We start from the raw sequence: 72089 nt of genomic DNA, 5'->3' as shown, positions 1-72089 counted from the left end.
TTTTTTCTTTTACCTGATTATTGACTTCTTTCTGTGCTCTAGCAAGCTAAATGAGAGCATTACTGCAACTGGCGTGCTGTGATTCATCTCAATCATTTGGAGTACATCTCTCATACCAGGTGCAGACCCGATGATCCCATTTTTTCTTTTTTCCTCCTTTTTTTGGCACTGAATTCAAAGCAACACTTTAGATTTTCCAGGTTCGTTTGCACCACAGCTGTGCCACTCTCTGGTTCTCGTCTTATGGGAGTTTGCTTTGTGTCATCGTGTGTCATAAGTAATGTCATTAGTACTACAATAGACTTTCATGGCGTGCGTCACTCTGGTATTCTTGTGCTGTCACATTGTCTCGATGAGTCGTCAGATCAGTTGGTTTCTTTCCTTCAGGGTTTTCTTTGTCTACACTTGATAGAAACAGGAGTAAACACCAGAGGTGGGGTCTGGGTAGAGCAGAAGCTCTCCAGCACGCAGCACGTTTCAGTGGACTGTGACAGAGTCCAGCTCATTATTACTTGTTGGCATATCTTAGATTTAATCCATTGCTCTCTGTGCTCAACGTCAGCCGAAGGTTGTCTGCAGGTACCTGCATTCTGAAATATATTCTTTAAAACAGCTCATCCTTCAAATGAACTTTTAAACACTTATCTCAGGAGCCTGCTGTAAAAGAAGCACAAAAGACACGAGTTGATAGAGGATGTAGAATATACAATTTACTAAACACAACTGAGAGTCTTAAGTCTGATTTTAACTTTGAAGAAAAGATTTTTGTTTTTTAAAAAACAGCTCATACATTCTACCATCAGCATTAGGGATTATATTACCTACAGATGTACTTGATACAGTGTGGACAGTGGCTCTGTTTTAAATTGTGTACTCACATACTTTCAGCTCCTATTATGAGTGCATAAGTGCAGCCGCTCTATCAAGTACGACTACATGAAGTGCCTTAGGAGTACCAGGATGGTGTACTCACAATGGCAAAGAAATGAAGTGTGAAACACGCCCTCAGTGTTTGCTATATTGGTTATGTAGTGGAAAGGGAGGGGCCACCAACCAGTTTTTAGCCAGTGGAAGCAATACGTGATTACTCGCTAGGTAGCTAATAGCTAGCACTGACATGTTTTTCAGGATTTGCAGACTAAAATCACACGTTCTGGTGTTTTCTATGTGTTAAATTGTCACTTTTTCTATTGATGGATTTACTATGTGCATTAGAGGCACCAGTGTCATCCATCCTCTCTCTGCTGCTTATCTGCTCAGTGCAGAAATCACAGATACTCTGCAGTAAGTGCTCACCTCACCACTATGATTAATCAGGCGGTGAAATTCATATGCAGTGTACTAATGAAAGTATGTACATATATGTATGGTCTTTGTGTACTAGTATATTGTGCTGAAAGTGGATGGTGTTCTTTTGAAAAACATCTTATTTAATTTTGTTTTAATTTTGTGAATGCAGGCAGAGGCGTTTGAAAGCTCTTCTTCTTTTCATCAGAAGAAAACATTTTGTATTTAATTTTATCTCAAAAGTTTAGTTCTGGGAAGGAAGTTTTATGAGTTTTTATAGTTAGATTTCAGTATTTCCAAATCAGTTCATATAGGTTTTTTTCATATAGCTTCATTGCTGGTTCTCTTTCCAAAAACACTTTTAGCAATACACACTCACCTCACATTTTATTAGGTACCCCTTGCTAGTGCTGGCTCGGACCCTCGTTAACCTTCAGTCACTAGTTGCTGGAGATTTGTTGGCTGCACATCCATGACATGACTCCCCCATCCCACCATGTCCCAAAGGTGCTCTATTGCATTGCATCTAGCAAATTTGGAGGTGATTTTAGGGCAGCGAACTCACTGTCATGTTCGAGAAACCAGTTTGAGATGATTTGAGCTTTGATATATGTGATACTCAGGTAGGCTGTGTCATATCAACAATGCTCAGCTGGACGTAAGGGCTTTAAAGTGTGCTAAGAAAATATCCCCCACACCATAACACCACCAGTAGCATATCAGAGCAGGCATTAGCAGCATTTTAGCTGTCCTTAGCTGACAGGAGTTGCACCTGGTGTGGTCTTCTGCTGCTTCAAAGTTTGATACAGTATGTTCTGCATTCAGAGAAGCTTTTCTGATTGTTGTTATTAAGTTACTTTTGCCTTCCTATGAACTTAAAGCAATCTGACCATTGTTCTGTGACCTCTGACATCAGCAAGGCTTTTTTGCTCATAAAACTGCCACACACGAGATATTTTCTCTTTTTCAGACCGTTCTCTGTACAACCTGGATCAGCATGTCTACTTGTTAAATGCACTGAGTTGATTCCATGTGATTAGTTGATCAGCTATTTGCATCAGTTGGATGGGTGTACATAATAAAGTAGTTGTTGAACGTATATTGAACAGCACTTTGTATTTTTTGAGTGTATAGCATGTTTTTGGTGAAGACCTCTATCATTAACGGTTGGATATCTCTCCACTTGTTCTGTTTATGGACTAAAGATGGTGTTACTCAGTCACTGGCTGGAAACCAAACTTAGCCTAACTGTTTATGAATACCTAATTGCTTATGCCCATGTATACGATTGGTGTACTACATTTTGGTTTCGTACTTATTCAAATATTCTTTTTCATTTTTTTTAATGATGATCATACAAGTTTAAACCACACATTATTTATCACGTTTTTGTTCAACATCAACTTCCATTTTTAATGACTTCATCGTCTCTTCCCACTCTTCCTCATCATCCACACCTCTGTCATCACTGCTGTATTTCCAAGCCTGCACATTTCTCTCCATAGTGTGTGTTTAAGCAGCAATGTTGCTAGCTCAGCCTAATAATAATGCAGATTTAAGGACACAAGAGACCTCTACTGTATGATGAGAAGTAGAAGTCAAAACTTCTAAACCTGCAGATGAAAGGGGGGAGGAGAAGCTTCCACCTGGATAAAGTCCAAAGTCCCTAATGTTTCTCTGCGACATTGCCTTTCTGCATTTGAAATAGACAGAGGAGAAAATGAGACTGAGGGAATATCTTTAAGGAGGTCAGAAGTCCCTTTTTATGTAATGAAAGATGTTAGTTAAATTGTGGTAGGCACCTTAAATAACCTACAGTGACAACATCACTAAGACACTTTGATGAGAGATGAAACTGTTCCACCACACAGTGAAATGTTTTATCACTCTGCTCCATCACTCAGACATTAGCGATTCTTTTAGAGCTATTTTTGTTTTAATGTACTTGTGGAATCTGATTTTAAAAAGTGAGGCTCTGAAAAACATGGAGCTGGAGTCTGTGTGAGGACAGCACACTCTTTATTAGACTTTTGTTTCTAGAGTCGTAACGTAAGAGCTTGACGTGCCCAGCACATTGGATTCATGTTGGAGCAGTTTTACATACATTTGACTTTAAATGTTCTCTTTTTTGCACCTAATCTTATGTATCATCTTGAAAGCTGTTGTTGTAGAGATAAAGCAGAAGTCCTTGATCTCTAGGGTACTGCCTATTGGCAACTTAAGGTGCTCTTAAGCTGCCAAATTCATGAAGATTTTTGACCTTTTTGTATTTCTTAGCAAATATATGTATGGTTATTGCAGGTTGAGATGTATATCTGTCTGAACCTGTGATGAACTTTGCAGTTTGGGCATTTTGTCCTGCTTTTTTCAGCAGCGACTCATACTGAAATGAAAAATGTGCCTGGCTATAACCTTCTCTGCAGCTTCTGTGAACTTGTCTTCTAAAAACTTGGTTTGTTTTCTTCTGGTACATTGCTATTCCTGCATGAACCCCAACTTGCTCTGTCATATGAAATTGCAAAGCAGGTGCTGTACCCAGGTGCTTAAGCAGGTCTGAGATTTATAAAACATGTGCTTAAGCTACAAATGGGATTCTTCGAAAATGCATAAGCATATATTTTATTTTTAATGTGTCTTAATAAATAGCTAGAGGAGCAAGTGTGATTGTATATTGGAAATTATTACAAATTTCCTACAACCCTGGTTTCAAAAATGTTGGGACACTGTGCAAAATGTATATAAAACATTGACTTTTATTAATTTCTATGTGTAATTAGCATTGACAGGTGTAATGAATTGAGTTATTTGGATACATGTTGTTAGAGATTTTCTTCATTATACATTATAACCAAATCTCTATAATACAATATAATCAAGTAAGCCTTATATTTTAACCAAGTATGCCTTATATTTTGTGTGTTCATATATTTTCACATAAACAAGCCTATTGTTGAAGAATCACCTAACCAAGTCTATTGTTAAAGGAAAACTGATGCATTCCTTACCTCAGTGTCTGAGATGTTTGACAGCATGATATAATGATGCATTCTTTTCCTTCAGTGTCTGTGATGTCAGATAAAGCATGATATACTTCTGTATTCTTATCCCAGTGTGTGAAAGATCAGATAAGCTGATTTAATGTTTAACCTCTTCCCTGACAGTTAAAAGAGGAAGTACTATGTAACCCATTTTTGCCTTATAAATAAAGCAAGCAGCCTGTGCTCGGTGTGTTTTGTCTTCTCAGAGACATTCACCCGTGCGCACGTTTTCTAATTACACTCTGAGTCGGTCTGCAGTTGTCTCATTTCTCTTACTTGTGTTTGAACAAATGTCTACCCCTGACATTTAATTGGTCCTTCGAGCTGGATAACTGACTGTTATTTTTAACGTCTAGTTTTCCACAGACGGTCTCCATCGGATCCTGACGTCGTGACGCCTGCGCTGGAAGAAATCTGATCAGTAAAACGAAAAACCCGGACACGTGAATTCGATCTCCGGTCAGCGTTCGGCCTTCACGGCTCCAGGACCCGATGAGCACCGGATCCAAAAACGCAGCGCCACAGTAAGGTGAATATGAAACACTGCATTCCATCAAGCGCTAAAATACGTTGATATTGAGATTTTCCTTTAAAATAGTGTGTAAACCTGGTTAGCGCCGACAGATCTCAGTCCAAGAGGGGCTTAGGAGACAACAGGCAAGAGCGAAATTCTAGAAATCGCTATTAAAAGTTCCGGTTGCTCTGGGTAGCAGCTGTAACGGAACAAGTTCCGGTCGCTCTAGGAGTGGCTGCAACAGAACAGGTTGAAGGTGTTACATAAAAAATTACGGAAAATCTCAATAAAAATTATAAAAACGCGCTTTGTTTGTGTTGAAATAGAGGAGTGAGTTGTTTTTACGACCCAATACGCGGTCGAACCACTTCTCAAACTGTTTTCCTGTGTACACTCACGTATTGGTTAAAGTGGAAAAAGGGTTGTGCTTCATCACGTAAAATCAATAACCGCTCTCTCGGATAGCGGGAGAGTAGAAGCCTGTTATTGAAAACCCATTCCCACTTTTTCATGCCAAAGAAGGTGTCACAGTTCTGACGTAATTAGTTCAAAATGGGTAATTCTAAAACTAAAGTAAAATTAACAGCAGATGAAGAAAAGCTTGAAAAAAAACTGTCAAAATGCAGGAAGAGTCAGTGCAAATAGGTGGAGAAATCCACATAAAATTTATTGTCCAGCCTGGCAAGGCAAATGCAACCAAGAGTCAATAACTGCTTTAAAAGCTGCTTTGCAAAAAGAACTATTTGAGGAAAGAAGTCAAAAGAAAGTAAAAAGCAGGACAAAGAAGGGACAAAAGAGAGATTAAATGCTGTAATTGTGGAAAAAAACGGGCACTTTGCTCGAGACTGCAGGAGTGTAATTCAGGAACAGGAAAGTGATGAATGACTAGCACGAGAGGAAGGAAGTGAAACAGATGAAGCGGAGGTTTACAATGTAGAACAACTACTGTTAGGTTCAGAAGACAAGCCAACAGTTGTAATATATGTGAAAGGTGTGCCGTTAAAAAAATGTTTTGGGACACAGGAGCTTGTAAAACTGTTTTAACTGTAGAAGTCCCAAATGTAACATTTTCAAAAGACACTTTAATTGTGAAATCAGCCTCAGGACATGTGACATTGCAACATCTAACCGATCCCCTTTTATGTCACATAGAGATAGTGGCCGTGGCTGCAAAAATCAGTGCATTTATGACCCATCATGCCCAGATTGTATGAAATAAATAAAAGGAAATCATTCATATGAAGACCTTTTCTATAAAAAAAAAAAGAGAGATGCATAAGGTAGATTAAGGCTGTGTCATTGTTCAGCCAAGGAAAGTGTGTGAAAAGATAAATGTTTCCATCCTGGAGGGTGGGTGAGACTGCAGCTCACTCACAGTCCCTGATGGATACAAAATAAAATATAATAATCTGAAGGTTGGATCTGAGATGAGGCAAACAGAAGACCAGTCTAAAACTAGGCACAAACCTGTTCAGAGAAAAAGCAAATTTTGTAGAGATTGGATGAACTATAAATTATCTGTTTGCCGAGTAAGATGATCCTAACTATTAAATTGGCTCAGTAGTAGTATAGTGATATACACTAATAAAATATTGTGATATACTATTGTTATTATATAGAGAGAAAAAGATTATAATAATTAATAAAAAATATAATATTAATATTGACAAGAAGTATCTTAGCCAGTATGATGTGAGATGGACAATTGTTATGAAGTAGTCTGCATCAAGCTTAAAGGTTTGCTCAAACTCAGTATAATGAAATATGAGATGAAGAAAATAAAAGCAATATCTAAACCAATTAGGTGCATAGAGGTACTTAACCTGCTTGAAAACCTGTCATTTATCCTAGATAAATATTACTGAGATACAGAGCACATCTATAATAACAACTAATAAGCCAAACCCTGTAAGATAATAACTAAACCTGCAGGATTATGAAGCTGAATTAAATGTGTGGACACCGCTAAGTTGATAAGCATGTTACACATTTTCTTTTATTTTTTATTTATTGGGTTTTTTAGAACAGAGGCTGCATGCTATTAAAAGTGAACACATGCAGCTGTCTGTGAGCTCAGTTTCCCCTCACACTTCTGCTCTGTTTCTGGCAGCATTTTTCTTTGTCTTTTTGTATCCTGACTCATGTATGTTTTTGTTTGTTTTTGTTTTTTGATTATTTTGTTGGTTTGGAAACAAATTTGTGCCAATACTTGTGGATTATGGTGACACATAGTGATTAGGCATATGATTTACAAATGCATATGATTTACAAATGCCCAGTTTTAGAACTGTGAGCTATGAACAATGCAAAGTTTAGGAAAATATATATATATATACACAAAACAAAAAACTTCAAAGTTTGAAATATGTAAGACGTGTGAATTCTTTGAAAAACTAGAAGGTATTTAAAAATGCCTCAAGTGAAAATGAGATTCTCTAATGACACTCTGATAGTTAGGTCAGCATCAGGGCCAGAAGGCCTGTGAAACCAAAATAGCCCAACACTGTATGCAGAAGCTCTAAAGAAAATCAATGTCATCTTGCTCCCTCCCTGCTCCAGGGCAATTCCTGCTGTATGTAGATGATATATTGATTACAGGCCATACACAGGATGAGTGCAAAGCAAACACACTGATAGTTTTGCAACATCTCGCAGAGCAAGGCCATAAAGTATCACAGCATAAATTGCAGTTGTGGAGCCAGGAAGTGACATACCTTGGCCACAAACTGACAGGACAAGGCAGGCAGCTGTTAGACAGCAGAAAAGTAGCTGTACAAAATGCTCCAAAGCCAATTACTAAACAACAAATGATGAGTTATTTAGGTCTGTGCAATTTCTGTAGATGCTGGATTCCAGAGTATGCACTGCTGGCCCAGCCACTACAGAACCTCATTTATGATATGCTAAATATGGAAGACAGAGTAGAGAATCTCTATTATAGTCTTAACAGAGCTGATGTTTAGATACTTCACTGAATGACATGCAAGTTGAAAATGTGATTTAACAAGTGACTATGCATTGATATAAACCTGTGAAATATATTAACATCAGGAGGGAAATGTTAGAGATTTTCTTCATTATACATTATAACCAAATCTCTATAATACAATATAATCAAGTAAGCCTTATATTTTAACCAAGTATGCCTTATATTTTGTGTGTTCATATATTTTCACATAAACAAGCCTATTGTTGAAGAATCACCTAACCAAGTCTATTGTTAAAGGAAAACTGATGCATTCCTTACCTCAGTGTCTGAGATGTTTGACAGCATGATATAATGATGCATTCTTTTCCTTCAGTGTCTGTGATGTCAGATAAAGCATGATATACTTCTGTATTCTTATCCCAGTGTGTGAAAGATCAGATAAGCTGATTTAATGTTTAACCTCTTCCCTGACAGTTAAAAGAGGAAGTACTATGTAACCCATTTTTGCCTTATAAATAAAGCAAGCAGCCTGTGCTCGGTGTGTTTTGTCTTCTCAGAGACATTCACCCGTGTGGTTTGTCTTCTCAGAGGCATTCACCCGTGCGCACGTTTTCTAATTACACTCTGAGTCGGTCTGCAGTTGTCTCATTTCTCTTACTTGTGTTTGAACAAATGTCTACCCCTGACACATGTCAACACATAAAACAGCCAGTGACAAAAAAGGAGCATAAACACAGCATGACTTTTTAATTTTATAACCCTGTACGGTACACATACTCTCCATCATTTTTTAGGGGAATGAAATCAAGTTATTTTTTCAGAATTTTTATACTGGTTACTGCACTGTGTAAAATAAAATGGAGAATAAGGAAATATATATCCATGTAACTTAACATAGCCCACGACTTTATTTTTACTGTGTATATTGGTCTTTTTATAGGAAAAGAGTCTGAATCGTCATAGTAAAAAGGTACATGGCTACATTGTTTATTGTCTTTGGACTTAGCAACCCCCTTGATAACCAGTAACCAGTCAAGTTTTATAATAGTTACTTCAAATGCTTAGTGTCTTTGCCCCAGAAACGGTTTTCAAAGCTCATAAAGAGGTCACAATCCTGCTGTTCTTGACCAAAGTTAAACAAGACATTACAGCTTCCCTGTCAACAGCTTGTCCCACCAGAGCACTAAAGAAATACCGTGCTAATTAATGTTGTAGATGCAGTAATGAGTAGAAATGCCTGTCACCACACAGTTAAAGTTGTACATTCATGACCCTGACCTTAACCCTAACCCAGTCCACTGATGCAGTGAACTACCAGTAAAATGTATTTTATTAAATGAATTGTTGGTAAGTTTCCTCAATAATGTGAAGAGCACTGCAAGAATTAAAAAGTGGGATTTCCTATATAGAGCAGTGCGCTATGAAAAGTTTGACATGTGACAGTAAAAATCAGTCGTATCAGTTCTTCTCACTGTCTCCTACTAAAGCACAGAAGTGATTTTAATACGCTTGCTGCTGTGCTTAGCTTTTTGTATAGTTGTCATGCTCACTACATTTCAGAAAGCTTTTAGATCATCAAGTACACTTCAATACATCCTAAATCAACTTATTGAGCTTTCAGTCATTATAGTCCCAACCTAGAAACTGCCGTCTGCTGCGCTGCCTTCCTCTTTTTTGAAGAACTTTCTGTGGGTGTCTTGAAGTGTGATACACATACAATAAACACAATAAACACAAAGCCTGCTCACATCCTAATAATGGCACTGTACCAAAATTGGCTATTCACATAGAGAGTGCTTGCAGAACGGTCCACAGTGAATAAGAGTGAGTAATCAGTTTGCCGTTTAAAGATATCTGATAGGATAGACTACCTTGTTGGCGTAGATTTTTAATTCTCAACCAACACCATCACGTGCTTCACACACTTATAGTTAAGTTTTGTGAGCCAGCTTTCTTGTTTTGATGCACGTGTAGCATTTGCTCCATCCACAGTGAACAAGAAAGTGACGACTAGTTAGTGCAACATTATTTATACCAGTTAGTGACTCTTTTATACTCTTGCAACTTTGATATTTATTGCAATTTAGTGCAACAACGAGGTGAAGCAAAATGTAAAATTAGAAGAAGCAACACTGCCATGATTCACTAAATCACAGCTTTGAAGGATATAAATGTGAATAACTGGAGGAAGAGGAGAATTCGGTATAGACTAACCGCTTGGAGGCCACAAAGGTTGACATGCTATTGACTCATTCACTATGCCTGGAATAAGTACCTTGAAGAGCAACAAAGGAGAGAAAACCCTTGAATTAGATAAAGTGACTCAGTTCTGCCTGACTTATCTTCTTTATTTGCTGCTGCCCTTTTCAAGTCGGCTCAAAATCAAATTGCAAACAGTCGGAGTCAGAGATGAAAGACAGGCATCACTTTGGGAAGCTGTTACCCATCATCCCACGTTAGGGTATCCTTTTTGTAGTGACTGAGTTAAGGCCGATGTCAGACCAGTCTGACGGACAAACAGGCTGAAGAATTGCCATAACTGATTTGAGATGTGGGGCCAGGTCTACCTAACTTAAGACATCAAGAACTCATTGTTTTGTCTCTTAAAATAACAGGTAGGGAGATCTTTAGTACTTAAAGTGGCAGCCCTGTATGTTCACAGTTCCACATCTGTATGTGTTTTGGTACGAGGTTTTGTACTGTGTTGTTGCTGTGAAATAAGACTACAAACAGCCTGTCTGACAGTGTTGTGTCATTTGTTTACATTTGCCCAAAGATAAAAAAGTTATCCCCAGACAGTGACAGATGAGTCCAAATACACCTGCTGAGAAAACCAAAACAAATCATTCTGCAGTCTTATCATTTTCTGTCTGACCCAATACTTCTCCTCACTGAGTAAGTGTGTGTGTAGAGCCACAGACAAAGTAAATCTCAGAAACATTTCATGATACACAAGTATAAACATTTGACATGACTGCTGTCGAAAATCTGACATTCATTTATTGTAATTCTTAAATCTGTTCTGGTAATAGGGAATGATCCTCATATTGTTAGATGATTAGAAATGATGTCATTACATTAAACCACAGTCATTTCTACAGCAAAAAAGCTATTTTGTAACATTTTTAAATCTTTTATATAATAATGTGATTATCCTTTTATTGTAAGCTGAAATATTCAAAACCTCCAAGGCACTCTCTTTTCATATATATTTAAAATGCCTTTATTCTCATGACATAACTATATTTAACCTATAAGTCCAACGTGTTCATCCGAAGCCTTCATCAGGGACAAGACAGGCGTCCATGAACATATTGAATTCTTTTCTATAGGTGTTTCACCAATAGAGGTAAATCCACCTTCAACTTCCACACAGGATGTGAGGGGTTTTTTTTTTGTTTTTTTTTTTTTACCAGTAAAGGGTCTTTATAAACAGGGGTGCACATAAGTGGTCATTCGCTGTCAAAATAAAAGACGCGTACCAGATAAGAAGTTGCAACGTTTGCGTACATATAGAGTGGGATTTTCACGGCATATTCTGCACCACAACTCTGTGCATTCATCATTTGTTTGAAGCCAGCTCACCTCCTGCAACCTCTTTTCCGAGAATACGCACTTCTTTTGCGGTTCGGACTCCTTCTGACATTTCTTTGAAGGTGGAGGAACACCAAGTAATTGCTTAAAGGAGCTTGCTTCTTCGACACCTTTAAGAGTTCTAAACAAATGTCTGTCCTCCTCCAGAAAAGCTTATGTACGCAAAAGTGTGTTGCAACTTCTTATCTGGTGCGTGTCTTTTATTTTGACAGCAAATGCGCACCTTATGTGCACCCCTGTTTATAAAGGTCATTTCTACTGTAGGCCCTTTACCTTACAAGGTCATCACCTGTTGTTGTTGTTTGGTTATTTAAAGAAATGAAATGTGAATGAATTGAATTAAAACGCCACCAGCAAGAGGACTCGTCCACAAACCTGGACAAATTCAGTCAAAATCAGACAAGAAAATGATTTCATTTACTGACCTATAATTTATAAATCCAAATTTCTTCCCTTTGGCTAAAGCTCTTTTGTATTTCTTTGTAGTCAGGGCTGGACTGGTAATCTGGCATTTTCAAGATGTAACGACGCACTTTGGGGCAATGAGCCGTCTTGAAGGGCTTCTGTACAAGCACTTACAGCGGCCCATTTTAATTACTGACACTGGATTACCCAAATCAGACCTCTTAACTCAACCGCCCGCACCTTTTGGAAAAAGTTTAGTGAGGAAGAAGTGGCTAAAAGGTGGAGCTGAAAAGCTGAGAGAAAACAATAAAAAACAAACTAATAATAGAATCCTCTCAAATTAGCTGACACGTTAACTGTCGGTGCTGCTGCACCAACAGTAGCACCAGCATCCAGAGGTGGGAAGTAAGTACAAATGCTTTGTTACTGTACTTAAGTAGAATTTTCAGCTATCTGTACTTTACTTATTTTTTATGTTTCTTCACGACATAACGTTTCAACAACATTTCTATCATCTCAACAAACATCAGCACACACACAAACCCATCGTGTGTAGTTACAGCTGCTGTGTTACTCAGGCAGAGAAACAAAAGAGAGGTAACTGCACTCAGAGATGGAGAAAGACAGGACAGGAAAGGAAGAAGAGAGGTTAAATTTAAAGGTAATGACTGCTCAGTGATACCTGATAAACTGCAGATTTAAATGTGTGATGTCATAATTTATATAAATACATTTTTGTGTCATATTAATATAGCAGAAGGTCCAGTTACCTGTGCATAAAAATGGATGGTAGAATTGTCCTTCAGGGAGCTACTTTTTACTTTGAGTGCATTTCAGAGCCTGTACTTTTTCACTTTTACTTGAGTAAAGAAATTGATCAACACTTTTACTGGATTTTTTTAACACACGTATCTGTACTTGTATCCTTTCCAAAGAGTACATCAAATGGAAGCGCTTCTTAAAACAACTTGAAGTGATCCTCTTTTGAAACAGTCCTATTTTTATAGAGTTCACTGCAAACAGGTTTCAAATAGGTATTCCTGGTTGGCTGAATAGCTTTCCAGGGTACAGTAAAGTACTCTAAGGTACAGGCTGAACTGCTGTCAGGTGAGTGGGTATAATTTTGTATTTCAGTCTTCTATTATGTTGAAATTACTCTCCCACTAAGTCCACAAACTCTAATGGGCAGTAACTTAGTTTGATTTGCAGTAATGTATATATTGTTTATTGCTGTGTAACAGTACACTGGTCCAAAACCGAGACACTCATATATCTACGTATTATTTTTCTTTTAGCATAAATAAAAACTGAAATGATTTGACTTTATTATTATTGAATGGTGTTTCATAACTACCACATATAGAAAAAAAATCATTACATTAAAATAATTGGTAAATTAAGATAATGTTTAACCTACTAATATATGGGAGAGAGAGAGAGATAGAACAGAATGTGATAATTTAGCCCTTAAGCCATGACACATGCATAACATATAACTATAAAATATGAAAACCAGCTCGAGGCAGATGGCTATCCCTCCCTGAGCCCTGTTTTACCAGAGATCTCTTACCTTGAAAAGAAGTTCTTCTTTCCTACCCTCCCTTCATAATGCTTGCTCATAGGGGATCATTAGGTTTTTTCTGTAATATTGTACTGCACTGGTGCTCTGTAAATAAATACAACCAAGACATCAAAAATATATCTGCAGACAGTAACAGACGAATCCAGCTACTCTACACCTGGTGACAAAACAAAAACAAGTGATTCTACTATTTAATCTTTTACTTTATGACCCTATTGTGTATATTTCTGTGTATTTATTGTTCATCTGCGATAGAACTTGGATAAATGGCAGTCTGTCAGAATCAGAAACCAAAAAACATTGAATGCTGAACGGGAATAGTAGGGGATAGGTGTAAAAAGCACCTTTACAGTTCTGGACTGGAAATAGGGGGAAAGTTAACAGAATTTTTCTGTCATTTTTTTGTTCTTTAATAGAAAAAATGTTTTAATCATAAATATACTTTGATTGGTATGCAATTATGTTTTTCAACAAATTGATGCATTCTCATGAACTTCGAGTTAATCCATTAAAAATACACAGGAGCAGCACCGGTTTGTCCCGTCATCTTGAATACAGATGGACTGCCATTCTGTGTGTGTGTGGCTAGAGATAGTCTGCATATGAAGTACACCTCATGTTACACATGAAAATGTGCATAAACATAATTACACACAATATTATTCTATTTTTTTCATATTTATATCCTGTTCATAGCCTGTACATAGCTTGTGCTCACAGCCTGTACATACTTATAGTTATAGCATATTCATAACATACTTCATACCGTGTACATATTACATACCGTAATCGACCCATTTCTGTAATATACTTACATATCTATATTATTGCTAATATATATTGTAATATATCTATATCACTAAAGCACTTCTGGATGGATGCAAACTGCATTTCGTTGCCCTGTACCTGTGCATGTGCAATGACAATAAAGTTGAATTCTATTCTATTCTATGCTATTACTCATTGTCAGCAAATTAGATATGTTTTCACACAGCTGACAATAAGCTGGTTAAACAACAACAGCTGGTTATAAGCTATTATTATGCCAGCTAATGGCTGAGAAGCAGCTTGAATATATTTTCACATCATATGAGACTTTATTCGATAAGAGTTCAACAATACTCGATCCACTTCCAAGAAGGTTTCACGAACAGCAGCTAACAGTTGCTAACAGCAACAAAAACAGCAGCTCTTACCAACAGAAAAGTTCACGGGTATCAGACAGAAGTGAGCTTCACTGACTCGTTGACTCGTATTGAACTTTCACAAAGTTTTACAGCTTCCTCCTGAATAAATAAATGTGAACAGATAAAAACGTTGGACAACGCGCTTTTAGTCATTTTAAAGCAAAAATCGAACTTGTTTTAATCATCACAATGACAATCAAATCTCAGTTTAATATTGCAAGATAGTTTAACTGCGTGCAAAGACAAGAAAGACGATTTAAGTTCTAAAAATATATGTATGCCCACTTCAGAGCACATGCATTTTTACATCAACAGACCAGACTTATGTATGAGTCATAATGGAAAGAAGTGAGAGAGAATTTTAAACTTCACTGCATTTCTGTCAGCTTCAGTCGTGTCATCGAGAGCAGAGACAGGAAGTCGGCCATACTGTGTCTTCACCATTCTTTCTGCATTTATGACCAAAATGGCTGAATAAGTACACATGTCCTCAGTGTCACTATGTGCGCAGAGAATAGGAGAAACCTAGTCCTCAATAATGTATCTCTGGATTCCCAGTTTCATATATTCATGTAGTATTCCCTTACTGTGTATGCATTATACATGTTTCACTGTAAAGCCTGTTGGGATTGAGGCATTTCTTACCTGCTTTAGAACTGTGTACCCTCTGCTATGCAATCCCTTACCTAAAAATGTAATGTTACCATCAACAGGATTTACTGTAGTTCAAGCTTGGACCAAAGTAAAGACACTTTTAACACCATAGCCACAGAAGTTTGCTTTCAACTTTACATTAAATATTTCCTTAGACCAACTTGCCATCTATGGCACGTTGGGTCTCGGTTTTTTCTGGTCTCTGAAGGGTTTCTGTGCGCTTTTATCTTAAAAGAGAGAGAGAGGGAGTGCAGGAGGATATAAGAAATGAAAGGACATTGGAAATTGCTTTATTACTTTTCACCCAAGCTCAGTGCCAGACTTGGAGGTGAGGTGAAATCATTAACAGGAGGCCATTATGCTGCCAAGAGAATATCCCTAAGGCAGACCAGCACAGTTATTCACTACTGTGTGATTTAGAAATACATCAGGAAAGAGTGTCTTACATTTCAGTGTTTGAGGGAATCTATTAAAGATAACCAAGTGGCACAGAGAAACCACCGTTACCTGGGTGATAAAAATCATGTGAGTAAAGAGAAAATATGTATTTTTGGAACCTCAGACTTTAAACACTTGGAACAGGAAAAAGGGGCCACACATGTGCCCCTCTGTGCTGCCTGCCAGCTGGAAAGCAAAGCTCCAGAAGTCACTGATCCTGCACAAGTCCTGCCCTGCATCCTCGTTGAAATGCATAAAACTGTTTGGTCTTCAAAGCACAGCACAATCTATATTTCCTGACTGCTATCATTACTTGCATCCCATTAAACGGCATGTTATTCTCCATTGTGTGCCCCTTTTCCAGATAAACTCCACTTGGCATCTTCACTCCTCCAGCAGCCATGGCTCTCTCTGTATCTGGAGGAACCGTGTTCACTGTACTCCTCATTAGCAGGTAAGAAAGGACAACCACTGGGATCTACAGCCGCAAAGTCATCAGCCATGTCAGATTCTAATTTCTAACAACACCAAAGCTTTGTAGTCAATGAGCTCAGGAGGAGATACTTAGTCGCATCATTTTTGTGTAAACCATCAATACTCAATAACAACTCTTCATGCATCAGGCAAAAAGCATTGAAACTCCATGCCTACACTGATGACACTGCTGAGCAGAATCGATGAGGCAGCATCCAGCACCACATGGATGCAATTGGTGTTAAAATCCCTGCAGAGGTCGTATGGTGAGAATGATGGGATGCTTTGGTGCACATTTGTATGCTGTTGGGAACCAAAGCCTCTGCTCTTCTTGCAGTTTATTCTCAAATTATAGAGTGCACTATGCACATTCTAGATAAGACAAACCCTCTGGCTCATACTGAAAACAGCTATAAGATATGCTCTGTATAGTGCAGCACTTCTTTTCACAAAAAGCTATGGGATTTTTGTGTTGTGGCAGGTTCCTGCCACCTAAGGGCCTCATTTATTAAACACTTCTAAAATATACATTTATATTAAAAATATAAGTCTGCTCAAAAGTCATAAATGGTGCACACAAAAGAAAATAAATCAGCTTTATACTATAAGAACACGAAGGCACTTTTCACTTTAGAAATCCCAGTATACCTGGAAGTGAAGTCCAGCTTTCTACATAACCTATCTAACCATAAAGAGCCAATGACAAGCCTATGTCATAGACTGTATATAAAAGATTTTTTTTTTTTTTTTTTTTGATTTTGATTTTATTGACTTGACTATGCTGAAATCACTGACTGGATTTGGATTGTTAGCATACTATGTTTATTTATTTGTGTATTTGTAAGAGTAGTCAAAGTGCTAAGTTATAAGCTAATGCTAGTGTAAGCTAATGCTAGCAAACAAACTTCTTTTTAATAAGGTACTATGAGCTCTGCACATGCACATACAGATACCTGCTAATTCATTTCAAGTAACACACTAGAACAATAGTAGAATTTCACTCACCAAAATGATCCAACATCATCAGAACGCAGGTTGAGAGGTCCAGTTCAATAACTCAACAGAAGTGAGGCCTAGCAGACAGCTGCTGGCTACATGTCAGTCTCCACCCTGTTTTTATGAAGAGGGAAATTACCAACTGATACTAAAATAACTCTTCCAGGTTGTAAATATGTCGGTTTAGTGGTGTGCAGATCGGATTCTTCTGCCTGTCATAGTGGTACAAAATACGGCTGTATAAATGGCTCGCTCACTCGTGGAGTCATGTGTGGAGCTATTTCAGCTCCACAAACAGCCAAGACATGGTTTGCAAGGCCACAAATCTTGTGAAAAACAAACAAAAGTCAATTATAACACAGAATTTGGTGATGACTTGAGGAGAGGGACAGGTACTGCTAGGGTGAGATTAGCATACACTATGGTGATGCACACTACTTTTTAGTATGATTTTCCAAACACATTAAGTTTTTCTACAAAGTATCGGTATCGGATCAGTATTGCTGATTCAAAGCTGAAATGTACTTGGTATTGGATGAGAAAAGAAATCAGTGGTATCACACATCACTAGTTTCTTAGTTTAAGTTTGGCCTTTTAAGATGGCATTTCCACAGTGGCTTCATTTTAAGCCTTGGTGGGTGCCGGCTGATATGCGCAGAAATGAGCTTATCAATGGTTCTTATAATCATTACTTTTTCTGGCAGTATCTGCGCATTAATCATGCAGCGTTATGCACAGTTGGCATCGCAACATTTACACATTCACAGCAATGAGGCTGATTGATTCACAATTTGACCGAATGATCTCTATAGTTAATGGTAGCCTGCTGGAATCTGCAAGTAAAAGTCTTGAGAGACTCTCAGAATAAGAATAAGCCCGTTCGGTTTACATGAAAAGGAGGAACCTATATTCATCTATACACTTCGATATTGATACAGTCGATGTCAAAGAAAGAGTTTCTTGAATCCACTTCGCTCATCCTGCATTTCAACAGCTGGACTGTGGACCCCCTCTACTCTCCTCTCTGGGGGTTGTGAATGGGATGGTGAGACACCACTGGAAACTGGAAACTGTGCTACTGTTGGCTTAAGACAAAAAGAATAGGAAAGAGTGAAGACGTGTTAGGAGGCAGCGGGAGAAAAGGAAAAGCAGATGTGGAAATGAGAGTAGTGATTTTTAATGTAGTATAGTAGTAATATAACTGGTAAACGGAGAGAGGAGGCTGGTATTATGGCAAAAAGGAAAGTAGAAATAATGTGTGCAGGGGATGTGGAAAAGGAAGCAAGGCCAGGAGCACTCGAGGTGGATCGAAGCTGTTCTACCATGGTGTAGATAAAAAGAGAAATGGAGTAGGAGGGATCTTGCAGAAAGAGTATATAAACAGTGTTGTGGAGGTGGAGAGTGTCAGACAGGATCACGAGTTTGAAGCTGGAAATCGAAGGGGTGATGTTAAATGCTGGCAGTATGTATGCCCAACAGGTTGGATGTCAGTTAGAAGAGAAAGAGGAATTTTGGAGGAAGTTAGGTGAAGTGTAGAGAGTGTCCCCAGGGGGGAAAGAGGGGCAATTGGAAGTGATTTCAATGGACATGTAGGTGAAAGGAACAGAGGTGACGATGACTGAGCGGCAGTATGGCTTCATGCCAGAGAATGAGCGCTACAGATGTGATCTTTGTTTTGAAAATGTTGATGGAGAAGTACAGGGGAGGTCAGGAGGAGCTTCAATGTATATGATAGGGTGCCAAAAGAGGATCTGTGATCATGTATATATGAGTCAGGAGTGGCTGAGAAGTATATGAGGTTGGCGTAGGACATGTATGATGACAGTGGTGAGGTGTGCAGTACCAGTGACAGATGGCTTTAAGGTGGGGCTGGGATTACATCAGGGATCAGCTTTGAGCATCTTCTTGTTTGCAGTGGTGATGGACAGGCTGGCAGATGAGGTCTGGCAGGAGTCTCTAAGGACTAAGGTGTAAGCAGATGATGTGATCTGTAATGCAAGTAGGGAGCAGGTGGGAGAAAGCCTGGAGAGGTGGAGGTATGCAGTGGAAAGAATAATGAAAATCAGAATGCATGCGAGGCAGGTGGAAAAGGAAACGTAGAAGCAGAAATATTGAAGGTTAATGAGTTTAAATAACTGGGGTTAACCATCCAGAGCAGTGTTGTTGGACATGAGAGGTGAAGAAAAGTGTGCAGGGTGGAGCGGGTGGAAACAAGTGTCAGGGGTGATTTGTGACAGAAGGATAGTGGCAAGAGTGAAATGGATTTAGATGAAGGATGGTAGTAAGTCCTGCTATGATGGTTTGTAGATAGTGGCACTGACAAAAACACAGGAGGCAGAACTGAAGGTGGCAGAGGTGAAGGGAGGAAGAAAGTGACAAGATGTTTTACCAGGAGTGACTAAAATGGACAGGATTAGAAATGAGTATATCAGAGGGGCAGCTCAGGTTGAGCAGCTTGGAGACAAAGTTGGAGCCCTGAGATGGTTTGGACATGTGCAGAGGAGGGATAGTGCATATATTGGACACAGGATGCTGAAGAGGAAGGCCTCAGAGATGATTCACTGATGTAAAGAGGATGCTAGGGATAAGGTGAGATGGAGCAAGGTGATCAGCTCTGAAGACCCTTAAAGGGAGCAGAAATTCAACAGGTGGGACAACCCTAAGTACAGTTGCAGTGGCTCAGTGTGGGGAAAAGAATCCCAACTCCAAAATTCCTAGCGTGAGCTCCAGTAGACTTTATAGTGTACAGGCTGTGATCAGCTGACCTGCTGCTCTTTGTGGATTTACAAAACTTAATGAACAACATGTCAACAATTTCACAAGCTGTCTTGGCTGGCTTCCATTTCCTACACTAGTAGTATACTGTATATTGTCTCATACTAGACCTACAGCTGGTATAAAGGTTGAATTCAGTGAATTAATCTATCCGTAAGTACTAAAGCCACTATGCACCAGTCCGACGCAGTGCTTTATTATATATTCGTCACAGTACAGCAATCTAATCTCTTTATTCCATCCAACTACTGTATATTTTCTTGGAACATTTAAATAACACAATTATTAAATAATTATTAAATAATATTAAATAACACACTGGAAATACAGCAGCTGGATCTTAGACTAACAACACACTGTGCGACAAACTGCACTCAAACAGTCTGTGTGTTTGTGTTTGCTGATAGAAACGCTACATTTGAAATTACCTGATGGTTAAAAAAACTTCCTTTATGCTCACACCTCTTCTGTAGTGCTAGCTAAATGCTAAATGGCCTGTATTTGTATAGCGCTTTACTTAGTCCCTAAGGACCCCAAAGCGCTTTACATATTCAGTCATCCACACATTCACACACTGGTGATGGCAAGCTACATTGTAGCCACAGCCACCTTGGGGCATACTGACAGAGGCGAGGCTGCTGGACACTGGTGCCACCGGACCCTCTGACCACCACCAGTAGGGAACGGGTTAAGTGTCTTGCCCAAGGACACAACGACCAAGACTGTCGGAGCCGGGGCTCGAACCGGCAACCTTACGATTACAAGATGAACTGCCGACTCTTGAGCCACGATCGCCAAGTACTGAAGCAACAACTTACAGACACCTGCACTCGTTCCTGCTTACTTTAACCGCTGAGTACTATAAATGATACAGATGAGTCAGAAGTAATAAGCCTGTATTAAAAATGTGAGGGGTAGAAAGTGCAGATATTTATGGAGTAATATATGGAGTAAAAGTAAAAAGTTGTCAGAAAAATAAATACTCAAGTAAAGTCCAGATACCTGAAAATTCTACTTTAGTACAGTAACAAAGTGTTTTTACTCACTTTCAGATCAGGTTTTATTTATTTTTTACGTTAACATAGCTAAACAAAGACAGTGACCATGTAAAATTAATGTGGTATCATGGCCACTGTGAACATGTAAACATGTGAACCAAAGTACAGTCTCAACTTGGCTAACACTGAGTATACCAGAAGAAGGCAGCTGCTGTAGCCTGACCTCTAGTGCAGAGCTTTGATGTTGAAACACACTATAAAAAGAGTCAGCCATCACTGACACCCATCCGAAACAATGAGAACGAGCTTAGCAAGCAGCTTTGTCCTGCTTTGGCTTGTGTTTGTGTTTGCAGAGGTGTTTCAGTGGAACAATGTGCATCCCAAAATGAAACGATGGGCTGAAATTTCAGGCGTTTGATTTGTGTTTTGCAGCATTGTGTTTGCAAGGCATATATGTAGGCCAGTCGGCTCAGAGTACCAAAATGACGAACGATTCTTGTGTGTTAGTGTGGCTCTTGCTTTTAGAGGGAAAGTGCTGTGGGTCTGTTAGGTTGTTGCAGTTCCATCTCTTCTTTTTGATCATTTGGCAGACCTTTGCATTACTCGAGTGACAAATCCAACCTCTTTTTTTGTTTTTAACTGCATTCATCTTGTGCTTCAGAGGCAAAGTTGTGTGAGTAATTTAACGATGAATAAAATTAATTTTGTTAAGAAAAGTACAAAATAAATACATCAGATAATATAAATTTACTTGATTATTATTTATTATTAAAACAATCAAAGATGTTCGCATGTCAGCTTATCTGCTAGCAATGGGTGCTTATGGGTGGGATGGTATGCCGATCAACTGATTGTCTCGTTGTCGCAAAAACCTGATCCAACTTTCAGGATCTAAACAAGATCCAGTCCAAATTTTAGATTGATGTTTTCCTAGTATGGACAACATGGAAGCTCAGCGTCCCATCAGCAAATCCTTTTAGTGCTCAGCTCTCACGCTTTAATAGACAAAGCAAAACCTCTTAAGACCCACAACTGACGGCAAACCTTTATTACAGGTAACAAGCTGAAGCAGTTTGAGTCATGTAGGTCACACCGTCAGTTGGAATGATCTGTTTAGAGTCTGGAACATTTGGTGTTTTGCTTGTTGTTGAGGATGTGGTACACCACCAATGTAGCTGAGCCATAAGAGACATGCTTATTAATGCTTTACTGTCAGTCATGCCTCCTTTCATGTCCGTGTGGCACTTGGTGAAAATCCCGGCAGCACTGGAGCATCGTTTTTCTCCTGAAGTAAAAAGAACAAAAGGAGGAATTAAAGAGGAGAGACTGAAGATCACAGCTGATCACAGCTGAGTAGAAATAAATACAGTCATCTGTAGCTTTGTTTGGCAAATTTACTGACTGTTAGTTAACTGTTGCAATGCTGCAGACAGCACATACATATGTAGAAGATGATCAGCATGCTACGTATAACATAGCCACCCCAGTTGAGAACAATTGTTTTCTTTTAAATTGCAGTTATTAGAGGGCTTAAGTTAAGTTAAGCACAAGAAACAAAACATTATCTTTTTAAGTTAAGCTTCTGAAGTGGTTTACCCAACAGAATGCCAAGCTCTTTAACTGAAACGAGTTTTTAAATGCAGAAATCTAATTTTTGTTGTTATCAACAAATTTTTAAATTACCTGTTTTAAAAAACACCCTAGGAAAAACTGTAAAGCTAATCATGATGTTTTGATTAAGATGTCAAATTACAGTGATAGTTTTAGTGGTTGAGGTTGATTCATTTTTGTCTTCTCAGGCAAACCTGAGAGCTTAAAATAGTATGAGCACAATGGTATAAAACAAGTGTTCATTTCGTTATATAATGAATGAAAAAACTATAATTCTTAGTTTTAAACAGATTTTAAGACAGATTTCTGACTTCTTGTTTTGTTTATAAGTAAAATACATAAAATTGTTAACCACTGTAAATAACAATGGGCGAAGCGTGACGTGCATAGAATAGTCAGGTCAGCTATGACTGAGCAGTTGCTATTCATGTGGAAGGGTTTAGTCTAATAAGGACTGCAATCCACGGTAAAGCCAGTCCTTTATTCGATGAAGCAGCTTTAGATTAAAGGTTATAGTTTTGATTTTGTAACCAGACGTAAATGTATTCCTCTGCAAGTCATTCAGCAACCCACATGTGCAAACACGAGCTCCAGCATCAAAGCGGCCAGGCTTGATTTCTCATTTAATCTGTTTCAATAGAGGCTTAATAATTTAAAGTAGCACCATAATACTGCATATAGGCACCAATGGTTTCTGTGCAATGGTTACAGAAAGGATGGCTAGAATTTTACTGAAACCTATTACAAGCAGATTAAAGGCTTACACTATGCTTTTCTTGATTTAACTGGAGAGACATGACTTACTCCTGTATAGAAATCCATTCTATGTCAGCTTTATTGATTATTACTTGAGAGATTAGTGTGTCCCTATGCTTGGATAATTACAGCACTGGACTGTCTCAAGGAAGACGCCACAAAAAGATACAGTGGTGAAGAAGTAATTGGCTTAAAGGAACATTGTATCATATATTTTGTTTTTCATTCACTGGAGAAACAAAGTATCATCCATTGAAAGGACTATATCATGTCTACTGTAAGAGGAGCTTTTGAGGTTGTGGATTAGAAGAAAAGAGAATTGCAAAGGTAGGACTTGAGATTATCTCAGATCCAGGGACTGGACCTCAACAAGTGGGAAGAGTGATCTGTAGCTGTGCTGCCTCTGACAAGTTGATGCTCGAGGCTGCTCACTGATGTCACTTCATTGATGTCAAGAGTTACCAAAATATAACACCACTGATGTTTCAGAGCTGATGCCACGGCCGATTAGAGCTTGACTGAAAGACAACAAACACATATGGGCAGACCTTAGCTTTTATACCAAGTGTCTTAAAACTACAAGCAGAATGCTTAAACCTGAGCTGTTTCCTTGTTTTGTAATCAAAGAATTGGTAAAAGCAATTAGTGCAAACATTTCTTGTCCACAAATAAAAGGTGGCAGGTTTTCAAATAATAGGCTCATTTGTTAAATGGTGAGATTGCATGGCTTTGAAATATGCTAACTGATGTGAATTCTTTGCTCTATTTCAACTATGTAAGTAAGGGTGTACTCACACTAGGTAATCTGTACCACGCCTGAGCACATTTGACCCCCAAGGGCCATTCGCTTTTACTAGTGCGATCTCAGCGTACCGTACAGTTAGGAAAAGCTTGTCTACTTGGACAGGCCAGCCCAGGCGTGGTGGTTCAGTTGTACTCGAGCGTAGTACACAGTGTGTGACAGATAACCATGCCCAAGCAAGGAGCTCATGCACTTCCTCGACAGCTGCCTACAAGAAAATCACTGTGTTAAGTAATTAACAAATCTATAAAGCATGTGAGAGGACAGCATGTTGCCGTTTCCAAAAGTGGCCCTATTTAAGCAACAAAATTCATAAAATGAACCCCATTGTGCCCTCCAGAGAGCTTTTCAGAAGTAAGTGTGTGTGTGTGTGTGTGTGTGTGTGTGTGTGTGTGTGTGTGTGTGTGTGTGTGTGTGTGTGTGTGTGTGTGTGTGCGTGACAGTGAGAGAGAGGAGTTGAAACCCTGAGACAAACTGAAGCATATTCAGGACTGGATCGTTAAGCACAGCGTTAGTGCAGGTCAGCAGGGAAGTGGAGAGGAGGGATAGTCATGGCAACTATTATTTTTGTGTGTGTGCATGTATATGTGTGTGTGTGTATGTGTGTGTGTGTGTGTGTTTGAGAGGGAGACAAAGAGGGGGAGAAACAGATTAACAAAGAAGGTGCTAACAGAGAATATACAGGGAATATTAAAAAAAACTCAGCTTCCTCTGAGTTAACTAATGAGGCTATTGAGTTCCACAAATATCACAAAATCCACTTTTCCTTTTCTTTTTTTAATAACAACAGCTGTTAGTAATTGTCTTGCCATGCAGAAGATGTTCTTTGAAATCCGTCATTTATCATTTTCTGCAGAAAAGCTGAACTTTAAACCAGTCTCTAAGTTTAACTATAGGTCCTCTATCTTAAACAAGATATTCTCTCTGTGCCATTTCCATTTTCAGAGTGCTTTGTCATAAGCTGTTTTCATATACTCACTACAACCCTTAACTCAGATATCAGCAGAGTGGCTGCATATGAGAATGCAACTATGTCAGGTGTTTCAGTCACACCTGACACTAAACTGACTTTAACCTACCTAGTACAAAGGGCTGATGTCCGTTTGGGCTCATGTGAGACCTGAGCAGGTAACTTTGTGGATGATTCACGTATCCTACCTTCTTCATGCTATATACCTCTCGCCTAAACCAGAGTATTTCCAGGGATGAGAACAGGACAGTTTCCTGTGCTACGTGTGACAAAGGGCAGCTTTAAAAACAACACCTGATCTTTATTGTTCCAACATTATTCCAGAGCTAATATGCGAAACGGCAGACACCATCAGTACTGTTTTCTACTTCCTTTCATACATTTTGCTAATTTTTGCTTTTTAAAAAAAAAAAAAAATTATCACTTCAGGCTCAAGAATACTGTTTAAACCCCTCAGCAGCACATATGTACTTGCCTGCACTGTAGCAGACATCGGGGAGTGATGTACAAAAATTAATGAAACCACCTCTACTATGACTAAGGATATGAAAAGCTGCTTTGTGCTTTTGGTTGTTTCTACCACTGGTGCTTTCTCCAAGAAACAAAAATGTTTTGATGAGCGATTTCAACTCTGCTCAGAATATTAATGCTACGCTGTGTGTTTTATTTTAGTTAATATATCCTCCTGGTAAAGCTCCAGATTCATTTAAAAGATGCAGTATGATGAAGTTTAATAAAATTGCTGTGGTGGTTCTCTCGTGCATATAGAAAATCCAAATCGCCAGAGAGGCTTTTAACTGTAAATCATTAAACTCCATACATTTAGTTAGATCACTTATACCTGCCAGAAGCAACGATCTCTTTGCACAAATGACCCCTATACAATGTTTAGTGGACATAATTGGTGGCAACGCACAACCACAACAATTTAAAACATTAAAATGTCAAAATAGATATACACTGAATAGCCAATGGCCACCAGGCACATCTGTTTAGCTACTCATTAAGCTAAATATCTGATGAGCCAGGTACATGGCAGCAGCTCGGTGTATTTATGTGTGTGGACATGGTCAAGGTGACCTGCTGAAGTTCAACCTTAGCATTAAAATGGGGGAGATATGATTTAAGTGACTTTGAACATGGTATGGTTGTTGGTCCCAAACAGTCTGGTCTGAGTATTTCAGAAACTGCTGATCTGCTTAGATTTTCCTGCATAACCCTCTCCAGGCTTCATGGACAATGGCTCAAAAGTGAGAAAATATCCAGTGAGCTGCAACTTTCTGGGTGAAAATGATGCCACAGATCAGAGAACAATGGTCAGACTGCTTCATGCTAATAGAAAGGCTACAGTTAGAACAGGTTCACCAAAATTGGACATGAGAAGACTGGAAAAAAAACTTTACCTGGTCTGATTTCTGCTGCAACACTGGATGATCAGAATTTAGCATAAAGAACACAAAAGCATGGATCCAAACTGCCCTGTATCAGTGGCTCAGGTTTTTGATGGTTCATTTGTTTTGGCATATTTTGGGTTCCTTTGTACCAACTGAACATATTTGAAACACTGCAGATGCCTGAGTATTGTTGGTGACTATAACCATTCCCTTTTGGCCATCTTGTGATGACTGCTTCTAACGGGATAAAATATTGCATGTGTCTATAGGGAAAATAACATATTATCTAAAGTTTCTAAAAGTTGAAAAGTTACTGCATTTTCCAAGAGTCTATCGCATAAAATGTAAAATTCAGCATCCCATATTTTAGTGCACGTTATATCAACCCACCAACTTATGGCTTAAAACCTTTAAGCTACCATTCCAGCTACCATTTTTTGTCTATTTCTTGTGAATTCAGATAAGTGATTCAATTTCTAAGCAGGGAATTTAAAGAAGTATCTTTGCCTAAGCGCCTCTAAAGGTCCTCTAGGGTCCATCTCACATTACAGACTACTACAAAGCTGGCGCTACAGATAACATGCTTATTACCATGACAATGTTCTGTAGTCAGATTTGCAGTCATTCGTTTTAATCATCACAGATCTCATTTTTGCCTTCCTTTGAGCACTTAAAATCTTAGCAGTTGGTAAAAGAAGCCTTGAGAGGGATAGTACTCTAGCTGATAGCTTATCCCATCGCACAACAGCTCGAAACTGAAGATCACAGAGGTTTTCTTTGGATCTCCCTCACCAACAAAATTTCTCCTCCTTTTTAAAAGCCTTTTGAAAATTGAATGCTTTTGTGGGTGTCTCATACAAAATAGGTTTATAGGTCTTACTTTCTGATGATCCTAGGATAACATTGAGAAGTAGCAGTGTAATTGAATCATTTGAGGGCTCAGAAGGTTCAAGACGAGGAGCTTCAAAAGATTTTTCTGGGTTTTTACAAGCTGGCAGAAGAACACATTACTCATAAAATATAACAAAATAATCAATTATTCACCAGCAACACTAAAAAAAATCAAATAAATATTGAGTAAATATTAATGTAATAAATACTTTAAAAACCACCCTTTAAACTAGTGTTGCATATTTTGTGAAAGCTAAAATGCAGACACAGAGTACACTCAGTATTTACCACAGTGTTGCTGCCTCCATGTGAATTAGGAAGGCAAGAGATCGCCTGATGGTCAGATATAGTTGATTAACTGATCATCAGCAAATGTGAACACCAGTGAGAAAAACTGAACAAGTATGGCTTGTTTGGAATGGCCTCTCCTCTCTAAAAAGAACATGGCAGCACCACTTAGGTTTGGCCAGTTGCATCTGCACAAACTCTAAGACATCTGGAACAATTTCCTTTGGACAGATGAGACTGCAGTGGAGATGTTTGGCCATAATGCATAGCACCACATCTAACCATATAGAGCATAGCATTACAAACACCTAATACCAATTGTCAAACACGGTGGTGGAAGGGTGATGATTTCGGCTTGTTTTGCAGCAACAGGGCCTGGTCACTTTGCTGAGTCGACGATCAACTCCTTTGTATCCCAAAGTATTTTAATGTGAGGCCATCTCTCCAACAGCTTGGGACAAAACTGGGTGATGCAGCAGGACAGTGATCCTAAGCACAGCAGCAAATCTACAACAGAACCACTTAAAATGAAAAATGACCCATACGAAGTTCAAACTTCAGTGCACTTGAAATGTTGGGGGCCCTAGAAGAGCTGTGCATAACAAATGCCAGCCAATATCAGTGAATGAATGAGTGGGCCAAAATTCCTGTGAGAGACTGATAATCATACAGAAAATAATTACTCTGATCTACTTCAAAGTTATTGTTGATTAAAGTGGGTCTACATGATACCGGTTGGGATTCACGTGCTGCTTTTGCATTCTGCCTTAGATTTTGTTAAGTAAATAATGACACAGGGCAATATGTCTTTAACGACTGTGCGAAAACACCCAGGAACTGTCAGCTATAGATAGGGACTTTACTTTTTTGGTTTTATGCTCCTGAGAAAGCAGTCCAAAATGAACAATAAAAAAAAAAAGGAAAAGATTTGAATGTGATGTTTAAAAATGAATTATAAAGTCAGTCTGCAGCTTCCACTGAATTTTTGCAGTATTAGTGGGGACTTTCTAGTTTTTCAGCATATTCTTATATCCTAATTTCACAAACAATTTTCATTAGCCGAAATATCTAAAACGAACTGTGTAATAACTGCCTAGCACTAATCACCGAACACACAAAGTTAGCATCGAACTACTGTACATAATAGAGCATTTAGCTGCTTAAGAGCCAGATATTTCCCTTGGGTGTTGGCAGAGGACGATATTAAAGCGAAAACAATCCTTTTGCCTTCAAAAAGTCTTTAGAAATGTGACCGCAAATGAATGCCACTCTTTGTTATTCACTGTAATTATTATTATTTAGCTTTGAAACAAATTGCAATTGGTTTATGCTCACAACAAAAATCAATTATAAATAAATCTTAAAATAATTTAGTGAGAGAAATACAGCGGCTATATTTTCTGAACTGCAGAGGGTGAGCTGCCCTTGATGGAAAAGAAACTGCTCCTGCGTGCGGTGGAATAGCCAGCACAGGGTTGAATATTCATTTTTTTCTGGGTGTTTTAATGAATGATCTGCAGGGTCTTTGAGTGCATTTAGAATCCTTAATATTGTTGCTGCTCTCTAGAAACTAACATAAATGGTATTGTTCAGTTTTTTATCAAAATTTGTTGAGCTTCTTTTTGTTTATTTGTTTATTTGTTTGTTTGTTTTTTACCAGCGTAGAGATCTTGACAGGGTCACTGTGATATTGATTTCTAGGATGCCTTTGCCTCCCTTCTTCCCCTAATAATTATATTGTTAGTGTTAATACTGTTAACATTTAGCATACAATGTATGTTTGAAGTCTGGCTCAACAGTGGTGCTATGGCTCTCTGCCCCATCCTGCATGAATCCTCAGCAAATCCCATACTAATTCATTTTATGGTTATAGTAATTTGGAAATAAGTTGGTTCTCAGACCAGGCAACAGACGCAATCTCTCCTCCCCAATAGGACATGCATGGAGCAACTTTCCCAGGAGGCACCTTGGAGGAATCGTATGTCCAAGCCATCTCAACTGGCCCCTTTCAATGTGGAAGAGTAAACTCATTTCTGCCGATTTTAACTGCACTCTCATTATTCAATCATTACCCAGAGTTTATGACCATAGCTGAGGTGGGTACAGACTGATCCGTAAACTGGCAGCTTTGCTTTTCACCACAGCAAGTTAGTACAGAATCTGCAGCATTGCTGACGCTGAGGTTGACTGAAAGTTTTGCTCCATGGCCTCCCCAAACTCCTCCTACACCCTACTTTTTTGCTGCAGCAACTACCAGAGCAACACTCCTGGCCTGGCAGTATCTGGTCATCTCTGGAGTCCTACAGGCTAACCAAGCCCAGTATAACTGTTCAGCACGATGGATCCCTTTACCTCGGATGTCCACTCAGTGTTTTGGGAATCATCACCATGACAGGCACCAACCACCTTGGAGCCACAGCTTGGTTCAGCTGCCTCAAGGATGGAGATGTGGAACATTGTCCATTCGAATTTGATGTCACCAGCCTCTATTGTATTCTTTCGAAGTTCTGCATGTTCTCACAGACGTTCAATTCAATTCAATTTTATTTATATAGCGCCAAATCACGACAAAAGTCACCTCAAGGTGCTTTATATTGTACAGTAGATACAGAGAAAAACCCAACAATCACATGACCCCCTATGAGCAAACACTTTGGTAACAGTGGGAAGGAAAAACTCCCTTTTAACAGGAAGAAACCTCCAGAAGAACCAGGCTCAGGGAGGGGCGGGGCCACCTGCTGCGACCGGTTGGGGTGAGAGAAGGAAGACAGGATAAAGACATGCTGTGGAAGAGAGACAGAGATTAATAACAAGTGTGATTCAATGGAGAGAGGTCTATTAAAACATAGTGAGTGAGAAAGGTGACTGGAAAGGAGAATCCCCGGCAGCCTACATCTATTGCAGCATAACTAAGGGAGAATTCAGGGTCACCTGGTCCAGCCCTAACTATATGCTTTAGCAAAAAGGAAAGTTTTAAGCCTAATCTTGAAAGTAGAGATAGCGTCTGTCTCCCGAATCCAAACTGGAAGCTGGTTCCACAGAAGAGGGGCCTGAAAACTGAAGGCTCTCCCTCTCTTTCTACTTTTAAATACCCTAGGAACAACAAGTAGTTCTGCAGAGCGAGAGCGAAGTGCTCTAATAGGGTGATATGGTACAAGGTCATTAAGATAAGATGGGGCCTGATTATTTAAGACCTTGTATGTGAGGAGCAGGATTTTGAATTCAATTCTGGACTTAACAGGACGCCAATGAAGGGAAGCCAAAACAGGAGAAATATGCTCTCTCTTTCTAGTCCCTGTCAGGACTCTTGCTGCAGCATTTTGGATTAACTGAAGGCTTTTCAGCAAGTTTTTTGGACATCCTGATAATAATGAATTGCAGTAGTCCAGTCTGGAAGTAATAAATGCATGAACTAGTTTGGCCTCTGCCACACTTCCGGTGAGCCCTCACCATATGCTTGGGTGCAAAAAGCCTGTCCAGCATCCCCTGCCATACTTACACAACCCCTGTTTGCAGCTTGACTTTTAAGCAGCTTTTAATTTGAGAGTTAGCCATTGTGATGGGGGAGATTTAAATAGCTATGTGTGATAGAGCTTCAATTATTTTTCTTTTTGTCTTGATATGAGTAACGTTTTGCTCTGAAATACAATCAAAAACTTAATATACTAAATATACTTTTACTTGTGGTTTATTCTTTCATAGTTTTGATGCCCTACACACAAACAGAAACTCCTATTAGAGAATGATTGATTGATTGATCTGAACATACATTCTTACATTAGATTAATTATTTGCCCTTCTATGAGACTGGATAAAAATATGAACTAGACTTCTCTATCCCTAGTTTGTGCATTGTTAACTGTACAGTGATGTTACTGTTTTACTGCAAAACCACTAATAATATCTTATAAATTTGCATGACTCCCCCTGACTTATATAAGCTGACACTTTTGGTAGGAATTCATTAGCATGCTTATTACTCTCTTTCATCTGGTGTTAAAAAGAAAACACAACTAATTATACTGGTGATAGGATTTTTCAGGATGGTGTAATTTCCCACCTTTTTTCTTTTTTAAACTCAGTAATGGCGTAACTCTGAAATGTCCAAGAAAATTTTCAGAGAATAATTAAAGACTACCCATGGAGGGAGAAAATGTATCTGTGATTAGTTCCCATAATGAAAATCCAACTCGCTGAATGCAGTCTTGGCAGGATGGTGCCTAAAATTTCTGTCAGCAACACATTTCAGTCCATTTGATCCAATTTAATTTAGCCTCTTAGCAGCAGCAAAGATTTCACATCATTACATTTCACATTCTGCTCGCAGTTCAGCCTTTTGGAAGAATGTCATTTGTCTTCATGGCTAGTAGTTTTAAAAACACCTTTATGAAATTGCGTTTAGTTCAATTCAAAGTTAGTTCAGCTGGCTTTTAAAACTTATAACAGTACATTGTGATGCAAAAAGTACTCTATTTGCACGTACTTTATGTTTCTTGATGTTGTTACCTGCTGATTTCTTAGAGAAACCTATTAATCTTTTTCTCAGTAGGGAAACTAAAAAATATGTAGAAGCATATGAAACTCTTCCCTTCAACAGATGGTTAATAGATGAAATCAAAAAGACAAGACTGCATATTTGGTTTTCTAATGTAAGTTCAAAACAGACTTTAAAGTGCCTTCTCCCATCTAGTTGACATTTCAAACAGTATGTTCACAGAATGCTCTTCCAAATCGGTAAATACAGAAATCAGAAAGACTTGATGCATCATATTTAATTTCGAACCTGCAATCATTTGACTCATCCTCAAGTCATAAGCATACCAAGTAAACACTAATCCTCTGTGTGCATATGCTGCACAATGGCTTCTTCCTGCCTACTATGAAGGGATAATAAAAGCACAGGTAAAGATGTTCCAGGTTTACTTTCTTTCATAGTAAACCTATCAAAACTATGTTCACATACATAAATATTTGCTAAGCTGTTGTGCAGAACTGGAAAGTATTTCCCTTGCTCTTTTTCCTTGCATACGTCAAGCAAGGCACCTGTCATTCAGAAGGTAGAGCAGGTTGTCAACTAACTGGAAGGTTCTTGGTCTGTATTGAGCAAGATGGTGAACCCTGAGTTGCTCTTGATACAGTGTAAGATAGAAAGCACTTAGATATACACAAATGTGCTTGTGTGAATGGGTGAAAAAGGCTTTTAGTATAAAGTTCTTTGAAAAGTGCTTTAGAACAACTAGTTCATTAACCAAGTTGTGAAAAACAGGAAGCTCAGCTTGGTTTCAGTCTGTTGTGCTGTCTCTTGGTTAGAAATCCAGAAATTTATATTCTTGTATTCTAACACAGTGACAATCCAAGAGGGAAAGAAAATGGTGTCAATCCCACAGTTTCATTGAGCAGACAAAGCACTTCTGGTGAGTCACTATGTTGCTAGTATGGTTCTGACCAATCAGAACATGAACACAGGACCTCTGAAGTTGTCTGTGTAGGTTCTTAATCATCCAAGTCATGGTAGTCTAAGGAGCTTGGAAAGAAAGCATCAGGACTTCTTTAAGTTTCTTGAAGAAATTTTATCACTCATCTGAGAAGCTTCTTCAATTCTAAAACCAAATGGTGGAGAGTCACTCTAGTTGGTGAGTGGATGTTAAATACCTGAGACTCCACCATTTCCTTTTGTCTTTTATGTTCTTCAAGCTGGTCTGCAGTAGGGCTGCCACGATTAGTCAACTAGTCCCAATTTCGTCAACTATCGAAATCATCGATGGCTAATTTAATAGTCGACGCGTTGTTTGAAGCTTTGTAAGATCCTGAAAGATGCAGCAATAAGTAGGATTTCGAATAGGATTTGAGAGTGTAATAACGGAGTGAAACAGAAGATGGCAGCAATGCATCTACAAGGACGCCAGCTGCCGTTAGACGCCAAAGAAAAAAAAGGAAGCAGTTTTCGGTATCGTAGCTGTGTCCAAATTCAGGGGGCGCATCTTTCAGAGGCCGCATTTATAGTCCGATTACCTGACAGTGACACGATGAAGGTTGTCCCAATTTGAAGACTGCTCCAAATGCATCCTTCATTTCCCAGAATTTGAAGAATTCAAATGGGTCAGGTGTATCCTTCGTGGCCCAACCTGTCCCAAAATTCGACGTCAATTCCAGTTTCCCACAATCACGGCAGCTACTTAGTTTCAATATCACTCTTATTACTCTTTCTGGATAATGAAATAAACTTTTAAGATATTTTTAGGTGAGAATATAGCTCTGTAAACTTCAAATATCTGCTTGGTTTATGAAGACATCACATATTTGCAAAAGTGCTCTGGTGTTTTCGGAGAGATAAATGGCCTGTATTTGTATAGTGCTTTACTAGTCCCTAAGGACTCCAAAGCGCTTTACACATCCAGTCATCCACCCATTCACCCATTCACACACACATTGGTGATGGCAAGCTACATTGTAGTCACAGCCGCCCTGGGGCGCACTGACAGAGGCGAGGCTGCCGGACACTGGCGCCACCGGGCCCTCTGACCACCACCAGTAGGCAGCAGGTGAAGTGTCTTGCCCAAGGACACAATGACCGAGACTGTCCAAGCCGGGGCTCTAACCGGAAACCTTCCAATCACAGGGCAAACTCCCAACTCTTGAGCCACGATCGCCCACGTTTTCGGAGAGATCTTTTACCCACCAGCCTGATAGCTAACCGGGAGGTTGAGGCTCACTAGCACCGGCGAGAACAGCAAACTCCCGGCACATAGTTTTACTCAGGTTAAACATGATATATAATCAGAATCAGAATACTTTATTGATCCCTAGGGGAAATTATGTAAGTCACTTAGATAACTTAAAAAAGTTATTGTTTGTCTTTTTTCAGTGTTTTATTTGTTCCTGAGTTCCTGGTTTGCCTGAGATTAAAGTTATACTTTTCACACAGCTGAATAAACGTGTGTGATGGTAGATAATTTACTCCAATGTTGTGTTATACATTAGCAAGTGAGGAGCAGACGGCTGAGTTTATTAAACTCCATCGAGACAGCTGGAGACGCAAATCTGAAGGTTAGACTGTCCAGTTTCACAGCCTCGCACTTGCAGCCTTCTCAGTCTTTGAAGGACCCGGTCCACCTAGACAGCTAAGGCCTACGTAGGCCAAAGGATGCGGCCTATGAATTGGGACATAGTAGAAGACTCCTCCAAATGCTTCCTTCTTTTCCCCAGATTTGAAGGATGGGCCGGGTGTATCCTTCCTGGCCCAACCTATCCCAGAATTCATAACAGAAAACTGATTAAACAGAAATTGGAATGTATGTGCTCAGTCTGCAACAACATTTGGGTAGGCGGTAGAGTGATCTATTGAATGCCGGGGCCTAAGGACTTCTTAAAGATAGTGACATTCTATAGCTTCATCTTAGAAGACAGTGTTAGTATTTGCATCAATCAGTATAAATACCACTATCTTGGATCGCCCCCACTGACATGACTGCTGTGGCTACCACATCCAATTCCACCAGTCAAACCTCCGACGGGCCCACTCCTGCTAAACAGGTGAAAATAGACTTAAGAGCGACAGGACTTGAATGTTGCATATAACTTACATGCATAACATATAAAACAATTTTTAAGAAGATACTTTTTCATTTGATTCAATTTCATATGATGGATTATGCAGAAAAATAGAATTGGGCTGAAAGGTCTATTGCTTTATAATGTATTCAGCTATGGTGTATCATGTTTTTAAAAAGTAACTAGGTAATAAAGTAACTAATTAATACTGAAAGTAAGTAATCAGCAAAGTAATTGGATTACGTTCTTGGAGAAGTAATCAGTAATTAGTAACTAATTACTATTTTCAAGTAACTTGACCAAAACTGGTTATTTCGCTATGCAGAAAATGTTCAGGTTGGACTTATGAACATGAGACTAACAGCAAAGCATCAGCGTTCCCTAAAGCTTGGTAGATTTGAGTCACATCAGGCTGTTTAATTACTCAAAAAATTCAAATGAAGACTGAAGTCCACTTCATTCAAATTTTTTAGTTTACTATTTAAATAGCCATGCAGGTAATTACCCCTTTAGGGAAAAACTTTGCTATCGGTAATAAAATATGGGTGATACATTCCTTCTAGGCCACAGCTTGTACGTTAGAAGTAGGAAAAAAAATCCACTGATTAAATACTGGATCATTTTTGACAGTGGTGGTGCTGTAAGCAATTAAATTCTGAATTTAAATATGTCAGAGGGCATTCAAAGGTGATATGGAAAAGTCTGACATGACACGTCTATTGTTGAAAATAAGAGCTTCTTTATATATATATATATATATATATATATATATATATATATATATATATTTTAAATCCTGACTTTGAACATGTTAAAAAATGTTAGGACAGGACTATGTTTGCCACTGTGTTGCATCAGTATTTCTTTTAACAGCACTCTCATGAATATAGGAATTGAGGAGACCTTTAGCTGCAGTTTTGAAAGCATCTTTGCTTCAGAATTTTAGCTGTTTAATAGTTCAGGGTCTACCTTATCATCTCTTGGTTTTATGATGTGCCAATTAGTGATTAATGACAAATTGGATTATACGCTTGCATGTTTAGTACAGGAATGAGTTTGTTACATTGAAAGCAGAAATATTCAAAAATATTTAGCTAATATAATAAATAATAAATAATAAAAATAATAAATAATAAAATAATTAGCTAAATATTTAGCTTTTTCTCCAGTTGCAATTTTTTTTGTGGTGTTCGAGAATCCACAGTCTATGAGAGATAGCTGTCAGATTTTCAGGCTGCAGTGTGAAGCAAATTTCTTCAGGTAAAATTTGAAATATTGACTGGTTAGAACACAGAACAGTTTTTCTACATCCTCTTAATTTAAGTTTTCATAACAGCTCAGCTGATCACTGTGCCAGACTATATCAGCATCATTTGACAAATCTTATATAGGGTGCTGCAATTTACCCAGCCCACAGCTGCACATCTGCAAGCTGCTTTCCAACCCACCTGCACCCAGACTCCTCTTTTTCCTTTTATTTTTGAGGTAATTACTGCTAAATCTGTTTTCACTAATGCCGGCTTTGTTCTGCCTGAGGTCTCTCTGCTCTGTGCCTTATGCTTTCACATATGTGTGTTGACGTCCCAGAACAGGCAGATGCTGCAAAGCATAAATGACAACAGATGGAATTAGTCATTTTTTGATGATCTTATTTAAATTATATTATGTACCAAAGATAATGCAGTCACCAAATTATTCAAATTAACACGTTAAAATATAAAATAAACAAATAAATTGAATTTCTTTTTTTTATTTTATATTTTGATGTAGTTCTTAAATTGTTCAATGAAACAGAGTGATAAAGTGATTTACAAGTCATTACATTGTTTTTTGTTGTCTTTTTTTGACAACTTATACAGCACCCCAGGTTTTCAAAAACCTGATTAATATAATTGAATGAGCAAAGGAATTATCTTTTGGAATTAAAAATGTGCTACACGTTGGATCCAAATGCTAGACACAAAGAAAGGATTGTTAAGAGGGGTTAAAATGGGATTTTGTAGGTGGTGGAACGTAGCAGTGCAGCAAAGGGCTGCAAAAAAATTACTTAGAGCTCTAGATGTCTGTGATTCATAATCTAACTTAACAGTGAGCCTGGAAACCATGCTCTGCACCAGTGCAGCACCATGCATTACTGTAAACTTAACAACAAAGATGCAAAGTAATCATTCTAACTAGACTGTTTTGGAATAGTTTTGGAAAACTATTTCTCTCCCTTCTCTTTTTCCATCTACGTGAGTTATTGCACAGTAACATTTTTTTTCGACCAGAAAATCCAGCTAGCTAGTTGCTGAAGTACCACAACTATATTGATTCCGCATGCAGAATCAAAAGAAAAATAAAAGGATACTTCAAGGGTAAAATTGGGAATGTGGGATGACAGCACCTGGAAGCAATACCAAGAAAAATTAACTTGCTTGATTATTTTTTCAATAGCAATCAGATTTAATTAATGCTGGAAGACAGTTTTGTATCGTTCTGGCACACCCTGGTCTTTAGTCATTGCAATTCATGATTAGGGGAGAGGCTGAAGGCAAAGTTGGAGAATCCAGTAGTAACAGAAATAAGGAGGGTTATAGAGGCTGGAGTTGGTGTGGGTGAGGAGTGAGGTAAAAAAAAAAAACCCACTTCAGGCTGTGGAAGCTTAAAGTGGTTTGCAGGTGGGCATGGAAACACCACAGAGGCAGGTGAGGATCCTGGAGCATGAGAGAGAGGTTAGAAATAACTAACACTAGGACTGGAAAATCAATAGAAGCAATATATGCCTTGAGTTTGTTACCACTGTGGTTTAAGCTAAAATCTGGCAGAGAGTAGATGGAGGATCTGGGCACATATACCCCTCGCAGATGAGTGGGTAAGCTGAGCGGGTAAGCTGAGCAGCTCAGTGGGCTGATTATGGTGTACAAGATGGGCAGAGCTAGGACAAGACTAACGGGACCATAATCACACTGGGAAGAAGAAAACACAAGGATATACTAGGGCGTCTTCCAGGACAGGCTGTGGGATAAGGTCACATGATGACATGATGATGAGCAGATAGCAGAGCTGTGAAGAATATAAAGCCAAAAAACTGACCAAATGTATCATAGAAATGTTGTTTTTTCTTCCAGTAGTTAATACGAAACTTGTAAACTAGATTGTTTCATAGGTTTCCTGTTTTTAAGGTTTGAGGCTACAAAACTATTTAAGGCAGTAAAAAGAGTATACATACATAAGTCATGCACTTAAATAAAGTCACGTGTTTCTGATGTCACATTTTTTTCTGAGATTCATATGACTTCAGTAGGCTTATGAAGACAGTAAGTGTTCTGCATTCGGCACCAGGGAGTTCTTCTATGCTCCCATGTGGAGAGGCTTAGGGAGCTGCCTAGGATAGCATGAAAGACAGAAACAGCTGCTTTTATCCACACAAGGCTGCGACATGAACTCAGGAGGGCTTTTTTTTTTCTTCTTCGTGCCTCATTGCCTGCCTCTGCATCTCCAAGTCTGTAGTGGCTGAAGGGTCTGAGGAGGCCCAGAAAGTCCCTGATGAGCGAGGGAATAATCTCTGTATATGAAAGCAGCAGCTACTTTCCTCAAATCCCATTTCACAGTGCAAAAAAATGAATATTCTCTGCAAAAGAAGAAAAGACACTTAATGCAGCTCGACAGGCGTAGCATCCAGCGTGAGTCTAACATTGCGAGCACACCTTGAGGATTCGGATAATGCCACATGTTTTACCTGTTTCCCCCAGCAGCATGTCAGAAGACAATGGATGCCTCTTTTCACTCAGAGCCTACTGTCAGCTCTTTATGTAGAGAATTTGAACCAGTTTTTATGGTTTTCCGATTTAGTCTGGTGCTATGAATTAAGGTGCAAATGCCATTAGCTGTCATTTGAATATGAATATGTTTAATTCTCTGACCCTGAAGGTCAGTTGAGGACCTGCTTTTTCTATGTGCCGAAAGATTTGAAGCAATCCATCAGTGGCGACATTCTGCCATGTTTTTTCATGCTTTTAATCACCAAGTGTGATGAAATGCTTTGTAGTATTGGCTTGATTAATAGTACGAGAAAAGAAACTACGTAGTAACATGACATTGAGTCTGTGGTACTGAATGACAAATGGATAAAGTCGTCCCATGAAAATGTATTAAAGAAATCATTTCAATGGAGCTGCATCCTCGCCTCGTCAAATCCCACTTAGCGCAGCCGATTTGTAGATAAATGAGGAATGAAGAATCCAATTGCTCCCTCTGCAAGTACAGAACACACATGTTGTTCTTCTTTGTGAGGCCTGAGCGATGTGGCACACCGATGGCCTTAGGGATTTCGGCAGCAGAGACGATGCCAACTGAGGGAGTCTGGGGAACAAGGAAGGGCATGAATCAATGAAATAAGAGTGAGACGCGTGTTTTTGAGTTGAGCATACTGCGGAGTGGGTGGGAGGATGGGAAAAAAAAGAATGAGAGGGGGGTCCACAGTGTATGTTACTCAGCTCTCTGCAGGGGTTATGTTCAACTGAATTAATCTGTTGTGAAATGTGCAAGTACTGCCTGGACTGATGCCTTGTGTGCCGCAGAGATGGGGAAGAAGAGAAAGAGGATAGGTGGGGAAAACTGTGGGGAGGCTCACTCATGAAACAGGATCTGAAAAGATGAAATCACCCACAGGGTGGAAGAGGCCCTCATTCCAAACCACCCTGCTATCCATGCATTACTGAATCCATACCACTGGCACACATTAATAAGAAAATATGTCATGGTGGTGGCAACAGGAACAAATCAGGAACCTACTAAAAATGAATTAACCAGCTATCTTGAGGACATTTTGGGTGGTATAGTATTAACACTAAGCAAGTCCAACGTTTACTGTAACGACTGCAAGTGGATAGGTAGGTGGGGTGGGCGTTCCCTGAAATGAATTGCCAATGCCAAGCTGCAGCAATCTGTAAGATACAGTAGTGGCTCTGTCATGATTTAGGGTAACATTTTAGCCACTGGTGTTGGTTATCTTGTAAAAATTGATGGAATTATGAACGCATAGAAGTAGTGTCACATTTTTAACCACGATACAATACTATCTGGACAATATGTGGTTGGAGGCAGGTGACGATATTCTGAAACACACTGACAGCGCAGTAAAAGCGTACCTGGACAGAAAAACACACACACACACACACACACACACACACTATCAGTCATGGATTGGCCTCCCCAGAGCCCGGGCCTCAACATTGTTGAGGTAGTGTGGGATCATCTTGACAGAGAGCAGATCAAAAGGAAGCCAACATTCAAAGAAGAGCATTGAATGTCCTTCAAGGAACTTTCAAAACTAAGAACTGAGGGTCTATGAGCTACAGATACAGGGAGGGTGAGGATTGTCAGTGCCACAATCCACGATGAAACATGAAGCATCCGTGAATACATCAGGAAGAGGCCCTCTGAGATAAGCTGCTCCAAGAATGCCTCAGGCGATGAAGATAGATGAGTGATGAGGAGCAGGAGACACTATTATGGACAACCAAGCCGGCATGGGATGTATCATTGACAAATAGAGGAATTGGCTGACACCAAGCAATCCTACTGGTAGGAAAGACCGTTTTAAAGGACAGTAAAGAGGCTCTGAACATAACAGTGCAAAAACAGGCCCTATAAGCACCGGATCCATAAAGGCAGAAATCTACCACAGCTAACAGGACCGGAGACACATTGTAGCTGGATGTAACATGCAAGCTGGGAGCATGAACACTAATTTGTGCCCCATATGAACAACATGTCCCCAAGTTCTGATAGAAGACGCCCCCAAAGGTGGTTGAGAACAACAGGGCTAAAGGTTAGGTCTGAGTTCCAGACAGATAAGGAGCTGCTGGCCAACCAACCAGACATAGTGGTTGCAAAGAGCAGAAGGCAGTAGTTGTGATAGATGTAATCTATGCAATCTATACAATCTCAGTGGATAGTAACATCAGGAAGAAGGTGCATGAGATAATAGAGAAGTATTAGGGACTGGAGCAGATGTGGAAGGTAAAGTCCAAAGTGGACTCAGTGGTAGTAGGAGCATTAGGAGCTATAACCTTGAAACTGGAATTGTGACTCCAGCAGACATAAAGCACAACAATCGGAGGTCTCTGCCCAGAAGAAACTCGCTGGCCTCTGGTGATGCACTGACTTGCTTAAGTCATAAAGATACAGTTAGGTCCATAAACATTGGGACAGCGACAGCTTTTTTCTAATTTTGTTCTCTACATTACCACAATTAATTTTAAATGACACAACTCACATGCAGATGAAGTGCAGACTTTCAGCTTAATTCAGGGGGTTGAACAAAATAATTGCATAAAACTAAGGAACTAAAGCATTTTTAAACACAATGTCTTCATTTAAGGGGCTCAAAAGTAAGTGGATAAATTAAATAACGGAAATTAAAATGTTCATTTCTAATACTTGGTTGAAAACCCTTTTGCTGCTAATGACAGCCTGTTTTGAACTCATGGATATCACCAGATGCTGGGTTTCCTCCTTTTTAATGCTCTGCCAGGCCTTTGCTGCTTCTGTCCAAAGTTTAGTCTTCGGCAGCTGAAATGCTCAATTGGGTTAAGATCAGGTGTCTGGCTTGGCCGTTCAAAGATATTCCACTTCTTTGCTTTAGTAAACTCCTGGGTTGCTTTGGCTGTATGTTTTGGGCCATTGTGCATCTGTATTTTGAAACACCACCAGTATGTCTCTGAACACCTCAGAATTCATTCGGCTCCTTCTGTCCTGTGTCGCATCATTCGGCTAGAGGTTGAGCTTGGTTTCGTCTGTCCAAAGAATGTTGTTCAAGAGCTTTGCAGGCTTGTTTTTGATGTTTTTTAGTGAAGTCCAATCTAGCCTTTCTGTTCTTGAGGCTTATGGGTGGCTTGGACCTTGCAGTCAACACTCTATATTTACTGTCATTATGTCTTCTTGTAGACTTGGATATCGATACGCCCATCCTACTGGAGAGGGTTGTTTACTTGGTTACATGTTGTGAAGGGGTTTCTCTTCACCATGAAAACGATTCTGTGATTAATCCAACACTGTTGTCTTCCGTGGACGTCCAGGTCTTTGTGCATTGCTCAGTTCACCAGTGCTTTCTTTTTTCTTTGTCAGGATGTACCAAACTGTAGATTTTGCCACTCCTATTGGCAGTATTGTAGTAATTTCTCAAATGGTTTTTCACTGAATAATAATGTCACAATAATATCACTGAATAATCATAAAAACCCTTTTAATACTATATAAGCACAGTTTCCAGTTTTTGCTTTTTCCCACAGAAATGCCATGAAAATGTCATGCTCACTTTGTCGTTACTTTCACTTGATATCTGACCAGCAGTTAGTTTAAGGAGGCGACACATTTTGAAAGCAATTTTCTGTTTGGAACTTGATTTTTTTTTTTTTTTTTGAAACATTAGAAGGTCATATTGTGGTTGCAATATGTAGGTTAATTGTGTTCTTCATGGTGTGACTCAGTCAGATTTGTTAATGTTGTGAGAGGGAGATAGGCAGAGAGATGAGGAGGGGAATAAAGAAATACGACTGAGAGAATAAGCAAACCAAAGCTGCTCTCATTACTGAGAACAGCAGCAGATTTTGATCATGACAAACAAGGACGGACTGAACATTGCTTCCTCCTCTCGCTTTCCTTTCCACCAACTTCACAGAGGCAAGACATGATCATTTGTGACTGGCCAATTAGCACATTAGAAGGTGTTGTTTAGATTCATAGTGTCATGTGTCGGTGCTGATAATGTCGTCGCTAGGTGTGTCATGACAGATAAAGCCCTCAGAAATCAGCTGCTCACATGCAGTATTGATACTCATGTTGACATCCCTGAGTGAGCAGCTGAAGCGGTAACCTGCTTTTAGATACCACTGTCAGTGTCCATTACTTTTCCATAAAGCACTTCTCCGTCGAACAGTGTTCTTTGAAATTCTCCATTCTTTTCTTGCTCTAACATTTATTCACTATGCTGAGTAATTTAATACCTTTTTATGAAGGAGTTTGTATCAACTTTGAAATAGCACATTTCGACTAGTCGGGATTCAGTTTATCATGATATTGATAGGGCCAGATAGCACAAGAAAATTACTTTGAATCTGTGCATATTAGAAACCATGAGGTGTGTGGTGCTTACCCCCGCATACCCTGGACAATACAGAGATGATTACGCCAGGACATTGTAAGCCACTTACTTTCTTCTAATGTAGGACATAGCCAGAAAAAGGTTACATTGGATGTCCAAGCAATGGAGGTGCCTAAGTGAAGGCAGGATACAGGCCACTTGCTAGCTACACTTTTACTGATAGCAACTGAATATTGCTATTTTTACAGTGATGCAGCTCAGCTCAACTGGACATCACCTGGCCTTTGAAGTGGAGCAGTAGCAAGTTTAAGCTCACACTGCCTTAGATATTTACCCTCTTACATGCACCTCTACCAGTTAATGTCCTGAAAAGTGGGAAGAGCTGCGATACACATGTGGCTCCTAAAACTCAACCAACAAAACAAATGTAACCGCCCAAAAAACCAACAACTTGTGTGTGTGTTTTTTTTCCCAAAATGGCCAAAAGGGCCACCATAGAAAATGGCTATAGACAGAAAAACAGATCCACACGTGCAGCCACCTCAAATAAAACCTGAAAGTGTTTAGCTTGATGGAAGAAGCTCTGCTGGTACGTTCACCGTGACATATTAAGTGTTGGTGCTTCTGGGCTAATGTAGCAGCTCTACTTTTTTTTTTACTTTGCCAGATCACCAAAGATGGGCTAATGGATGCACAACACTTATAAGCAAAATATGTTGTTTTAAATTTATATCGCTGTATATACATATATATTAAAGCAAAGCTTAAAATTACTACTTAGTATGGCAGACCCTCCTCTTCTTAGTTCTGGGTATTCAACATGTCATCCTGTTATTCTTGATAGGCAGCCCGGTCGGCAGGTGTGTTTGGTCTGTCAGCATGCGTTCTGGGAAAATGTGCATTCCACACACTGTGTTTTCATCTTGGGAGAGAGAAACCCTACAGTACATAATGATGAGCGATGTTTACTTGTTTGTTGGTGTGCGCACACATGCATCTGTGTGTGTGGTTGGTACTGCAACACACAGGCTCCTGTTTATATGATAATGCTGCCTTGTACATAAAAACACAAAGATTATTTGTAACCATTACTGGCCTTGGTCATTCCTGAAGCATTCTAAAGATCTACCTTTGTTTTTTTTCACTGTCAGGGCTCAGTGGATAGCGACTGTTTGGCAGGCTGGAGACCTCAGGTCTCATCCCCGCCTGCAGATGAAGGTTTTAGACAGCCAAAAGTTAGAGTCTGGGGATTTATAGAGATGGATGGAGTGAAAGGAGCTGAGAGCTCTTAGCACACGTTCTGGTCAAAGAAGCTGCGTTTCATTCTTAGACTGTAAAACCCTGACGAACATCAAAGCTGGATAGCTCTGTCACTATCAGTAAGTGCAGTGCTATGGGACTCAGTATAATATATAATATAAAGGACTAGAAGTCTTATATTTTTTGTGTTTGGTGCATTTTTTAAACAATACAATTTTAAAAGATTTTCTTTAACAAACACATACAGACACACTTGAGTAGATGAAAAGCCATTTGTAAAGATAACGAGGGACACACTGGGTGATACAGACTGATAATGCTGCATGCCAAAGGCAGAGTGCTGTCTTTACTGTCAGTGACGTGACTTTCTCATGCAAGGATGTTTTAAGCTGAAACAACAGGGTACACGTCACAAGAGTGAGACATTATGCAGCATAGCAACAGTGTGCTGGGAGCGAGTTACCTCGCTGTCTAAGCTGATTTGACACAGTCAGGTGAAGCAAGTTCTAAGTTTTCTGGGGAAGACTTTTTCTTGGCTATACAACAGTTGTAGCAAACCATCTTGCTCTTGGACTCTAGTAAAAAAACAAAAACAAAAACAAACTATTCTCTCAAAGGGGAAAAGGGTGATGACAAACAGTTTCTTTAGATAAGGATCTGGACACAGAGACAGGACACACTGTCACAAAATAGTAAGTTACTCTATCTTTGTGAGACAGTGATGAGCTGTGCTGTTGGTCTACGACATTGGTCCAGATTAAATTATTCCTACAAACAATGAATGGATTAGACATATGTACGAAGGAGGATTAGGGCCACTGAAAAAAAAACGTGGGCACGTCTTTTTTTTTTCTTCTTTTCCAGAATTCTGAGAAAAAAGTCAGAATTCTGACTTTTTCAACAGAATTATTTTTTCTCAGAATTCTGACTTTAATCTCAGAATTTTGAGAAAAAAGTCAGAATTCTGACTTTAATTTCAGAATTCTGATTTTTTTCATCAGAATAATTTTTTCTTAGATTTCTGAGATTAATTTCATCAGAATTATATTTTCTCAGATTTCTGACATTTTTCTCAGAATTCTGGAAAAGAAGAAGAAGGAAAAAAAAGACGTGCCCACGTTTTTTTCCCCCAGTGGCCCTAATCCTCTTCCGTACATATGATTACACCCTGACTTTTATTTTTATATTTATTTGCAATTTGTGTAGTGGAATTCTTTGAGGTCAAGCAAGGCAAGCACTGATCGTTCCAGTGAAATCTAAAAATAAATGTCAATTTAAACCCAAGTGAAGCAATCTCTCCTTGTACACATCAATTAGCATTCTGTCCCATAATCTTCTTGCATTGCCTGTTTGAGCCTTCCTTTAAATTACTGCCATCTTGTCGCCATAGCCGGCTTTTGTCTATGGAAGCAGGCTTGATTCTGCTTGGCTACCATGTGGTGGCCACATGGTTGCCACCACATGCTATTGTATTTGTACATAGATACGGTCCTGCTAAAAATATTTCTTAATATTTTAATATTTTAATAATTCTTGCATTGAATAACTCAAAGTCAAGATTTGGATGATTTGCAGTTCAAAGTAACCCTTATTTATCTTATACTAGGTCTTGAGGAAGCACTTTAATTCAGCTTCTGTCTGAAACAAGCTATTTTAGCCTCTTTCACCCTTCCTTAAGTTAATATTCTCCTGATTGGTTGCCCCTTGCAAACAGAAGATCTTCCGCTCTCACAGCCAGAGCTGTGTGTCTGAGATAACCACATTAGGGCTATCAGCCCTCAATAATGTCAAAGACAGCCAAGAGGAGAAATAACAGATAGAAATTGAGTGGTTTCAAGCAGTCTGAGTCTGAGCTTTTGCCTCACTGGAATTACTTGTACATAGATTGTACATACTTGTACATAGACTGATTTTTTTTTTTTTTTTTTTACCATTTTAGTGGTTCACAGTATATACAACAGGGAAAACACAATTAACCTAAAGCTACCACTTATTGCATTTCTCATTCATTCACATAAAATATACCATATTACCTCAGATTCTGTCTTTCACTTAACATCAGCTACCAAAGGTAGCCGACTTGTTATAATTTCCTCCCTGTAATTAATTGTACCCTGTTAAAGATACTGGATTATGCTGTTTATACAAACTCAACCTCTTGCATTTCTCATAAATTAAAACCTTCAAGTTTTTTTCGTGGATACAAACCCTGCTTAATGCAACTTTTAGATGAAACATTGACCATATTTGTTGTGGAAAACAACAAACACGGTAAATGTTTTAAATGGCTGTTTTATTATTTGAACAATTGTTAAAGAGGTGGATTTGAGGCAGAAAAGAGATAACAGTTAATCACATTATTACTTGCACCTGGTTAATGTATGTAAACACATCATTTTAGCAGCAGGGGCTAATAACTTTAGAGACGAGGCACTACTGAACAGCCCTTCAGTTGTGGTTTTATGTAAAAGTTTTAACAAATATTTAATGGTTTTCCAGAAATTGGATACAGATAATTAAGCCCACAAGAGGATTAATCTCTCCACTGCCTCCATGACTTTTCATCATTATGGTTCAGAGTGTATGGAAGTATTGGATGAATTGCTTAAGGTCTGCATATTCCCCACAGGCTTTCATCTGGCCAAAATACCATTTTCAATTTAGCCTGACTGAATACATGCAAAAATGACACTGACATCAACTGCGGCTGGACTTTTGTGTTGAATGCAGATTTGGTGTGCTAGCATGAGCCGTGTTAAATTGCCCTTGGATAACAAGTTAAAATGATAATAAAGGCTTTTAACTCATGGTGCTGTCTCACAGACATCTCATTCTTTTATCGCATGAAATACAATGATTAAGTCTCCTTACACCTTACTTACAAGTAAACTAAGCTATAGTAGGTTTCATGTAGCGCTGCACTGCAAACAAGTTACACACATCTTGAGATGTTTTGATGATTTATATTCAAACCAATTCACAAACCTTATCAGAGGAGGGCTACAAGGTGGTGTACAGTACACCTGGTGCTGGGAGTGTAGTGTCAAGATGGGCATCTGGTGTGAAATGTTTGTCAAATATCTCTAAGAATGAAATGTCCACACTGGATCAGCGGGAGCTGGGCTACTTTTGAAAGGTTCATGGATGCAGTAAAAGAAGATATGCGGAGCACTGACAGAAGAGATGCAAGGGACAGGGCAGATGATCCGCTGTGGCCACCTCTAAAGTGAGCAACCAAAAGAAGATTAAACAAAGATTTAAACAAAGACACCACATAAACTGTGCCCAAAAGGGTTAGATATTGCTGGAAAAGCACACTTCTTTTTAGGGGTCTGAATAGTATGGGACCAGTTTCACTGCAAACACGGATCATTTTGATCCTAGTTCACTAAATTGTTTAGAGTAAGAATACCAAGGTATAAGGATTTATTTACACTGTATTTTTAATACAGTGCCTCATGAATGTGCTGATAGTGTAAGAAATGGAGCTCATTTTGCTTCACTATTGTATCGCTTCTTGTCACACGTTTGACTACTGCAGCGCACAAGTGACAGAGGGAACTCTGAAATGCTGCCAGGGCATGGAGATGAATGTTTTCTGCCTCTGCACATGGTCTGATCTGTCTTGCTTCAGTCCCTCTTACATCATTGCACGTGCCCTGGGGCTTTCTCTCTACAGAGCAGGCGTTCTGTATTTAGAGCCTGATTTATACACAAACACACATACCACTAGGGAAAGCGCAATGAGTGCCCCCCGCATCCCCCATCCCTGCTGCCACAATTGCCAGCAATATAATCATCTTCCCACACTTCACTGTGCGTTTAAGGATAGCATAAAAAAAGAAAGGGAAAAAAACAACAACCTATGAAAGCAAATAGTAATTTCAAATTCGTAGGTGGATGGAAAAGCAGATATGGCTGGTTTAACATTTTCTTGACCCATTCAATTTAAAGAATTTTTTGTTTGTTTATTCATTTCTTGCATTTTTTTTAAACTTCCAAATCTCCATTTAAATCTTCTTTCTTTTACTCCCTCCCTGCATGGCTGGTAAGACTTGCTGTGGAACTCAATCGATACCCTGCAGACTCTGTGAACGCCAAAGAAGAATCCATCTGGTAAATGCACAACGGGAAGAGAAACGAAAAATAACTCTTATTTCTGCTTTTTTTTCCCTCTCCCCCCCTCTGTCTGTCTTTGTTCTCAGGTTGTTAGAGAGCTCGTTGCTCAACGCAGAAGTGAAGGAAGGAGAGATTCTGCCTCCTACCATCCAGAGGCTGATGAAAGGATACAACAAGTACCTCAGGCCTTTCTTTGACAGTAAGGGAACTGCAGACACAGGCAGCCATGGAAATGACAGAACACCCAGGGGAAATCTGCGTTTGACAGAGAACGAGATGGGTTCATAATGCAATTTTGTGCTTGCGTGTCCCATCTCAGATAATATATGCTGACATACATACATTAAAATTTATGCCAGTTTAATTTAGCTTTGAAATTGGTGTGCTCCATTACTTTCTGCGTACAGGCATGGAGGTTTAACCATGTTATGAAGCCCTGAACGCGCATACACAAGACTTACTTTAACACATACAATACATGGTCTTATTTAGATTCCAGTTTCCACCAGGTGACCAATTTGTTTGCAATAGAGGAACAAAGTCTGCCACAATGTGTGCTTTCAGAAGAAGAACAATGTTATGTCACTCCCCGCAAATCCCTCGCTACAGTTATTGTTCTGAGCTCCGGGAATCCATCACAATGTGATTATGGTTTGTTTACTCGCTGTTTGATCTGTAATAACACCTTGGACTTTACCAAGGCGAATGCTATTCAGCGTAATCACCAGTCCTCCCGCCTGGAAGCACAAGCTTGGCACACGGTAATGGTAAAAGCGCTAGCAAAGAGACATATTCACACACCCACACGCGCATATGCCTTTGCATTTCAGGCACTGCTGGAACCTCCATTAATTTTATTCATTCTTTTACATTTGCATTTTCTTTGCCACAAAAACAGTTAAATTTGGTTAAACTTTGCAATGATTCACTTCTCATCTGGGCCAGATAACCTCAAGCACAGCCAGCAGGTCTGCACAATGCCGTCTGAGCGCTCATTTTTGGCGTTTGAAGTGGATTGCCTCCTTACTCAAAAACTAATAATCATCATTTCTAGCACATAAACACCCTTAAAGGAATAACTGAGCATTTTGGATAATCACTTTCTTGCCTGGATTTAAAGGAGAGCCACACTCTCACACTCTGTTCCTTTAATACTAAACTCCACAAGAAACACTTTTATACAGTAGATTTACATGCATCTCATTGGCACATACAGTATCTGCAGTATGACACCAGACTCATTTGTGTGTCTCTGAGGAAAAAAAATGACTGATAAGTAAAAGGGAAGGAGAATAGAAAGATGAAACACGGGAGAGCAGCAAAGTTACCCTGTCTTTGATGGTGAATCAGGAAGAATTAATTCCCTCAAGGAGGTTCACACTCGACAGACTGCAGCTGGTGGATAGAAGTGGGGGTCTTTAGCATTTTTAAATATGCTGTCCTCCAATAACCTTACATTATATAACACAATGTTTTATTATGCAACACTATATATATGCCTGTGTCCTCAAAATACCCTTTTATGTCATCACACTCTGACACAATCTAGAAAAAGGTCAGAGAGAGAAATTTTTTAGCCCCACTTTTGCGTTCCACAACAGTTCAATATAAAGCAGAGATGGTGTGACACGTTACTTATTTTTGAAGGCAGCTCTCAAGCAGTAGCAAGCTGCCGGTTCTGAGCGCAGCTGCTCCCGCCTTGCCTGGCTATGACGGATGAAGCTGTGGTCGATTATTTAGTTATCGTTTCAAGTTCAGCTGCTGTTGTCGTATGATAGCTACTGCTTGAAGTTAGGGTGCTTCCAAGACAGATGTGCTGCTAGTACAGCATAAAAATTAAGGAATACAGACCATTTTAATACAATTCTTAGTCAGCACCAATACACACACAATAACTTACAATTGCAGAAAAAAGTTCATGATTTTATATATTTATCTATAACCCTAATCAGTTAAATGGTTTCAAGGGAAAAAAAGCTATCCAAAACATATGCGCATATGTATACAGGGAGTGCAGAATTATTAGGCAAGTTGTATTTTTGAGGAATAATTTTATTATTGAACAACAACCATGTTCTCAATGAACCCAAAAAACTCATTAATATCAAAGCTGAATATTTTTGGAAGTAGTTTTAGTTTGTTTTCAGTTTTAGCTATTTTAGGGGGATATCTGTGTGTGCAGGTGACTATTACTGTGCATAATTATTAGGCAACTTAACAAAAAACAAATATATACCCATTTCAATTATTTATTTTTACCAGTGAAACCAATATAACATCTCCACATTCACAAATATACATTTCTGACATTCAAAAACAAAACAAAAACAAATCAGTGACCAATATAGCCACCTTTCTTTGCAAGGACACTCAAAAGCCTGCCATCCATGGATTCTGTCAGTGTTTTGATCTGTTCACCATCAACATTGCGTGCAGCAGCAACCACAGCCTCCCAGACACTGTTCAGAGAGGTGTACTGTTTTCCCTCCTTGTAAATCTCACATTTGATGATGGACCACAGGTTCTCAATGGGGTTCAGATCAGGTGAACAAGGAGGCCATGTCATTAGTTTTTCTTCTTTTATACCCTTTCTTGCCAGCCACGCTGTGGAGTACTTGGACGCGTGTGATGGAGCATTGTCCTGCATGAAAATCATGTTTTTCTTGAAGGATGCAGACTTCTTCCTGTACCACTGCTTGAAGAAGGTGTCTTCCAGAAACTGGCAGTAGGACTGGGAGTTGAGCTTGACTCCATCCTCAACCCGAAAAGGCCCCACAAGCTCATCTTTGATGATACCAGTCCAAACCAGTACTCCACCTCCACCTTGCTGGCGTCTGAGTCGGACTGGAGCTCTCTGCCCTTTACCAATCCAGCCACGGGCCCATCCATCTGGCCCATCAAGACTCACTCTCATTTCATCAGTCCATAAAACCTTAGAAAAACCAGTCTTGAGATATTTCTTGGCCCAGTCTTGACGTTTTAGCTTGTGTGTCTTGTTCAGTGGTGGTCGTCTTTCAGCCTTTCTTACCTTGGCCATGTCTCTGAGTATTGCACACCTTGTGCTTTTGGGCACTCCAGTGATGTTGCAGCTCTGAAATATGGCCAAACTGGTGGTAAGTGGCATCTTGGCAGCTGCACGCTTGACTTTTCTCAGTTCATGGGCAGTTATTTTGCGCCTTGGTTTTTCCACACGCTTCTTGCGACCCTGTTGACTATTTTGAATGAAACGCTTGATTGTTCGATGATCACGCTTCAGAAGCTTTGCAATTTTGAGACTGCTGCATCCCTCTGCAAGATATCTCACTATTTTTGACTTTTCTGAGCCTGTCAAGTCCTTCTTTTGACCCATTTTGCCAAAGGAAAGGACGTTGCCTAATAATTATGCACACCTGATATAGGGTGTTGATGTCATTAGACCACACCCCTTCTCATTACAGAGATGCACATCACCTAATATGCTTAATTGGTAGTAGGCTTTCGAGCCTATACAGCTTGGAGTAAGACAACATGCATGAAGAGGATGATGTGGACAAAATACTCATTTGCCTAATAATTCTGCACTCCCTGTATATATATACATATACACACAGCCACTGCCACTTCGAATACACTTTGTTTTTGCTTTGCAGATCATTGTATTTGAAATTTTGAATGTTTTCCCTTTCCCGTGTTTGTTTTGTTGATATTCTAATAGTTTTAAATTAAAGAAAGGTTATAAGAAAAAATAACTGGCCGTAAGTTAAAAAGTGATTATTCCCCCCCCCCCCCCCCCGAGGACACTTTCACTAGCCAAACCCAGGTGTGATTACCTGTTGAATCAAGAAAACACTTAAATAGCACCTGTCTGACAAAGTGAAGCAGGCTAAAGGATCTGAACAAAACATGACAGAAACACAGCATGGTACGGTCTTAAGAAACTCAAGGACTGATGAGAAACAGTCCCTCACATCTATCAGTCTGGAAAGGATTACAAAGCCATTTCTAAAGCTTTGGGACTGGCTTTGGGAATTACGTTGAAAGCCATTCTCCACAAAAGGAGAAGACTTGGAACAGGTGAGAATCTTCGCTGGAGTGTGGGCCTCCAAAAAAATGACTCCAGGAATCATTCAGATCTCATAAAAGAACCCTGGGTAGCATTTACAGAACTGCAGGCCTTACTTGTTTCAGTTATGGTAAGTGTTCATCATTCAGAAAAAAGAAAGTGACTCTGCAAAAATGACATCCATGGGAGAGTTCGAAGGCAAAACCACTGCTGACCAAAAATATCCCAACGGATTGGTTGGTCAAGATGTTTTTGGCAAATGTGGCAAAAACATCTCGACCACTCTCAAGACTTTTGGCAAAATATTCTCTTGACTGATGAGACAAAAGATGAACTTGTTAGAAAGCTTGAATCCTGTTACAGCTGTCGTAAAAGTAACTGTAAATGATAGAAACATCAATTCTGCTCTCTACCATAAAATCCCGACAGTAAATGTCCAGCCATCAGTCATGGCCTGAAGGTCAAGCCCATTTGGGCAGGATAATGATTTGAAACACACTAGCAAGTCTATCGTGAATGGCTCAAAAACTTCCAAAACAAAGTTTGTCCTAGTCAGAGTCTAGCCTTAAATCCATGCTCAAAACCTCTCAAATGTGGTTAAAATTAAATAAGTCTGTGAAGAAGAGTGGGCCAAAATTCCTCTACAGTGACATGAAAGACTCATTGCCAGTTGATAGCAAATGCTTGGTTGCAGTCTTGCTGCCAATAGTGGCACAAGCAGTTACCAGGTTTAGTTTAGTTTCTCACATAGGGCCAGATAGGCATGAATAGCATTATTCCCTTACTAAATGAAATCATCTTTTGAAATCTGCGTTTTGTATTTATTTTGGTCGTCTTTGTCAAATGTCTTAGGCTAAAAGTAAAAAAAATCATCAAATCAAATTCGACCTGATAAAATGTGAGCCTTTGATTTTATCTCACAAATAAACATTTCTGGTTAATATTGATCAGGCCTCTAACACATCACCTTAGAATAATTTTAAAGCAATACATTCAAGTTTGGGTTTCCTCACATGAATGGTTTGTGCCAGGCCTCTTGTCCAACTCCTGTTGGATTTAAGTGATTCTGGAGCTTCGAATCTTTGGTCTTCTTTAGCTGTATTTTGGTAGAACATCTTGTGTTCTGTGCACTATTTTCTTGTCGCATTACCCACACTCTCTTAAAACTGAGATCATTTGTTTCCTGACATAATTTGATCTGATTCAAAATGCTTTGCTTCATCAGTGATGGTAGCCTTCTTGCCCTTGAGGCAGCCAAACAGCCCTGAAAAAATTATCCTCCCATCCCCGTGTTTTAGAGATGAGATGCTGTAAGGGTTTGATGATTTAATACAGTGAAATCCATTACAACAAACAGTTGTAGAATGGTCTGCCCAAAAGCTGGCTGGATGTCTGCATGATGACATAAACTGCATACAGGTATCACTGGTCTTTTCGGAGATGGTTAGAGATGGTTTTCTAATATTTACAGTTTTTTTTTGTTTGCAACAGTATCCACAATTCTTTTTCTGAAGACCTGAGAAATCTATTTTGTTAATGCCATGATCAGTACCTTGAAACTTGATAACCTTGCAAGCTTTTGCCACACTACTGTACCTTTGTATGATAAAGTGTTGCTAAACTGCCTTGGTCATATAAAACAGGTGCCGTGGGACCCTCCTCCACCTGGATTCTGTGTGCCGTGTGCGTGAAAATTACAACTGGCACCAAAAACTCTACTTAACATTCTGCTGCAGTGAGGCTCCAGCATTGCCTTTAGATTTGCATCTCTTATGCCATGTTGCTGCTGTAACCCTTTAACATAAAACATAAGAACTTTTTAAATTGTCACATGAAAATAAGATAAGAAGCGTGGCCTTAAATGTGAATGTTTCACAGCCAAAATTGTGAGAACTAAAGCCCAACTGTGGCTACAGCCACACTCCCAGTGGCAGCTGTGTCATCCCAAGGCTGCACTCATAATGAGATCTTCAGTCTGTTTTGGCAGCGGTCAGTGGGAGAGGTGCTAAACTCGGTCCTCTGGTTTTCTTTCTAAATTACTTGTGTCTGTGTAGACACAGCTGAGTGGGCAGTGACACTCACAGCACTCATAACCAGCTGAGGTCAACCTGAATATATAATAATGTGTCATGATACAGCTCAGCCTTTCTCCATGTGCCACAGAAAAAGTTATTTTCAAGCAAAACATAGACTTTAGTTTGTCTGTCAGTCTGCCAGATAGACTATTAACAAAGATTAATGTAGACTAAAAGTGAAGGGAGTAAGCAGTGTGTGAACATAGAGCAGTATGTTTTTGAATGGTTTCTTCTTTTTTTCTAGATGGTCCGGTAACAGTGGGTATGAGTTTGGACATTGCCAGCATTGACACCATTTCAGAGATCAACATGGTAAGAGTATCACACTACTGAGTTCTGAAATTAAACAATGAAAACATGCACTACCAATCAAAGTTTCTTAATTAATGGTCTTTCCTTTAGTTTCACTACTTTCTACAATGTAGATAAATACTGAAGACATTAAATATATAGAGCAACATATATGGAATTATGTAGCAAAGAAAAAATTGAAAGAAAAGTCTAAATATGTCTTATATTTTAGATTCCTCAAAGTAGCCACCCTTTGCTTTGCTGGCAGCGCTGCAAACCCTTGGCCTTCTCTCAGTAAGCTTCATGATGTAGTCACCTGAAATGGTTTTCACTTCACAGGTGTGTCTTGTCAGGGTTCATTTGTGGAGTTTCTTGCCTTCTTAATGGGCAAGTCAGGTTGGCACAGCTGACAGCCCTATTTGACAACTGAATTCTTCTTATGGCAAGAACCAATCAGCTAAGTAAAGAGAAACCACAGTCCATCATTGCTTTAAGAACTAAAGGTCAGTCAGTCCAGAAATTTGCTAAAACTTTGAACGTGTCCCCAAGTGACATATTCAGTCAAAGTCAAAACATCAAGCACTACAACAAAACTGGCTGACACGAAGACTGCCCCAGGAAAGGAAGACCAAGAGTGCTGGAAAATGGACTGGTTCTTATATAGCGCTTTTCTACTCTTCTGAGCACTCAAAGTGCTTTACACAACTTGTGCATTCACACAAGCACATTTTTCCTAGGTGCTTTCTAACTGACATTCACACTCCGATGGATGCATCAGAGAGCAATTTGGGGTTAATATCTTGCCCAAGGATATTTGGCATGCAGACTAGGGGAAGCCAGGAATCGAACCACCAACCTTCCAATCAGTAGATGACCTCCTCTACCACCTGAGCTACAGCCACCCCCAAGTCACCTCTGCTTCTGAGGATAAATTCATCCAAGTCACCAGCCTCAGAAATTGCATCTCAGATTAGAGCCATGCAGAGCTCCAGTAGCAGACACATCAACTGTTCAGAGGAGAATCAGGCCTTTATGGTCAAATAACTGCTAAGACACTACGACTAAGGAAAAGCAACAAGCAGAAGAGATTTGTTTGGGCCAAACAGTACTAGGAATGGATCAGACAAGTGAAAATCTGTGCTTTGGTCTGATGAGTCCAGGTTTTAGATCTTTGGTTCCACCCACAGAAAAGATGATTGGATGGTCTCTACAAGCATGATTACCACCGTGAAGCATGCAGGAGGAGGTGTGATGGTGTGGGGTGTTGACACTGTTGGGGATTTATTCAAAACTGAAGGCACAATGAACCAGCATGTCTACCACAGCATCCTGCAGCGACATGCCATCCCATCCTGTTTGCGTTTAGTTGGACCATCATTAATTTTACAACAGGGCAATGACCCCAAACACATCTCCAGGCTGTGTAAGGGCTCTTTGACCACGAAGGAGAGTGATGGTGTGCTGCACCAGATGGCCTGGCCTCCACAGTCACCTGACCTAAACTCAGTCGAGATGGTTTGGGATGAGATGGATTGCAGGGTGAAGGCAAAAGGGTCAACAAGTGCTCAGCATCTCTGGGAACTCCTTCAAGACTGTTGGAAAACCATTTCAGGTGACGACCTCATGAAGCTTATCACAAGAATACCAAGAATGTGCAAAACAGTAATGAAAGCGAAGGGTGGCTATTTTGAAGAATCTAAAATCTAAAATATGTTTTCAGTTTCACACTTTTTTGTTTACTACATAATTCCATATGTGTTCATTTATAGTTTTATAGTTGCCTTCAGTGAGAATCTACAATGTAAATAGTCATGAAAATAAAGAAAAACCATTACCAAACTTTTGACTGGTAGTATCGATACATTTCATGGGTCCCTAACTAATAAACCACAAAGGTTAAAACTGATTAAATGCAACAAGAAACTGTGCAATGCAGGTCAGAACACATCATTTTTCCGAGTTTATTGATCAGTCTGTCTGTATTGTGAAATGTTTGAAAAAGCATCATACCTGTTAGCAGTTATGAAAAGTTTATTGCCTTTTTCCTCACTTCTTTTAACCTGATGTGTACACGTTTTTTTGGTATGACCACCTTTATTCTTCAAAGCTGTCTGAACTTTCAAGCTTTCTCAAAATTTCTACAAGTAGTCTTCTCCAATAGTTCTCCAAGCTTCCTGAACTACATTCAAAGCTTTTCTTTGGATGTCAGCTGCCTTTTATTCTGTTCGTTGTTAAGATGATCCCACACCGCTTCAATAATGTTGAGGTCCAGGATCTCTGGAGGCCAGTCCATGACTGATAGCTTTCCACTGTGTATTTTCTATACAAATATACTGTGCTGCATTGGCCTTGAGTTTGGGATCATTGCACCGCTGAAAAATTAAGCTGTTGCCAATCAGATGCTTTCCAGATGGTATTACATGGTGGATCAAAATCTGATGGTATTTTTCTGCATTTACAATTCCAATAATTTGAAAAGATAGGGTTAAGTAGAGACCCACTCTTGTATCCCTCTTCTAAACTCCTCCATACATATTGATGAAACTTTGAATTTGTATTCATCACTCTATTAGACCTGTTGTCACTTATTTTCAGCTCAGTTCTTGTATAATTGGCATACCTCAGCTTTGTCTCTCATGTTATCCTCCCTAAGAATTGCTTCTTGATGCCACTATTCTGTTAAGATAATTTATTTCGCTTCAGCAAATAGTGTGGTGGAATAACTCTGAGGCCCTGTGTCAGGTCATTGCTGGACCTTTTTTTTACTGCTTCTTAAGGACACGGCTTTCAGTAAATGAAAAAAGAAGCCAAAACCCAGAAAACAACTTTGAAATACCTTTAGGAAGCCTAGTAAACTATTGCTTAAGACCACTTTAAAAAATTACCAGAAAGTCTAGCTCCTTGGAAGAAAAACTTAAAGAATTTTATGCACTTTATATTTTTGGATTGCATTTTGGAACTTACATATCTGAGGACATGTAAGGTCAACAGACATAGATAATCATCCCCATGCTGGACCTTCAATGAAGCAACTTAAAATTAAAAGTAGGGAAGACAGAATTTAAAACATATTTTCAAGAGTTAATCCATGTTTAAAAGAAAAATCTTTATCAAAAAACTAAGCTACAAAAGTTTCAGTATACTGGAAGTGCATACTCGTTTTGCTCATATGAGATTGGACTTTCTTGACTAAGAGTGGTCGACCAGCCTTAATTAAATAGTGAGTGCAACAATGACTTTCCTTTGGGAATGGTTCATTCCTGCAATGCTTGCTTTGTGAGAAAATTCTGCTTACAGCTAGCATGCAACACATGAAAATGGTTACATTGTCTCACATGATGCAACAGTAAGACTTTGAAAAATAATGTCATGAAGAAAAAAATAAGTTCAGTGTGCTAAAAGAACAGAACAAACTTGAACAGAACTTGCTGATTTGAAGCAATGTTTTGAATTACTGCTGTTTGAGGCACAGAAGGGCTTTGGGCTATGTAAAAATTGCAAAAATTGTAAAAATACAACAACACTGAGCTCGGTTTGCAAAAACATGACTTGTCTGTCAGCACATTACTGACATGCTTTGTAAAAACAGTGTATCAGCTCTGCTAATGACCTGTTCGGGCCTCATTACTGCAGGACTACACGGCTACCATATTCCTCCGCCAGCGATGGACTGATGAGCGCTTGGTGTTTGAAGGCAACAAGAGCCTGAGCCTTGACGGGCGGCTAGTTGAGCTCCTCTGGGTCCCAGACACGTTTATTGTTGACTCCAAGAAATCCTTCCTCCATGACATCACTGTGGCGAACAGGCTGATCCGCATCTTCCCCAACGGGACTGTCCTTTACGCACTAAGGTGGGGTAACAAATAAAGATTGTGCGTTGATGGGCTTGTTCTGTTTATTGTTTTCTGCTTTGACAGACAATGAAAAGTAGTCCGGGGAATGGATAGGAACATTGGCTGAGGGAAGAAGCGTGGGTTGAATATGAGATAATGTGATTGCGAAGCAGGGAGTTTTGTCAATTCTATTACTTGTGTATTGGATTGTATGAGTATAGGACCATGTGATTTGGCAATACAAAGAGCTGTGGGCTATCAATGCAACATAAGTCCTGTTAGGATCTGGGAAACAGATATTGTACTGTGTGCAAGGCTTAAGATCTGATGGGATCTTGGCAGGCTTCTCAAATTTGTATTACCTTTGCACTCATAGATACTGAGTCAAGCAGGCAGCTTTTTTAAAACTGTGGTGAGAGGGATTTAAACAGCCTACTGTGTTACTGTCACATGCTGTAACCTCAACTCATCAACAGATTGAGGAGCTGTCCATGATCTGGATTTGACTTCATTGACTCAATTCTTTTGTTTTTTTTAATTATTCTTCGATATACAGTTTGTGCGGAAAGTATTCAGTGCTTAACTCCTTCCAGATTTGGTCATTTTACAGCCTTATTCCAAAATGGATTGAATGTATTTTTCACCTCACAATTCTACACACAATGCCCCATAATGTCAAAGTGGAAATAAATTCCTTCAAACTCATGCAAATTTATTAAAATAAATAAATAAAACATGTACATAAATATTCACAGCCTTTGCTCAGTACTCTGTTGACCTCTGACAACAATAGCCTCAAGTCTTTTTTCAGTATGACACTACAAGCTTTGAACACTTACTTTTAGGCAGATTCATTCTTCTTTGCAGAACCTTGCAAACAGTGGATGGGGAGTTGGGGAGGTTGTTCAACAGGCGTTCAATTCTAGGCTCTGGCTGGGGCATTCGACAAGATTCACAGAGTGGTCCAGAAGCCATTCCTTTGTTATCTTGGCTGTGTGCTTACGGTCATTGTCCTGTTGGAAGATAAACCCTCATCCCAGTCCGAGGTCCGGAGTGCTCTAAAGCAAGTTGCCATCGAGGATATCTCCGTACATTGCTGCATTCATCTTTCCCTCAACCCTGACTAGTCTCTCAGTTCCTGATGCTGAAAAACATTTCTGCAGCATGATGCTTCCACCATCGTGCTTAAGTGTAGGGATGGTATTGGCTAGGTGATGATCGCTGCCTGGTTTCCTCCAGAAATGATGTTTGGCATTCAGGCCAAAGAGTTCAGTATTGGTTTCAGCAGACCAGAGCATTTTGTTTCTCATGGTCTGAGAGTCCTTCAGGTACCTTTTGCAGACTCCAGGCTGGATTGTGCTCTGAAATGCACTGTCAACCATAGGACCTTATATGGACAGGTGTGTGCCTTTCCAAATCATGTGCAGTCAACTAAATCGACCACTGGTGGGGTATGTGGGTGTTATGTTATAGTAACCTGAGTTAGGTAGTCTCTCTTCACAGTCCATCCGTATATAGTACAGTATTTTAAACGTGAACATGAGTTGTGTTTCTTTTTTTTTAAAAAAAAACACGTGTCATCCTTAAGTACAGCGAAATTCAATTTCTTGACTTATTGTTGGGAATAAATGAGTTTCTCCAGTCTTCATGGACCTTTGCTTTCAATACAAAGAAGTGCTTACCGTCTACGCTTCAGTGTGGCAGAAAAATGTGGAGGAGGATGGTGCTTCACAGTCAGAGAACACGACTAGTGAGAGTAAAACAAGCCAGAAAAGATAGTCAGGAGAGAAATGACCACCTTGGGGAATTGGAGCTGTGAAAAATGACAGAGTGAAGTGAGAAATATGAGGTGCTGGAGGAAAGGGACAGCTGTGGTAAATGTTTCAGTGCTGTGCCTGGAGGGAATACATGAGAAAGCACTGAGATGATTGTAGCCAAAGGTTAAGCAATTAAAGGAAAAGCTAATTTGAAAAGGATACTGTATGCCACTTTCATGCTTTCAAAGTCTCCAGGAATAACAAATATCATTTGCCGTTGGTAACCTTTTTCATGGACTTAAATAACATTTCTGTTGTCTAGGATTACCACCACTGTGGCTTGCAACATGGACCTGACCAAGTATCCCATGGACAAGCAGACCTGCACGCTACAACTGGAGAGCTGTAAGGCCACTTTATATTTAAAGAAAATCTGATCTTTGCTACCTGAAGCTGTGGCAGAGTTGTTGGTGGGTGGGCATAATTTCAAGTAAATCCGATCAAAACAAAGGATGAAATGGATCACTTTCATGTTCTGCATTGGTTGTGTGTGTGTGTGTGTTTGTAAAATTGCACGAATGTCACACATCATACATAAATTGGATTTACTTCAGTCTTGATGAAATGTTTCATAAAGGACATAACTGCTGCTGTGAAAAAAAAGAAAAATACAGCTAGTGCCTCGGGTTACAACTGAACCACCTATAAAAACACTGCACAATGAAAGTCAAGAAAATGAAAATTTTAAAAAAATGCAACGAGAGGAAAAACAGCCAGTGGTTGAGGTAGGGAGGATGCTATGGTCTGCAACAATGATTGCCTGAAGGTGCTTTTTATTTGTACGGTAAAAACTCTGCAATATTAGAGCGAAAACCATAACAATGAGATTATCCCTTATGAGCAAGCACTTGTTGAAAGTAGGGAGAAGAAACTCCCTATTAACAAGAAGAAACCCCCAAAGGGTTAGAGCAGTGGTTCTTAACCTTGTTGGAGGTACCGAACCCCACCAGTTTCATATGTGCAGTCACTGAATCCCTCTTTAGTGAAAAATAAAATGTGATTTTTTTTTTCTTTATGCTTTATCCACCATCAGGCCGGGGTCTTTCTGTGTGGAGTTTGCATGTTCTCCCCGTGTCTGCGTGGGTTCCCTCCGGGTACTCCGGCTTCCTCCCACCGTCCAAAGACATGCAGTTTGTGGGGATAGGTTAATTGGATAATCCAAATTGCCACTAGGTGTGAATGTGAGTATGAATGGTTGTCTGTCCTTGTGTGTTAGCCCTGCGACAGACTGGCGACCTGTCCATGGTGTACCCCGCCTCTCGCCCTATGACAGCTGGGATTGGCTCCAGCACCCCCCGCGACCCTGAAAAGGATAAGCGGTAGCGAATGGATGGATGGATGGATTTTTTTTTCCAAATTCAAGACATAGATATGTTTTTTACTGGTGCACAAAATGAGCCGCGCATGTCAAGGCGGAGGCTCTGCCGAACCCCTGAGACTGACTCACCGAACCCCTAGGGTTTGATCGAACCCAGGTTAAGAACCACTGGGTTAGAGGATTAGAACTGTCCAAACTAGTCTTATTGTTACGATGTCAGATACAGTGCTCCCGTAAATGCCGCTGCTTTTTTCATGGTGCTCTTTCGTAAAGATACACCAAAATAAATTACTAAATTTTTGTGCAAATTCAACACGGAAGATCTGTAATCACTCATTTTGCTGCTTTCTTGGATATTCGGCTGCTAATCTGTTCTTTACATCACTACCACTCAAAACACTCAAACTCAAAACTGACATCATTACACTAGTCCAGTTTCTTTGAGCCAGTCAGCCTCTACTCCATGTGGTTTAAATTTCACTGCTTTACCATCATTCTCCCTTTCAGACTCGTTCATGCACCTCAGGTCCATCTAAGCCTTCATCTTCATCTTGACCATCACCAATGTCTAGACCCTGAGGGATACAACCTTAAATTTTGTCACTGCTGGGATCCCATTCTGGCATGATGGCATCGTCGGAGTCTAATCATGTTTTGCTTTAGGCACCTAAGTGCTTGGTTATATTAGGAAAAGGCTTGTGGCTTGGGTTGATATACAGCCATATTTCAACAACATCAGTTGCACTTTGTGGGCTAGGGTTTGGTCAAATGTACCATAAGAGAATGGTAAGAAAAATAGTAATAATAGGTGACATGAAAATAAAAATAACCCTCACCCAGCTGTTGTTTAAGACCTACTTTTGGCTACTCATTGGCAGATTTGTACACCAGATGCCTTTCCTTATTGGTATAGTGACTTAGACAAGTAAAACCTTTCTGGTTCAACCCAGAGAGGAGAGGCATACAGTATAATCCAAGCCAGTGGTAACATTGCTGTAAGTGCATGAAGTCTATTACAGCTAACAACATTACAAATACTTTACTTGTGGTTGAAACATACTAAAGTTAGCAGAAGCATTGTAATGAGCAAAAATGGCAGACTGGGGCAGCTGTGCATTCTTTGTTTGAAAAGATAGCAATGGAAAAATATTTTCCATGGTGACATCAGTAATGTAAGAAAAGCCTGGACAGCTAAGACAGTATTTCATAGAGGAGCACTGTTTTAATAGGGGTCCATGTCCACATAAAGCACTTTTTGCACTGGAAATGCCTGTCACCTCATTTTTATAGCACTTCTCTTAAGCTCTCATTGTTGCTAGGTTACAAAATCCTTCTTTCTAAAAGTTTTCTTTTTCCACCATGAATTACTCTGTTGATATTGTAATTCGTGCCCTCCTTTTCAGCACTGTCAACGCTCAGCTTGATATGATTTGTATAGAAAATCTATGCCATCTTTGCACACAGACCCTAACGTACTTTGGCAAAAAAAAAAGAGCTAAAAGAAAGCAAAAATTACAAAAACATGGCATGACAACAGTTTGGTAGACAGATCCACATACTATCAGGGTTTCTCATTTAATTCATTTTTTGCACATTGTATTGTGCTATGAACTAAATGTTAAATGGAAAAATCATTTTCTGCATTTGTCTACCCTTAATAATGAAAAAGTAAAAACATCCCATTTCTTTACAGCATTTCCAATTCAGAATCTCAGGGCGGGGCTGGATACAGTCCCAACTATGGTTAGCTCTTAATCAGTGTTCCCTCTAATTTTTCATGTGTCTGAGCAAACACACAAACTCCCTGAGCAGTCCCTTGGACCACTGTGAGCAACAGCAGACGTGTGCACTGTGGTCACGCTAGCATCGACTCCATCCAAGTCACATGGTTTATTAAAATAATCAAATTAAAGCATTTACATTTATGTTAGACTACTTTTAATTAAGTGCTTTAGCCCACTTACAATGAAAATTAATAAATAAATCTTGTTCATGACCTGTGTGGTATGTTAACACTATTGGAAGTAAAAACAACTTGAACTCCAATTTTGAAAACACAACTTTCTTTCTTTTCTTTTTTTTAAATAAAGCTCTGACTTGTATTATGAGTATGAGTCTGTGGTCTGGGAGAGAGTCTGTAACTCTCTGTCTGCAAAATACAGTATATGATGACCAATGTTGGGCAATTAATTATATAGTTACTTCTTCAAAAAAAGTTTTTTGCAGCTGTTTACCTAAAAATGCTGCCAAGGCGGTTTTTTAATAAACATTTCAAACTATTTACAGAACAATCAGCTGTTCTGCATCAAATCTGATGCCACACAAATTATTTGTGCCACTCCAAAACATAATTTCTGTCCACTATGAGATAAAGGAGAACAACAGCCTGCAGGCCTGACAACAGGAGATGTATCACTCCTGTAACATTCAGCAGTCGCCTCATTGTTCTGACACACACAACCAAACTATTGACTACACTACACACTAACTACACAAGATTTGAGCTAAACATCTCTTGCATCTCAAAACACTGCAGTCACTCCTAAAACTTCCCCCCCTTCCTAAACAATAAATGCCATGTTGGCATATCATTTTTTGATTGGTCGACATGGTACATTTTTCGACCAATAGGAAAGGGTGGAGGTTTTTGTGTTGTCATTGCTCACAGGCTTTCGAGCGTTTTCCTTATAAAACGCAGTTTTTACCGTTTCTTCCCGCAGTAAATATAAACAACGACAGTATTCAGGAAGAAAACCAAACGTTGCATATATTTTTTATCATAACTCTGGTTTTACTTGGCCTATGAACACAATTTAAAAACTGGTATAAAGTCCACACTTTTTCCCTCAATTGTTCCGTCTGTCCTGCTCACATCTCCAATGGTTGTACACGTTGTCACTAACATGGCTTCACTCCACATCAGCCACGCCGCTTTGCTAACTAAAACACCGGTAAGGACGCTGCCATAGCCTGTCAACGATGTTGATTAGCGGCGTATATACGAATGTGAATCGCATCATTGGCTGGAGCACCCAGTCACCGGTCACTTACTGACTCACAATGCAGAATGAATTGTTAACGTATTTATTTTAATTGCAATTCAGGTTAGGTTAGATTTTTTGTGCGCAGACACCGTGCCTGCAGTGCGCGATTGCGCGCGCCCGCAGCTTAGTGGCAGGGTACACCTGCCCTTTATCACAGTCTATCACAGAGCTAAAACGCACAGACAATCATTCACACATATCATCAATTCAGAATCACCAGTTACTGGGGATTTTTTTCCCAGACAACATTTAAAATATAAAACATAAAAATAAAAACAGGTGATGGTGCTGAAGATGTTAAATTATATCACTGGGAGTGACCAGAATAGACGAGATAAGAAATAATATATATGAGGGACAGTCCAGGCTGAGTGGTTTGGGAACAAAATTAGAGAGGCAAGACTGAGATAGTTTGTAAATGTGCAAAGGAGGAATAGTGGATATATTTGAGAAAGGATGTTGAAGATGGAGCTGTCAGGCAGGACTAAAATAGGAAGACCACAGAGAGATTCATGGATGCAGTGAAGGAGGACACACAGAGGGTTGATGTGACAGAGGTACCTAAATCATCAGCTCTCCTCCACCGTGCTCCACAGCTGGTATCAGGTGTTTGTGCTGATATATTGCATTTGGAAAGACAATACCAAAGTGAAGGCGCTTGATCGTAATGCACACCGACACATTTGTAGAAAACTAAAGGATATGGTTGTGATGTTGATGTGATGTTGCAAAGCATGCGCTGTCAAGTTCTTTTTATCGAGAAGACGCTTTCTGCTGCCAACCCTTCCTAACAAGCCAGACTTGTTCGGTCTTTTTCTAATTATGCTGTCATGAACTTTAACATTTAACATGCCCATTGAGGCTTGTTAGTCTGGGCTATATTTGCTGATATGTCCGCTCCTGGGAAGATTGAAAGCTGTCCTGAATGTTTTCCACATGTGGATACATTTTCCCAGTGTAGAATGATGGACTTTAATTTTTTTGGAAATGGCCTTGTGGCCATTCCCAGACTGATGGGCAGCATGAATTGCTTTTTAAGATCACTGCAGATATCGTTCCTCCTTGGCATTGCATAACCCACAACTGACTGCTTCAGACCAGTGAACTGACAAAACTTTTACTATTATAGATGTGGTGTTACTTGCTGAAGATCAGTTTGATCATGAACACCTGGCTGCTACTTTCCCTCTTAATTCTTGTGGAAACAGTACAGCTGTACTTAATTTTTCATGCCCTGCTTCTGCACTTGAACTTAGCTTTTGTTAAATCATGACTCGGTGTAATATGTCGGGCTTTGTACTTCGTCTGAGGTTGCTAAGGACCAGATTTGTATTTATTATGGCCTGATACATAAAAAGCTGACAGGGGGTATACTTTCTTTTTCACCACGATCGCATGTCCATTCAGGAGAATTATTAAAGCAAACAGAATGAATCTAACAATAGCTGGCGTGCCACAGCAAAATTCATATAAATTCAAAGGGGCTTTTAATGCACAGTTTCAAGTTTATTCCTAAAATGTCAAACTATTCAGTTAGACTTTGAATAATCTTAAAGCCACAGTCATTATACTGCAGGGTCAGTTAGGGTCCCTCGAACCAAAACCATCTAATCCTACAAATCCTTTAAATGTACCCTAATAACTGTGGAATGAAAACCTCTGCCACAACACTGCAAAAATTCCTCGCTTTTTAAAAAGTGTACATTTTTCGTGACACGTTGCTGAAAATGGGAGACCATTTTTCCTAATTATGACACATTTTCATTGCCTTGTGCAGTAAATGGTTGGAAGAAAAAGCCTTCCTCACACCTCTCCACTATTTCCACCTGCTCATCTACTGTCTTTGCTTCCCAGCTTGCTTTTGCTCCATGCTATTAAATGACGGCAGCTGGGCTAAGCTAAGTCAGATCCCTGCCAGAAGCCCACCAGGACCTCAGTGCCAAATAAAACATTTAGCTGGAGCTCCAGTGCCACTTGACAGCAGGCATAAAGGCATCTGGAGGTTAACGTTAGGTAACTGAGAGGATGATGGATCCTTCCTTCACCGCTTTAATAATTCCAGGCTAAATATCTGCATCTGTTTCCTTCTGTCTCTCTCTGTGTCTGTATCCCCCCCCCCCCCCTCCCCCTTTGCCATTTCGCTCTCATCGTGCTTCTCTATCTCTGCTGCTTTCTCTCCATCTCTCTCGCTCTCTCTCTCCCCTCCTGTCCTCCTCTCCTTCAATCTCTATTTCCCGCTTGCTTGGTCTCTGTGTCTCTTTATGAAGATGTATATTCAAGGATTTATTTCTTTTAATGCTGTGCCAAAAGTGGATCCTCTGCACAGGAGGAGGCTTTAAAGAGAGCGTCGTCGTGGGAGGGTGAGGGGCATTTAAATTAAGATTGCGGTAAATATTTTCCGCATTCTGACAGCAAAAAGAGTCAAAAGAAAGTGACGGCCTTTTGTAATCATGGCTGTAAGTCAAATTTTTGTGGGGACGCTTTCAAAAAAATACAACACTCTTGGCTGCTTGCTACAGGGCACTGAATGTAACTCTTTCCATGCTATTGCACAGCTTGCCACTGACCATCTGTGTCTCTTAATTTGTACAGTAACGAAAGGGCTTTAGGTCAGAAGAATAATGAATTCCTCTACCAAGAGAATTACAATGAAATATAAAAAGGTGAATTTATTGGACCTTTCAGGTTCAAAGTCACCACTGCCCTTCATTAGGAAAGCTATGCTTCTAGTATTGTGGCTCTGGTCAATAATACATGACTCCATATGGGTTTAAACAGAGAGAATTAATGAGCGTTTCATGCAAGGCAGATTACTGAGGTGCACACCAGCTTCTGCCAACAGCGTGTCTTCACGCTTTTGTTATTCTCTTGCTCCCTCTGCAGATAAATGAGAAAAATACACCTAAGAAGTTAAGCCTTATTAATCACACTTTATCCTTATTTTTTTCTTTTTTACACGAGAAACACTAGTTATTACTAACTGATACGATTACACATTGTTACATTGCTCTGTCAAAGGCGCAACCACACTTAACCGTGGCATCTTTGATCATATTAATTTTGCATGTCTTCTTTTTCTTTGCAATATGCATGATTAGTCTGTTATGGTAAGAGGCAAGAGTTAAGCTCTTCAGCAGGACCCTCCCCTCCACACACACACACACACACACACACACACACACACACACACACACACACACACACACACACACACACACACACACACACACACACACACACACTCACACTCATTTCAGCATAAGTGGCATCAGAGCTCATCAACCAGTTATTGCACAAATCATTAAACCGCTAACTGTTCCAGAGAAAAAAATTGTTTGTGTGTGTTTTTTACAACACTGATATTTAAAAAATTAAATTTCAATTCTGCCTAATTTATTATGATAATATCATAATAAATTGTGTAGCTGTTCTTGTTATATGCTTTTTGCTTGCAGACTCTCCCACTGCTTCCATGCACACAATCATTAAAGTTACAGATAAATTTCACTGATCAAATTAATTATTTTATCCTGTATAGTAATTAGAGCAGCTTTCTTCATTGTCATCTTTTCTTCTCTTTAGGGGGTTACAACATAAATGATGTTATGTTCTACTGGACCAGAGGAAATGAGTCTGTCAGTGGTTTAGACAGTCTCCAGCTGGCTCAGTATACAGTAGAAGACCACTACACATCTGTCTCAGAGGCCATCTATGAAACTGGTAACAATGATAACCAAAACCATTGTTTAATTCTTTAAAAAGCAGTGTTTTGTTACTAAAGACTATTGTGCATTACATCAATACATGTAAATGTACTAAATTTTAGTGTATTTATTGTCTTTCTTCTTACAGGCAATTATCCCAGGCTTGTCTTCCACTTTGAGCTGAAGAGGAGCATTCTGTACTTCATCCTGGAGACCTATGTCCCCTCTAGCCTGCTGGTGGTCCTCTCATGGGTTTCATTTTGGATTTCCTTGTCTTCTGTTCCAGCACGTATTTGCATAGGTATGGGATAATCCATTTTTCTGTTCATTCAATCATCAGAATCAGATTTAGAACATTTCTTTTTGAGCAAATGTCATATATTTTTGCACTGCAACTTAAGCGTTATTATTGCTGCTGTGTCCTGCTCTCTGTCAGTCATCATAGTAAACCTAAAGTGACTGAGATGCAATCAAAGTGTAGACTTTCATCTTTAGTTAAGAAGTTAAATGCACCATCTGCAATTTCTGATGGGCTCAGATGTAACCGGACAAATTAAAATGCTTATTTTTAACACTGTGTTGAGTATTGTTTTGTAATGGTTGCCAACTGATGGACCTCACCAGAGGATTCACAAAGGGATTTCTCCTTTGTGATAGTTTTGACTTTTGGAATTTTCAGCTTTTACTCAGTGAAGCTGAGATCAGGGACTTACTGGTAGGTAGTGTTGATTTTCAGTTTGTGATTTTAGATGATCATTTCTTGAAGTTGTATCTAGTGGAAACATCTAAGCATGTAAATTTTCACAGTAAGTGAACCTGGACTGGTTTAGTCTCACCCGGACCTTACTCCCCCCCCCAAGCCTTGCCTCCACCTGTAAAATGACTCTGTGAGCGTAGCTCCGTAATCCTCCACCTTAGGGTGCCTGCTCTGGAACCTGGTGTCGGGTTCCCTGGCTGCTCCCCCATCTGGCTAAAGAGACTTTTTCCTTTTGGACTCTGCTGCCGCACTCGTAGTGTGACTCTTGTTTTATGTTTTCATGTCTTGTGACTATTGCTGAGATAGTTCTAGCCTAGTTAGTGCTTCGTAGTTCTGCTTTTGTTCATAGTGTCCAAATATTCTAGTATTGTATCTAGTAACACTGAAGTTTTTGCCTGCCATAGAGTGAGTTCATTCAGTTTCTTAGCCCCCTGAGTTTGTACCTCCGAGCCTCCATGTGGTGTCTGAGTCCTCTTCCCTGTATTGGCCGCCCAGTCGTGACAATCATTTGCTGTTACATTCATTGCACACTAAGGTCAGCAGTGAGATTACAAGGTGCAACTCAGTGCAGGGTTCGACTTGGATAATACTTATGGATTGTGTTGTCCATTCAAATATCCCGCCTCGTTTCATTTTCTTTACAAAGTATGTCAGCATATTGCCAGGAAACACGAAAACCATCACCCGAGTTTCCATTGGTAAAACTGGTGCTATGAAGAGCAAAAGCTGGATTATTTTTGTATTTTTATTTTTTTGTTGAAATGCATTGGGTTATCAACATTTAGCTTTTTATTGGCATTTCTGCATTTACAACCAATAACTCCCGTTCAAAGCTGACCTTGGCCTGAGGCTAAGTTAAAAAAAAAACAAAAAAAAAACGTGGTTTTCTTTTTAGGTCTTTAGTGGTTCATCAAAGAATCCTACTTGACCACTGTCTGTGTTCTGTGCCAGGAGTGACCACAGTACTGACCATGACAACTCTGATGATGGGAGCCCGGACATCACTACCCAATGCCAACTGCTTCATCAAGGCCATCGATGTGTATTTGGGGATCTGCTTCAGCTTTATCTTCGGAGCACTTATTGAGTACGCTGTGGCCCACTTCTGCACCCTCACTCACGCTGATGCACACATGCTCATGGTGAGATACTCCTGGATGTACTTACATTAACTGTTGATTGTTGTGGTCATTACTGTTGTCACAGTCATTGTGTTCATCATGGTGGTCGCTGTCATTGTCATCGTCATCATCATGTCACCATGAGCATTTTGGGGTAAGTTGGATTTCTCGGATGTAAACGCATTGTGTTTTTGTTTTAATTCAAACCTAATCTTTCTTCTCTATCTTGCAGTACGGCCACCGAATGTACGACTTTGATGATGAAATGAACGGCATCATCACCACCATCTCCACTCACTCCAACAGGGCCAAGAGGCGCAAGGAGCCCGCTGCAACTTCTCCTTCAGTTCCCGCCTCAACAGAACTCGCTGTCAGGCCCTCTAGCCCCTCGGGCAGTGAGCCCAAGCCTGAGGCGGCACCTCCAGAGCACACCAACTGGTGCCTCACTGTTCTGGCCACCCTCCGCAAGATTCTGCGCGCCATACACTGTTGTCATGTGGAGAACCCCCACCATATAGACAACTACTCCAGAGTCACCTTTCCACTGTCTTTTGTCATTGTTAACCTACTCTACTGGACATATTATCTGTACTTTTAGCATTTGTTTAAGTGCTGCATATGTCCAGGAGAGTTTAAGATGGAGAGTGTTAGTAGACAATAAGTGTACCTTACTGTACATACGTACAGTAAGTGTAATTCAGGTGTGTTTTGGGTTGAATGTGTAAAACTTCTACATTTGGACTCATGAGCGAGGTCGCATTGTCATATGGGATTGTTCTGGTGGAAAAAGGGAATGCTCATAATTGCAGCTCCATTTTAAATATTAATAAGTACTCAAACTATGACATTGCTTAAAATTTGATGGAATTGGTTTTGATAAAAATTGGCCTACCTGACTATGACATGGTGATATTTTATAAATTCTGTCACGCTTTAATATTTATTTTAGGATGGAGCTGTAATTGAAGGCTTTATGACAGAATTCACCTGTGCTATTGAGTGTGAACAAATTCACATTCCACTTTGAGTCTCTTTTATGATGGATTGATCATTGATATTTTACAACTCCTGTTTCTGCCTGCAGGCACAACATTTAGATTGAAATAGCAAAAGTAACAGATGGCAGAAGAGGGCTGAAAACGACAGGCAAGGGAGGTGGAAAAATCACTACAATGGAGCATGTGTTGAGAAATATAAACCTCCAAAGGACGAGCTTTCTACTCATTGTTGAAAGCTCTCATTCTTCTGTGTCCTTGTGTGAGTTATTTTTAATTCACTGCAGTACTGTTTCTCCCAGCCTGCATATGACCCTTTTTTCATTTCTATAAATGTAGTGGCCTTGGATACCTTCAGTTGTATTCTGGAAATCTGGCTATCGTGAACAGTTTAATGGCACTTGTCACGGTATGAATCTGTTCTGCTATTTCATAAAGGGAAGCACACCTGCACACTCCAAGATATGGAAGTCCAAAGGGATCCATGTTA

The 72089-nt window shown here is 39.5% G+C and overlaps 1 protein-coding gene across 1 annotated transcript; it reads left to right on the top strand.

The window, feature by feature from the left end:
* The first annotated feature begins 37800 nt into the window (after positions 1-37800).
* LOC146620329 (gamma-aminobutyric acid receptor subunit pi) lies at positions 37801-71202 on the top strand. Its single transcript, XM_085369880.1, has 11 exons — positions 37801-37848; positions 38620-38683; positions 39047-39143; positions 48689-48801; positions 54964-55031; positions 58644-58861; positions 60923-61005; positions 68605-68742; positions 68875-69027; positions 70435-70625; positions 70837-71202. Exons 1-11 carry the CDS (start codon positions 37801-37803, stop codon positions 71200-71202), a joined length of 1539 nt encoding a protein of 512 aa, XP_085226006.1.
* Positions 71203-72089: the final 887 nt, after the last annotated feature.

The sequence above is a fragment of the Diplotaxodon limnothrissa genome, linkage group LG13, assembly GCF_057381915.1.
Source record: "Diplotaxodon limnothrissa isolate DT_005_m linkage group LG13, D_limnothrissa_male_GT1.1, whole genome shotgun sequence".
Taxonomy (NCBI): Eukaryota; Metazoa; Chordata; class Actinopteri; order Cichliformes; family Cichlidae; genus Diplotaxodon; species Diplotaxodon limnothrissa.
This window is presented reverse-complemented; position numbering and strand designations above follow the sequence as displayed.

Coding starts and splice junctions, on each gene's coding strand:
- LOC146620329 (XM_085369880.1), top strand. CDS start 37,801: ATGGAAACACCACAGAGGCAGGTGAGGATCCTGGAGCATGAGAGAGAG. Junction 55,032..58,643: donor CCATTTCAGAGATCAACATG/GTAAGAGTATCA, acceptor TCATTACTGCAG/GACTACACGGCTACCATATT. Junction 69,028..70,434: donor TCCAGCACGTATTTGCATAG/GTATGGGATAAT, acceptor GTTCTGTGCCAG/GAGTGACCACAGTACTGACC.